General features: G+C 44.7%; 2 protein-coding genes across 3 annotated transcripts in view; one reads left to right on the forward strand and one right to left on the reverse strand.

Annotated features, from left to right (window-relative positions):
- The window catches only part of LOC139381014 (SWI/SNF related, matrix associated, actin dependent regulator of chromatin, subfamily a-like 1), a 38,544-nt gene extending 13,447 nt beyond the window's left edge, over positions 1–25,097 (reverse strand). Inside the window, exons 1-15 of one of the 2 annotated variants that reach the window (XM_071124244.1) lie at positions 24,486–25,097; positions 23,794–24,370; positions 23,572–23,622; positions 23,136–23,390; positions 20,285–20,335; positions 19,542–19,725; positions 17,018–17,168; positions 15,762–15,989; positions 15,395–15,535; positions 6,563–6,787; positions 6,330–6,394; positions 6,139–6,241; positions 4,829–5,011; positions 464–564; positions 236–332 (exon numbers count right to left, since the gene is read on the reverse strand). In XM_071124244.1, coding sequence (XP_070980345.1) covers positions 236–332; positions 464–564; positions 4,829–5,011; positions 6,139–6,241; positions 6,330–6,394; positions 6,563–6,787; positions 15,395–15,535; positions 15,762–15,989; positions 17,018–17,168; positions 19,542–19,725; positions 20,285–20,335; positions 23,136–23,390; positions 23,572–23,622; positions 23,794–24,370; positions 24,486–24,824 — 2,751 coding nt within the window. In that variant the 5' untranslated portion in view covers positions 24,825–25,097. The remainder of the gene's footprint in view (positions 1–235; positions 333–463; positions 565–4,828; positions 5,012–6,138; positions 6,242–6,329; positions 6,395–6,562; positions 6,788–15,394; positions 15,536–15,761; positions 15,990–17,017; positions 17,169–19,541; positions 19,726–20,284; positions 20,336–23,135; positions 23,391–23,571; positions 23,623–23,793; positions 24,371–24,485) is intronic. The other variant, XM_071124245.1, reaches the window with a different exon arrangement.
- Positions 25,098–28,699: 3,602 nt separating this feature from the next.
- On the forward strand, positions 28,700–48,493 carry LOC139381015 (membrane associated ring-CH-type finger 4b). Its single transcript, XM_071124246.1, has 4 exons — positions 28,700–29,180; positions 38,161–38,316; positions 39,596–39,788; positions 47,655–48,493. Exons 1-4 carry the CDS (start codon positions 28,752–28,754, stop codon positions 48,089–48,091), a joined length of 1,215 nt encoding a protein of 404 aa, XP_070980347.1. The 5' UTR covers positions 28,700–28,751; the 3' UTR covers positions 48,092–48,493.
- The last annotated feature ends 11,507 nt before the right edge of the window (positions 48,494–60,000 follow it).

Raw genomic sequence — 60,000 nt, forward strand, 5'->3', positions numbered from 1 at the left:
GACCAATAGAAATTATTCACCATTGGTTGAAGGTTTATTGGTGTTTACTTTGTCCTCTGAGGGGTTGAGAGGACCTAAACCATGCCAGTGATGTAGTGTAGGAGCCTGATAGGTCAGCAGCCAACCTGACTATTCCATGACTAGAGTAGCCCATCTGTGGACTGACGTGTGTAGCCCATCTGTGGACTGACGTGTGTAGCCCATCTGTGTACCAAACACCAACAGTGCCCCTCACCTTGGAGTGGAAGCTGGCAGACTCTGCCTTCTCTGACAGATTGGATTCTGATAGCCCCACCTTCTCCAGAACATGCATCTTCTCCTGGATCATGGGCCTACAGAGATACAAAAATCAATCAATATCTTTATTGTCCCATTTGGTCAAATGGTTCCTTCAGAACTATCAACCGAATAGATAGAGTATAGAGGTTAGTTCAGACTGATTAAAGAGGAGGAGCCGGCGTACCACAGGTAGTCATCTGCGGTTCCCTTGGCAACCAGGTAGTGAATGTCCACGTTGCTGGTCTGACCGATACGATGCACTCTGTCCTCAGCCTGGATCAATATCTGATAGATTCCAGAGGGCATCATTAGAAGGATGGTAGACAGTACAGGAGGATATATGAACACAGAGCAGCTGTAGCATGCTGTAGGTTTCACTAGTATTCACAACTTTTCTGTCAACCAAGACCCTGACACTCTGTTTGGTGACACCACTGGGTAAGGAGTTAGAGGTCAGGAACCTTCCCCCAGAGCCGAGGTTAGAGGTTAGACAGGCCATTACCCCGGGGTTAGACAGGTCATTACCCTGGGGTTAGAGGTTAGACAGGTCCTTACCCCGGGGTTAGAGGTTAGACAGGTCATTACCCCAGGGTTAGACAGGTCATTACCCTGGGGTTAGAGGTTAGACAGGTCCTTACCCCGGGGTTAGAGGTTAGACAGGTCATTACCCCAGGGTTAGAGGTTAGACAGGTCATCACCCCGGGGTTAGAGGTTAGACAGGTCATCACCCCAGGGTTAGAGGTTAGACAGGTCATCACCCCGGGGTTAGACAGGTCCTTACCCCGGGGTTAGAGGTTAGACAGGTCATTACCCCGGGGTTAGACAGGTCCTTACCCCGGGGTTAGAGGTTAGACAGGTCATTACCCCGGGGTTAGACAGGTCATTACCCCGGGGTTAGACAGGTCATTACCCCGGGGTTAGACAGGTCATTACCCCGGGGTTAGAGGTTAGACAGGTCATTACCCCGGGGTTAGAGGTTAGACAGGTCATCACCCCGGGGTTAGAGGTTAGACAGGTCATTACCCCGGGGTTAGAGGTTAGACAGGTCATTACCCCGGGGTTAGACAGGTCATTACCCCGGGGTTAGACAGGTCATTACCCCGGGGTTAGAGGTTAGACAGGTCATTACCCCGGGGTTAGAGGTTAGACAGGTCATTACCCCGGGGTTAGACAGGTCATTACCCCGGGGTTAGAGGTTAGACAGGTCATCACCCCGGGGTTAGAGGTTAGACAGGTCAACAACCCGGGGTTAGAGGTTAGACAGGTCATCACCCCGGGGTTAGAGGTTAGACAGGTCATCACCCCGGGGTTAGAGGTTAGACAGGTCATCACCCCGGGGTTAGAGGTTAGACAGGTCAACAACCCGGGGTTAGAGGTTAGACAGGGCATCACCCCGGGGTTAGAGGTTAGACAGGTCATTACCCCGGGGTTAGAGGTTAGACAGGTCATTACCCCGGGGTTAGAGGTTAGACAGGTCATCACCCCGGGGTTAGAGGTTAGACAGGTCATCACCCCGGGGTTAGAGGTTAGACAGGTCATCACCCCGGGGTTAGAGGTTAGACAGGTCATCACCCCGGGGTTAGAGGTTAGACAGGTCATCACCCCGGGGTTAGAGGTTAGACAGGTCATTACCCCGGGGTTAGAGGTTAGACAGGTCATTACCCCGGGGTTAGAGGTTAGACAGGTCATTACCCCGGGGTTAGACAGGTCATTACCCCAGGGTTAGAGGTTAGACAGGTCATTACCCCGGGGTTAGAGGTTAGACAGGTCATCACCCCGGGGTTAGAGGTTAGACAGGTCATTACCCCGGGGTTAGAGGTTAGACAGGTCCTTACCCCAGGGTTAGAGGTTAGACAGGCCATTACCCCGGGGTTAGAGGTTAGACAGGTCCTTACCCCAGGGTTAGAGGTTAGACAGGTCATTACCCCGGGGTTAGAGGTTAGACAGGTCATCACCCCGGGGTTAGAGGTTAGACAGGTCATTACCCCGGGGTTAGAGGTTAGACAGGTCATTACCCCGGGGTTAGAGGTTAGACAGGTCATTACCCCGGGGTTAGAGGTTAGACAGGTCCTTACCCCAGGGTTAGAGGTTAGACAGGTCATTCCCCCGGGGTTAGAGGTTAGACAGGTCCTTACCCCGGGGTTAGAGGTTAGACAGGTCATTACCCCGGGGTTAGAGGTTAGACAGGTCATTACCCCGGGGTTAGAGGTTAGACAGGCCATTACCCCGGGGTTAGAGGTTAGACAGGCCATTACCCCGGGGTTAGAGGTTAGACAGGTCCTTACCCCAGGGTTAGAGGTTAGACAGGTCCTTACCCCAGGGTTAGAGGTTAGACAGGTCATTACCCCGGGGTTAGAGGTTAGACAGGTCCTTACCCCAGGGTTAGAGGTTAGACAGGTCATTACCCCGGGGTTAGAGGTTAGACAGGTCCTTACCCCGGGGTTAGAGGTTAGACAGGTCATTACCCCAGGGTTAGAGGTTAGACAGGCCATTACCCCGGGGTTAGAGGTTAGACAGGTCCTTACCCCGGGGTTAGAGGTTAGACAGGTCATTACCCCGGGGTTAGAGGTTAGACAGGTCCTTACCCCAGGGTTAGAGGTTAGACAGGTCCTTACCCCGGGGTTAGAGGTTAGACAGGTCATTACCCCGGGGTTAGAGGTTAGACAGGTCATTACCCCGGGGTTAGAGGTTAGACAGGTCATCACCCCGGGGTTAGAGGTTAGACAGGCCATTACCCCGGGGTTAGACAGGTCATTACCCTAAGACTACTAAGAACAGCCGATCTGCCAACTTCTGTCTGTAGGGTCCCAACAGTTTGGGCTACACACTAATATGACCCCTCTGTGGAAAGGTGAGACTCTCACGAACATGTTACATAGCGATGCAGTCTGTTGTTTCACCACAGGAAGTGTTACATAGCGGATGCAGTTGATTGAGACGCAGACAACCATCGTAAACTGACCGATTTTGAAGGGGAATTTCATATTATGCTAATTAGATTTCCGCGAAGGCCGACTCTAGGGGGTTAAACGGTTGGTCAAGACCTTACCCCGGGGTTAGAGGTTAGACACGTCCTTACCCCAGGGTTAGAGGTTAGACAGGCCATTACCCCGGGGTTAGAGGTTAGACAGGTCCTTACCCCAGGGTTAGAGGTTAGACAGGCCATTACCCCGGGGTTAGAGGTTAGACAGGTCCTTACCCCGGGGTTAGAGGTTAGACAGGCCATTACCCCGGGGTTAGAGGTTAGACAGGTCCTTACCCCAGGGTTAGAGGTTAGACAGGCCATTACCCCGGGGTTAGAGGTTAGACAGGTCCTTACCCCAGGGTTAGAGGTTAGACAGGCCATTACCCCGGGGTTAGAGGTTAGACAGGTCCTTACCCCAGGGTTAGAGGTTAGACAGGCCATTACCCCGGGGTTAGAGGTTAGACAGGTCCTTACCCCAGGGTTAGAGGTTAGACAGGTCCTTACCCCGGAGTTAGAGGTTAGACAGGTCCTTACCCCAGGGTTAGAGGTTAGACAGGTCCTTACCCCAGGGTTAGAGGTTAGACAGGCCATTACCCCGGGGTTAGAGGTTAGACAGGTCCTTACCCCAGGGTTAGAGGTTAGACAGGCCATTACCCCGGGGTTAGAGGTTAGACAGGTCCTTACCCCAGGGTTAGAGGTTAGACAGGCCATTACCCCGGGGTTAGAGGTTAGACAGGTCCTTACCCCGGGGTTAGAGGTTAGACAGGCCATTACCCCGGGGTTAGAGGTTAGACAGGTCCTTACCCCAGGGTTAGAGGTTAGACAGGCCATTACCCCGGGGTTAGAGGTTAGACAGGTCCTTACCCCAGGGTTAGAGGTTAGACAGGCCATTACCCCGGGGTTAGAGGTTAGACAGGTCCTTACCCCAGGGTTAGAGGTTAGACAGGCCATTACCCCGGGGTTAGAGGTTAGACAGGTCCTTACCCCAGGGTTAGAGGTTAGACAGGTCCTTACCCCGGAGTTAGAGGTTAGACAGGTCCTTACCCCAGGGTTAGAGGTTAGACAGGTCCTTACCCCAGGGTTAGAGGTTAGACAGGTCCTTACCCCAGGGTTAGAGGTTAGACAGGCCATTACCCCGGGGTTAGAGGTTAGACAGGTCCTTACCCCAGGGTTAGAGGTTAGACAGGTCCTTACCCCAGGGTTAGAGGTTAGACAGGTCCTTACCCCAGGGTTAGAGGTTAGACAGGCCATTACCCCGGGGTTAGAGGTTAGACAGGTCCTTACCCCAGGGTTAGAGGTTAGACAGGTCCTTACCCCAGGGTTAGAGGTTAGACAGGCCATTACCCCGGGGTTAGAGGTTAGACAGGTCCTTACCCCGGGGTTAGAGGTTAGACAGGTCCTTACCCCGGGGTTAGAGGTTAGACAGGTCCTTACCCCAGGGTTAGAGGTTAGACAGGTCCTTACCCCAGGGTTAGAGGTTAGACAGGTCCTTACCCCAGGGTTAGAGGTTAGACAGGTCCTTACCCCAGGGTTAGAGGTTAGACAGGTCCTTACCCCAGGGTTAGAGGTTAGACAGGTCCTTACCCCAGGGTTCCAGAATAGCTCAGCAAACACCACCAAAGCAGCAGAGTGCAGGGTGATGCCCATGTTAGCTGCAGTGATAGAGAGCACCGCTACACAGCTCTTGTCAGTGAACTGGAACCGCTCACACAGTTGCTGCCGCTCTGACGACGGGGTGGAGCCGTCTATACGGATGTAGTCGATACCCTGAAATAACATGAACAACAGAAACACACAAGACAGTCATGTTTCATCTTTATTGAATAATAAAATATACATTCTACCAGCATTACATTCAGTCATCTAACAGACTTCCATCCAGAGCGACCCACAGGACAGGCCAGGGTCAACCTCCCTGCTCAAGGGCACTTCGACAGATCTCCCACAAGGTCAAAAACGGGGGCCTGAATCAGCCACCGGCCCTCCAAGACCCCCCCCCCCCCCCATCACAGTTCTCCAAGAGCTACCTCTCAACCATCCTTGAACCCCCCCCTCCCCAAAAAATAACCTCTCCCTCCATTCCCCACACCCAAGACCCCCCAACTCCACATCCCACAATGCACCAACAACCAACAAAAGAGAAAAAAAAGAAAGACAAAAGAAAACAATGTAAATAACTTTCAATGGTTTGTTTTCTTTTAACTTTGCTGTGATGTTTAACATACAATTTCAATCTATCGAATCTACAGAATCTACAGATTGGGAGTTACTAAAGAGTATTAGTATATTAGTAATTGACTGACCCGGTCTCTCCAGATGTCCTAACAGTACTATTTCTAGGGTCAATTTTAGATCAATGCTATGCATTTTCAGCCATTCCTGAACCTGAGACCAGAAACAGGCTACCTGAGGGCAATACCAAAATAAATGATAATTGATTCTGTATCCTCACAACAAAATCTGCAGAGCTGCGATGACCGTATGCCCCAAATATTAAACATTTTGTTGGTGGCAAGAATTCTGTACAATAATTTTAGCTGAAAATCTTGAAGTCTTGAATCTCACGTTGTTTCAAAAATCTATTTTTCAGCTATTTTTCAATGTGTATGGCACAGCTGTAAACATCCTGGTCCTCAACTGAAACGGGTATACTTTCCTATTTATGGTATTTTTGTTCATGTTTTAAACATTTAGAAGAAAAGCCAGTAATCCACCTAAAGATAAATTAAAACCCCTCGTGCCATTAGGCACCCAATTTCCAGGAGATTCATGGCATAAGGCATAAATATGTACGGATGTCAATATGTACTAGAAAAGTGAGTCATCTAAACCAAAGTCTTTATCTTGTGTGGATAAACTTTAAGTCTGTTTAGCAGACATCCTGTTCTCCTCACCTTCTCTCCCAACTCCTTGGTGATAAAGTCCAGGACCAGCTTGTGATGAGCAAACACCAGGAACTTCTCTCTTCCGCACTCTAGCATGTCCATGATGTACTCCCTGAGCAACAAAAACAAAACAGAACTGGTTTAAAACAGCATGCTCTCAGCAGTGTACTCTCAATATGGGGTAAACACTTTCAACTCACATGATGGCTTTAATCTTGGCCTCAGCAGTGTGGTTAAAGAACACCAGAAGAGCCTCCTTTATCTTCTGGAACAGAACAAAAAACCCAACAGGAGACGAATGTGTTTAACAAGACAAGGTGAAACTAGATGAACGTTAACAATGGAATGCTCTCTAGAAACACGCCTCATCTAGCGTCAAAATGAGCTGTAAGAGTATCGTTTTTAGTAATAATCTCTCTTCCCCTGGACTCACTTTGTTGTTGTGTTGTCCCTTGGCCAGATCCTTGGCTGCGGCAGACAGAGCTGCCTTGGTGCGGGTGTTGATACCGTCTGTGGTCACCGTGACAACCTTGCGTTGCTTGGCAGGAAGCTGAGAGAGGACCTCTGACTTGAGGCGGCGTAGCATTAGACTCTCCTCTAACATCAGCTTCAGTTCTCCTAGGTTACTGGAGCCAGAGTAGTCCCAACCCCACGGCAGCTAGCAGGAGAACAACAAGTCCTAGGTTACTGGAGCCAGAGTAGTCCCAACCCCACGCCAGCTAGCAGGAGAACAACAAGTCCTAGGTTACTGGAGCCGGAGTAGTCCCAACCCCACGCCAGCTAGCAGGAGAACAACAAGTCCTAGGTTACTGGAGCCGGAGTAGTCCCAACCCCACGCCAGCTAGCAGGAGAACAACAAGTCCTAGGTTACTGGAGCCGGAGTAGTCCCAACCCCACGGCAGCTAGCAGGAGAACAACAAGTCCTAGGTTACTGGAGCCAGAGTAGTCCCAACCCCACGCCAGCTAGCAGGAGAACAAAAAGTCCTATGGTTTCCAATGAAATTAGGGATTTCCCCAACTAAAATAAATCTTGGTAGACCAAGAGTCGGCGGTTCTTTCGACCAATCGATTGGTAGGTATTTTTCCATATATTGACACATCCTGTGTGGTTTAATCAACTATATGCACTGAGCTTGTCTGATGCACAGAAGCAAACTGACAAAAATAATTGAGACACACAAATGACTAGAGGGAGTCCGACTGCAATTGACTGTATTTATTATGGATGCCCACTCTACTCTTCCTGGGGCCAGCCAAATTAAGGCAGTTTCTACAATTTTAAAAACATTACAATACATTCACAGTGTCCCCTCAGGCCCCTACTCCCCCACTACCACATATATACAGTACTAAATCCATGTGTACATGTGTGTATAGTGCGTATGTTACGGAGTACGTGTCTATGTTTGTGTTGCTTCACAGTCCCCACTGTTCCATAAGGTCCATTTGTATCTGTTTTTTAAATCTGATTCTACTGCTGCATTAGTTACCTGATGTGGAATAGAGTTCCATGTAGTCATGGCTCTATGTAGTACTGTGGAATAGAGTTCCATGTAGTCATGGCTCTATGTAGTACTGTGGAATAGAGTTCCATGTAGTCATGGCTCTATGTAGTACTGTGGAATAGAGTTCCATGTAGTCATGGCTCTATGTAGTACTGTGGAATAGAGTTCCATGTAGTCATGGCTCTATGTAGTACTGTGTTCCTCCCAGAGTCTGTTCTGGACTTGGGGACTGTGAAGAGACCTCTGGTGACATGTCTTGTGGGGTTTGTATGGGGGTCTGAGCTGTGCGCCAGTAGTTTAGACAGACAGCTCGGTGCATTCAACATGTCAATACCTCTCACAAATACAAGTAGTGATGAAGTCAATCTCTCCTCCACTTTGAGCCAGGAGAGATTGACATGCATATTATTAATATTAGCTCTCGGTGTACATCTAAGGGCCAGCCGTGCTGCCCTGTTCTGAGCCAATTGCAAATTTCCTGAGTCCCTTTTTGTGGCACCTGACCAGACGACTGAACAGTAGTCCAGGTGTGACAAAACTAGGGCCTGTAGGACCGGCCTTGTTTACAGTGCAGAGCAGGGCTTTATTGTGGACAGACTTTTCCCCATCCTAGCTACTGCTGTTTCAATATTTTTTGACAGTTTACAATCTAGTGTTACTCTAAGCAGTTTAGTCACCTCAACTTGCTCAATTTCCACATTATTATTTATTACAAGATTTAGTTGAGGTTTAGTGAATGTTTTGTCCCAAATACAATGCTTTTAGTTTTAGAAATATTTAGGGCTAACTTATTCCTTGCCACCCATTCTGAAACTAACTGCAGTTTTTTGTTAACTTCTCTAGGATAGGGGGCAGCATTTGGAATTTTGGATGAAAAGCATGCCCAATTTCAACTGCCTGCTACTCATCCCCAGAAGATAAGATATGCATATTATTAGTAGCTTTGGATAGAAAACACTCTGAAGTTTCTAAAACTGTTTGAACCATGTCTGTGAGTATAACAGAACTTATGTAGCAGGAAAAACCCTGAGGACAAACCATTCAGATTTTTCTTTTTTTTTTGAGATCACCCTCTTTTCACTGAGGTTTCATTGGGATTCCAGATTTCTAAGGGACTTGCTTGCAGTTCCTACCGCTTCCACTGGATGTCACCAGTCTTTAGAAATTGGTTGAGGTTATTCCTTTGTGTAATGAAGAAGTACGGCCATCTTGAAAAAGTGTCACTTCATGTGTACTGTTTGATAGAGACGCAAGACCAGAAAGGTAGCGTCAGATTGTTGTCTTCCTGTATTGAACACAGATCATCCCGTCTTCAATTTTATCTATTATTTACTTTAAAAAATACCTAAAGTTGTATTACAAAAGTAGTTTGAAATGTTTTGGCAAAGTTTACAGGTAACTTTTGAGATATTTTGTCGTCACGTTGCGCAAGTTGGTACCGGTGTTTTTCTGGATCAAACGCGCCAAATAAATTGACATTTTGGAGATATACCGACGGAATTAATCGAACAAAAGGACCATTTGTGATGTTTATGGGACATATTGGAGTGCCAACAGAAGAAGTTTGTCAAAGGTAAGGGATGAGTTATATTTTTATTTCTGTGTTTTGTGTCGCGCCTGCAGGGTTGAAATGCTCTCTCTTTTGTTTACTATGGTGCTATCCTCAGATAATAGCATTGTTTGCTTTCGCCGAAAATCCTTTTTGAAATCTGACATGTTGACTGGATTCACAACACGTGTAGCTTTAATTTGGTATCTTACATGTGTGATTTCACGAAAGTTCGATTTTTATTTGAATTTATTTGAATTAGGCGCTCTGCTTTTTCTCTGGCTTTTGGCCAGAGAGGTTAAGTGTTGCAGTCATTTCAGTTGCTGCAGTAGCTGACGTGTATAGTGTTGAGTCATCCGCATACATAGACACACTTTACTCAAAGCCAGTGGCATGTCGTTTGTAAAGATTGAAAAAAGTAAGGGGCCTAGACAGCTGCCCTGGGGAATTCCTGATTCTACCTGGATTATGTTGGAGAGGCTTCCATTAAAGAACACCCTCTGTGTTCTGTTAGACAGGTAACTCTTTATCCACCATGTAGCTGGGGGTGTAAAGCCATGACACACATGTTGTTCCAGCAGCAGACTATGATCGATAATGTCAAAAGCCGCATTTAAGTCTAACAAAACAGCCCCCCCAATCTTTTTATCATCAATTTCTCTCAGCCAATCATAAGTTATTTGTGTAAGTGCTGTGCTTGTTGAATGCCCTTCTCTATAAGCATGATGAAAGTCTGTCAATTTCTTTACTGTGAAATTGAGCCAGTGAAGGGGGCTTTGCTATTCTTAGGTAGCGGAATGACTTTAGCTTCCCTCCAGGCCTGAGGGCCACACACTCTCTAGTAGGCTTAAATTGAAGATATGGCAAATAGGAGTGGCAATATAGTATATATATATAATATAATATATAGTCTGCTATTATTCTCAGTAATTTTCCATCCAAGTTGTCAGACCCCGGTGGCTTGTCATTGTTGATAGACAAACATAACTTTACGGAATTTAAAATTACAATGCTTGCCTTTCATAATTTAATGAGATATACTTGATGTGTAGTGTCAGCATTTGTTGCTGGCATGTTTTGCCTAAGTTTGCTAATCTTGCCAATGAAAATAAATCATTAAAGTATTTGGCAATATCAATGTGTTTTGTGATGAATGAGCCATCTGATTCAATGAATGATGGAGCTGAGTTTGCCTTTTTTCCCAGAATTTAATTTAAGATGCTCCAGAGTTTTTAACTATCCTTCTTTGTCATGTATCTTTGTTTCATAGTGTAGTTTCTTCTTTTTATTCTGTTTAGTCACATGATTTCTCAGTTTGCAGGACGTTTGCCAATTGGTTCTGCCGCCAGACTTATTTGCCATTCCTTTTGCCTCATCCCTCTCAACCATCAACATTTTCAATTCTCATCAATCCATGGGGATTTAACAGTTTTTACAGTCATTTTCTTAATGGGTGCATGTTTATTAGTAACAGGAATAAGCAATTTCATAAATGTGTCAGGTGCAGCGTCTGGTTGCTCCTCATTACCCACCTCGGACCATAAATATTCTTTACATCAATAACATAGGAATCACTATGTGCAGACACCGTGATCTGAGCTATCCGATTGGCCAAAATTGGAAAACTTTGCATTCCCGGCACTAGGGCTGCTGAATCAAGCGCACCTACCGCCAACGGCACTAGGGCTGCTGAATCAAGCGCACCTGCCGCCAACGGCACTAGGGCTGCTGAATCAAGCGCACCTACCGCCAACGGCACTAGGGCTGCTGAATCAAGCGCACCTACCGCCAACGGCACTAGGGCTGCTGAATCAAGCGCACCTGCCGCCAACGGCACTAGGGCTGCTGAATCAAGCGCACCTGCCGCCAACGGCACTAGGGCTGCTGAATCAAGCGCACCTACCGCCAACGGCACTAGGGCTGCTGAATCAAGCGCACCTGCCGCCAACGGCACTAGGGCTGCTGAATCAAGCGCACCTGCCGCCAACGGCACTAGGGCTGCTGAATCAAGCGCACCTACCGCCAACGGCACTAGGGCTGCTGAATCAAGCGCACCTGCCGCCAACGGCACTAGGGCTGCTGAATCAAGCGCACCTGCCGCCAACGGCACTAGGGCTGCTGAATCAAGCGCACCTACCGCCAACGGCACTAGGGCTGCTGAATCAAGCGCACCTGCCGCCAACGGCACTAGGGCTGCTGAATCAAGCGCACCTGCCGCCAACGGCACTAGGGCTGCTGAATCAAGCGCACCTACCGCCAACGGCACTAGGGCTGCTGAATCAAGCGCACCTGCCGCCAACGGCACTAGGGCTGCTGAATCAAGCGCACCTACTGCCAACGGCACTAGGGCTGCTGAATCAAGCGCACCTACCGCCAACGGCACTAGGGCTGCTGAATCAAGTTGAATCAAGATTGACCAGGTATGCCTTGGAGATCGACCAGGAATGCCTTGGAGATCGCCCACGAATGCCTTGGAGATCGACCAGGAATGCCTTGGAGATCGACCAGGAATGCCTTGGAGATCGACCACGAATGCCTTGGAGATCGACCACGAATGCCTTGGAGATCGACCACGAATGCCTTGGAGATCGACCACGAATGCCTTGGAGATCGACCACGAATGCCTTGGAGATCGGCTGGTTGGTGACCACTGCTGTAGATACTGTATGTATTGATTATAGACCTCATTAAGGGCTGTTTTCTCTTCTCCTAACTCTGCTGCTGCCTCCGCCACATTGTTCTCAACACCAATATGCTGGTTAGCTTTGTTATTGTGCACATAGCAACAAGGTCTAGGAAAAGGCACCAATTCAACAGCGCACTGATGTTTCAGAACCACGGACAGCAACCTCTCAACGCCGGTGAAAGCGTATTTGTTATAAATGTATATTATTTGTATTAGTGTTGCAGCGTTGTTCTTATGAAATATAACCATATATAACTTCAGTAGCACACGTCTTAGTGATGGAATGTTCCATCCCCATGGCCTCCACAATGGATCAGTCCACTCAGACAGGAGCCAATCAGTCTTGTACACCATGAAATTATAATTTTTTGCTACTGTTCGACTAAAAGAAATCTAGGTTGACCAATGGCCTATCGACTAAACAGCCCTGGTTGAATTCATCGTGAACTGGATCTATTCTAATCCCACAAATATCTGCACATATAAACCACTGGGGACCTGAGGGGAGTCAAGTGTAGGCTGAACTTATAGTAGAGCAACAGGTGGGTCTAGGATACTGTAGAGCAACAGGCGGGTCTAGGATACTGTAGAGCAGCAGGCAGGTCTAGGATACTGTACAGCAACAGGCGGGTCTAGGATACTGTAGAGCAGCAGGCGGGTCTAGGATACTGTAGAGCAACAGGCAGGTCTAGGATACTGTAGAGCAGGGGTGTCAAAGTCAAATGGACGGAGGGCCAAATAAAAAAATCAGCTACAAGACGAGGGCCGGACTGTTCGAATGTTCATTGAAAAATTTTTAAATGACGCATATAGTCTAGTGAACCTAATTGAACCTACTGAAAACCTAACAAATATATTACAATATGATCAGATAAATAAAGCAATATTTTCTTATGGCTCTGTCAGTAATCTTTAATTTTCAACAGACACAAAAGACAAATTTCCTTTATATAAATATCCCCATAACATGAACATTAAATGAAAGAAACCGGTATTCAAGGCACCATCAGTAGACTATATTTTCTATTTTAGCAAAAGTGGGCTAAATTTACTTCAAAGAAAAAACAATAATAGCAATTTTCTATCATCCACTCAACTGAAATATTTTTAAAATATAATTGGATTGAAATACAAAAAAATAAAGTGCAAAAATCTATTAATCAAAAACAACACTTTGTTTAAGGAGAAGTAACATGCAGTGAAAACAAATATTAAATTTTAACTTTTAAACTTGAACTGAGTAAAAACTCTAAATATGTGATTGCACAGTAATGTTCACTTGTTTGAGGTTGAGGGTGATACTTGGTGGTGTCCCATCTTTTCCACAAGTTCATCAATGTTCGGGGTAAGGCTCTGAGCTGAAGAAATCCTCAGAATTGAGTGGAGGTGTTCAGCAGTAAGTCGACTTCTGTGTGATGTTTTGTTCAGGTTCATCAAAGAAAACAGTTGTTCACACAGGTATGTGCTGCCAAACATAGACAACGTTTGAGCAGCCTGGATGCGCAGCTGGGGCATTGTGCCGGGGAGGAAACGGGCGAACTCCGCAGCACCCACTGCCGCATATTTTGCCCTCAGTGCATCATTGCATTGGAGGTCAATCAACTCCATTTGGAGGTTTGGTGGTGAGCTTTCCACGTCAACAGCAAATGGGTTACCGAGCAGTTCCAACCTGCTTTTTTTTGCTTCAAAGTCAGCAAATCGGCGTCGAAAGTCAGCGGCAAGCATACCTATTTTATCAGCCAACTGTGTGCTCGGGAACGCACTGGTAGAGAGCTTCTCTTTCATGGTCTGGCAGCTGGGAAAGTGGCTCAAATTTTCTTTCCGCATCTGCGTCTCCCACAGAGTCAGTTTGGTTTTAAATGCCTTCACTGTACTGTACATATCAGAGATGACACGATCCCGACCCTGCAGCTGCAAGTTTATTGCATTCAGATGACTCGTAATGTCACACAGAAAAGCCATTTCACACAGAAACATTTCGTCTCGGAGTTGTGTTGTGTCTTTCCCTTTGCTGTCCAAGAACAGACAAATCTCCTCACGAAGCTCGAAACATCTTTGAAGCACCTTTCCCTGGCTTAGCCATCGCACCTCTGTGTGATAAGGCAAATCACCATGCTCCGTTTCTAACTCCGTCAGAAATGCCTTGAACTGGCGGTGATTCAAACCTTTGGCTCTGATAAAGTTAACTGTGCGCTTGATGATGCTCATTACATGCTCCATTTTCAAGGCTTTACCGCACAACGCTTCCTGGTGTATGATACAATGATAAGCTGTCAGCTCACCTGTCGCGTTTTCCTCTTGCATCTTTTCCCGTATCTTCGCCACCAGTCCGCTCCTGTGTCCACACATCGCAGGTGCTCCGTCGGTTGTCAAACCCACGAGTTTTTCCCAAGGCAGCTCCATCTCATTTACACATCTTGACACCTCTTCATACAAATCATGCCCCGTAGTTGTGCCATGCATAGGACGTAAAGCCAAAAACTCCTCTGTCACGCTTAGGTTGGAGTCCACTCCGCGGATGAAAATTGACAACTGGGCAATGTCAGAAATGTCGGTGCTCTCATCCACAGCCAAGGAATATGCAATAAAATCTTTTCCCTTTTTCACAAGCTGCTCTTTTAGATTGATGGACAACTGGTCTACTCTCTCGGCAATGGTGTTTCTGCTCAGACTCACATTTAAAAAGAGTTGCCTTTTTTCTGGGCAAACTTCGTCACAAACTTTAATCATGCAGTTTTTGATGAAATCCCCCTCCGTAAATGGCCGGGCTGATTTAGCGATCTCTTCTGCCAAAATAAAACTGGCCTTGACAGCAGCCTGGCCTTGTGATTTGTCCATATTCTTGTTTTTGTCCGCGTGTTTCGTTTCATAATGTCGTCTCAGATTATACTCTTTCAGTACCGCCACACTTTCTCCACACAGAAGACACACAGGTTTTCCAGCTACCTTCGTGAACATATACTCCGACTCCCACCTTGTTTGAAACCCCCGGTTCTCAGTATCCACCTTCCGTTTTGCCATTTTTGATGGGTATCTGAAAGTTAATTTTACTGTGATGCTGACGACTGCTGTGCCAATAAATATTGAAATGAAGCAGCCTACTGCTCGGTGCGTCACCTTTGCATTGTGGGAAATGTAGTATTGGTGCGTGTAAAAGATCTGCGGGCTGCCGGCTTGCTGCGGGCCGGTTCTAATAATAAATCAAGATCATCCCAGGGGCCGTAAAAAACCTTCTTGCGGGCCGGATGTGGCCCGCGGGCCTTGACTCTGACATATGTGCTGTAGAGCAACAGGCGGGTCTAGGATACTGTAGAGCAATAGGCGGGTCTTGGATACTGTACAGCAACAGGCGGGTCTAGGATACTGTAGAGCAACAGGCGGGTCTAGGATACTGTAGAGCAACAGGCGGGTCTAGGATACTGTAGAGCAGCAGGCGGGTCTAGGATACTGTAGAGCAACAGGCGGGTCTAGGATACTGTAGAGCAACATGCGGGTCTAGGATACTGTACTGTAGGCTAAACTTACCTGTCGGGCATTGCAATACCTGGTCCCAAAGTCACGGAAGTGGGGGAACAGGGAGGGCTTGACAGCCAGGATCTGACTGTAGAGCTCTGAGGGTCTGGACATGGCAGGAGTTCCCGACAGCAGGATCACACGCTTAGCTACCTGAGATTGAGAACATAGTAGAAACTGAAGACAACACTATCTAACTAATCACAGTCTTAGCTACCTGAAAACAGTGACAACACACTAATAAGAACACAGTCCAACCCAACAGTCTTAAGAGATCAAATGAAAACTTCACTATTACCTTTGTTAAATTGTTACATAGAATATATAAATTGTAGCCTAAATACCAAGGATCCTGAGAGTAAAAGAGAATCATCCACACCTTGAGCAGTGGCAAGGCAGCCTTAAAGCGGGCAGTCTTCATGTTCTTCAGAAAGTGGGACTCATCCATTATGAGGACATTGAAGGGGTTAGCAGCCTGCTGCTTGTCCATCCTGCTCAGTAGATCATAGCTGATGATGTTGACCAGACCACCCCTCAGGTTGTCTTTCCCCTTGACAATCACATTGATACTGTCAGGCTGCACGGAGGGCAGCCACTGCCTGAAGGCCTAGAGAGGAGGGGAGATAGTGCTGTGAACAATGGCATACTGTAGAGTTGACAACTGTGGTCACTGGATGCTGAGCAAACTGTCACTGACTACAGTTACTGCTCCAGTCCTACACATTCTAGAGCACATCTGGGAGGAACAGTCGAGTTAACAAGAGTCCTACACATTCTAGCGCACGTCTGAGAGGAACAGTCGAGTTAACAAGAGCAAAATCTGGACATTTCTGGCATGCCCAAGACTAGACCTTCCTCTTTGACTGCAAACTTAATGGGCCAATTAAAATGAGAACTAGAACCCCCTGCTCCAGTTTGACAGCATCCTCTACACTTCAAGGATATATTTTAAAACCACTAACAGACACCCTGACGGAACAGAACACACCAGAACCACGAGGAATAACAAGAAACCAGAGAGACCCATAGGACACGGTGACACATAGGACATGCAGTCAGAGTGGATGAATAGGACAAAGGACTGATGGAGACCAACTTTCCTTGCATTGCAAACAAATAATTCACAGACAAAACTCTAATCAATACAGTATTAAACAGAACACAATCATTTACAGCCTCTGGGTGTTCCATGTCCACATAATGTACTGTTTAATTTACTGGGTGCTCGCCAGACAAAGAAAATGGTTCTTGGTTTCTTCTTTAAAATAAATGACCTAATGGAGCTACAGGACTAGTAGGGATTACAGTGCTTAGAAACAAAACACTTTGCCAATACCAATCCACTTAGTCCTCTTTAGTCGAAACACCTCCAGATTCCACTAACACTAATGTGTAAAGAACAGCATACCCCTGGACATGACTGACACGGTGTCTATCTAAACAGAAAGAACAGAACCGATTAATGAAGAACCATCAGGGGAAAAACAACACTAACTTTGTATTCCTTGATAACTCCATGACTATTATTGAACACTGAGAAAAAACGCAATTTATAATTTTAATAAATGTCATAGTCTAGGCCTATAGCTAATAAGAAATGCCAAGGTCTATAGATAATAATAGATGTGATTGTACCTCAGCCCAGGTGAATTTGACAGAAGAAGGGGCCACCACTAATAAAGGCCACTCTTTCCTGTAGTAGGCAGCTATGCAAATGGCCTGAACTGTCTTCCCCAGTCCCATGTCATCAGCCAGGAGGAGGCGGCCATCTTTGGACACCGCAAAGCTGGAGGAGACAACCAGGGTTTAATACAACTACAGTCAAAGTCGGGAAGTTTACATACACCTTAGCCTAATACATTTAAACTCCGTTTTTCACAATTCCTGACATTTAATCTTTATCTTCTTTATCTTTATCTTTAATCTTTAGGTCAGTTAGGATCACCACTTTATTTTAAGAATGTGAAATGTCAGAATAATAGTAGAGAGAATGATTTATTTCAGCTTTAATTTCTTTCATCACATTCCCAATGTATTTGGTAGCATTGCCTTTAAATTGTTTGACTTGAGATGTTGCTTCAATATATCCTCATAAATTTTCCTCCCTCATGATGCCATTTACTTTGTCAAGTGCACCAGTCCCTCCTGCAGCAAAGCACCCCCACAACATGATGCTGCCACCCCCACAACATGATGCTGCCACCCCCACAACATGATGCTGCCACCCCCACAACATGATGCTGCCACCCCCACAACATGATGCTGCCACCCCCACAACATGATGCTGCCACCCCCACAACATGATGCTGCCACCCCCACAACATGATGCTGCCACCCCCACAACATGATGCTGCAACCCCCACAACATAATGCTGCCACCCCCACAACATGATGCTGCCACCCCCACAACATGATGCTGCAACCCCCACAACATAATGCTGCCACCCCCACAACATGATGCTGCAACCCCCACAACATAATGCTGCCACCCCCACAACATGATGCTGCCACCCCCACAACATGATGCTGCAACCCCCACAACATAATGCTGCCACCCCCACAACATAATGCTGCCACCCCCACAACATGATGCTGCCACCCCCACAACATGATGCTGCAACCCCCACAACATAATGCTGCCACCCCCACAACATGATGCTGCCACCCCCACAACATGATGCTGCCACCCCCACAACATGATGCTGCCACCCCCACAACATGATGCTGCCACCCCCACAACATAATGCTGCCATCCCCGTGCTTCACGGTTGGGATGGTGTTCTTCGGCTTGCAATCCTCAACCATTTTCCTCCAAACTTAACAATGGTCATTATGGCCAAACTGTTCTGTTTTTGTTTCATCAGATCAGAGGACATTTCTCCAAAAAGTACGGTCTGGCTTTTATATGTCGGTTTTGGAGCAGTGATTTCTTCCTGGCTGAGCGGCCTTTCAGGTTATGTCGATATAGGACTCATTTTACTGTGGATATAGACTTTTGTACCCGTTTCCTCCAGAATCTTCACAATGTCCTTTGCTGTTGTTCTGGGATTGATTTGCACTTTTCACACCAAAGTACGTTCATGTCTAGAAGGCAGAACGCGTCTCCTTCCTGAGCGGTATGACGGCTGCGTGGTCCCATGGTGTTTATACTTAAGTTCTATTGTTTGTACAGTTGAACGTGGTACCTTCAGGTGTTTGGAAATTGCAACAAAGGATGAACCAGACTTGTGAGGGTCTTCATCTGTTTTTATGAGGTCTAGTTTGATTTATTTTGATTTTCCCATGATGTCAAGCAAATAGGCACTGAGTTTGAAGGTAGAAATACATCCTCAGGTACACCTCCAATTGACTCAGATGATGTCAATTAGCCAATCAGAAGCTCCTAAAGCCATGACATCCTTTTCTGGAATTTTCCAAGCTGTTTAAAGGCACAGTCAACTTAGTGTTTGTAAACTTCTGACCCACTGGAATTGTGATTTAGTGTATTATAATTTAAATAATCTGTCTGTAAACAAGTGTTGGAAAAATTACTTGTGTCATGCACAAAGTAGATGTCCTAACCGACTTGCCAAAACTATAGTTTGTTAACAAGATATTTGTGGAGTGGTTGAAAAACGAGTTTTAATGACTCCAACCTAAGTGTATGTAAACTAGTTTTAATGACTCCAACCTAAGTGAACGTACTTCAACTGTACATACAAACAGACCATTAATCAAGAACCATCTTGGGAACAAAACAAACGTTGTCTGGAGAAGAAGACAATCAAGGTGTCATACAACAAACAGACTGATTATCACAATATGAAACTATATAAGAACCAGATACATAAGATTTGTATACATTAGGCACAAAACGAAGGGGGAAATATTGGAAATGTCCCATATGAAACACTGATTTCCCCTTTCCGTTGCTAAACATTTTTGCTATGGTGTGCCCTAATGAATACAACCCAGTACGCTGCTGCTACTGTTCTTATCTATGCATTTTAATAACTCTACCTACATGTACATATTACCTCAATTACCTCGACACCGGTGCCCCCGCACATCCACTCTGTACCGGTACCCCCTATATATAGCCCCACTATTGTTATTTACTGTTGCTCTCTATTTCTGATTTGAGTTGTATGGTCATGATAACAGTGAGACTAACACCTACTTGACACCGTCTCTCTGGAAGGGCATGAGACGACGTGTCAATGAGGGGTCAATGGAAGACAGGTCAGCTTCAGGAACCTCTGATGGCCATGTCTGGCTGCCTTCAAACAGGGCAGAGAACACCTGGATCACACCTCTAGGGAGAGGCTCAATCTCTACTGATGGAATGGCACCGAGAGCATCCACTGGGAAGTAGGACAGGGAACAGAGTCACACTGAATACAGAACACACCCCCCATTCACTGAATACAGAACACACCCCATTCGCTGAATTCAAAACACACCCCATTCACTGAATACAAAACACACACCATTCACTGAATATACAGGGCCTTTGGAAAGTACTCAGCCTCCTTGACTTCTTCCACATTTTGTTACGTCACAGCCTTATTCTAAAATGGATTAAATAAATAATATCCCTCAATCTACACACAACACCCCATAATGACAACGCATTATGGGGTAGTGGGTGGAGATTGATGAGGAAAACATGTATTTAATGAATTTAAGAAACAAGACATTTTCGGAAAAAGTCAAGGGGTCTGAATACTTTACGAATGTATTTACCGAATGTAGAACACAGAATGTAGAACACAGAATGTAGAACACAGAACATTCATGAATATAGAACACAGAACACTCACTGACTATAGAATGCAGAGTCGCAGACAATTCAGCAGAGAAGGCTAGCGGATACATGACCATGAAGTGTCAAAGCAATGACCACAACAGGATAATACTTACTAAGTCTTTTATAATCCTCAAGCAAGAAACTCCACTTTCTTGTCTTCATATCTTAACAAAAGAGAGAATATATAATATCACACAGCACTATCTAAAACATGATACTGATGAATATATGAAAATTAAATAATACGCTTGAAAATAGGAAAATTAACGAACTGTTGCTGTCATGAAATTGTCAGCCGGTTATTGTCATGCAAATTCCAGTCTCACGGTCATTGATCGTTAATAACATAAATATGTTTAACAGCTCTTATGCGCCATGGGCTAGTTCATTTAGCAGACCAGATATGCTTATAAGTCTCGTACCATTATGTTATATTATTGTAAGAATAATATAATTGAACTTAGCTGAATAAAATAAAATATATTTTTCCCATTCCAGAGCGAGTGTACATATTGAGCGTAAAAGTAGGTAGATTTAGATGTGAATGATACAAACCTTAGAAATCAAAACATACAGGCTGCATGATGCGACTACAGGCTGTTGACCATTTGAAAACCTCTGTTCCTTAAATAAATTCTATGTATTATAATAAGTTAAAATAAAAAAGTGCTCATACAGTATTGTTGTAATTGTCATTATTACATATACACATGCACAAATAAAAACTGGCCGATAAATCGGTATCGGCTTTTTTTTGGTTCTCCGATAAATCGTATCAGCATTGAAAAATCATAATCGGTCGACCTCTAGCTGTAACCCAACAAAATGTGGAAAAAGTCAAGGGGTCTGAATACTTTCTGAAGGCCCTGTAGGTACCAAAAAAAATAAAAAATTCTGCCGTGCGAAATATGTGGTAGGCTACTAGACTATGTATTGTATAATGGTACAATCATTATTTGAATTCTGGTGGGGTTTTTCAAGCTTAGGCTCACATATAGGCCCTATGCATAAACTATGGTGTCCTACATGCTAGTTCAGAAATGCTTTGAATTAATCATCCGTTTTAAAAGCATGAACTGTTTTGATGATAGGTGTTTGATGATTGCATTTGCATTGATGTCAGAGTGGTTAGAGGGACAATAGAGCCCTGAGTACCAGGCCATTAGGACCTGATGGAGGGACAATAGAGCCCTGAATACCAGGCCATTAGGACCTGATGGAGGGACAATAGAGCCCTGAGTACCAGACCATTAGGACCTGATGGAGGGACAATAGAACCCTGAGTACCAGGCCATTAGGACCCGATGGAGGGACAATAGAGCCCTGAGTACCAGGCCATTAGGACCTGATGGAGGGACAATAGAGCCCTGAGTACCAGGCCATTAGGACCTGATGGAGGGACAATAGAACCCTGAGTACCAGGCCATTAGGACCTGATGGAGGAACAATAGAGCCCTGAATACCAGGCCATTAGGACCTGATGGAGGGACAATAGAACCCTGAGTACCAGGCCATTAGGACCCGATGGAGGAACAATAGAACCCTGAATACCAGGCCATTGGGACCTCATGGAGGAAAAATAGAACCCTGAGTACCAGGCCATTAGGACCTGATGGAGGGACAATAGAGCCCGGAGTACCAGGCCATTAGGACCTGATGGAGGGACAATAGAGCCCTGAGTACCAGGCCATTAGGACCTGATGGAGGGACAATAGAGCCCTGAGTACCAGGCCATTAGGACCTGACGGAGGGACAATAGAACCCTGAGTACCAGGCCATTAGGACCTGATGGAGGGACAATAGAGCCCTGAGTACCAGGCCATTAGGACCTGATGGAGGGACAATAGAACCCTGAGTACCAGGCCATTAGGACCTGATGGAGGGACAATAGAGCCCTGAGTACCAGGCCATTAGGACCTGATGGAGGGACAATAGAGCCCTGAGTACCAGGCCATTAGGACCTGATGGAGGGACAATAGAACCCTGAGTACCAGGCCATTAGGACCTGATGGAGGAACAATAGAGCCCTGAATACCAGGCCATTAGGACCTGATGGAGGGACAATAGAACCCTGAGTACCAGGCCATTAGGACCTGATGGAGGAACAATAGAACCCTGAATACCAGGCCATTGGGACCTCATGGAGGAACAATAGAACCCTGAGTACCAGGCCATTAGGACCTGATGGAGGGACAATAGAGCCCGGAGTACCAGGCCATTAGGACCTGATGGAGGGACAATAGAACCCTGAGTACCAGGCCATTAGGACCTGATGGAGGGACAATAGAGCCCTGAGTACCAGGCCATTAGGACCTGATGGAGGGACAATAGAACCCTGAGTACCAGGCCATTAGAACCTGATGGGGGTACAATAGAGCCCTGAATACCAGGCCATTAGGACCTGATGGAGGGACAATAGAACCCTGAGTACCAGGCCATTAGGACCTGATGGAGGAACAATAGAGCCCTGAATACCAGGCCATTGGGACCTCATGGAGGAACAATAGAACCCTGAGTACCAGGCCATTAGGACCTGATGGAGGGACAATAGAGCCCGGAGTACCAGGCCATTAGGACCTGATGGAGGGACAATAGAACCCTGAGTACCAGGCCATTAGGACCTGATGGAGGAACAATAGAGCCCTGAGTACCAGGCCATTAGGACCTGATGGGGGGACAACAGACCCCTGAGTACCAGGCCATTGGTGACCTGATGGAGGGACAACAGAGCCCTGAGTACCAGGCCATTAGGACCCGATGGAGGGACAATAGAGCCCTGAATACCAGGCCATTAGTGACCTCATGGTCATTAGCGACTTGGGTAAGTCTACTACCAACACATGTCCAGAGTGCATAAGAGAATATTACCATGTCTGAATGGTCACGTGGAATTTGACTGCGGCCATGACTGCCGGTGTGGTGGTAATACTGTCACCGCAACAGCCCTAAACAGGTTTCACTTACCATAGTTCTTGGAAGGCATCTGTTTGAAAGCAGCGATGACGTCAACATGGTACCCAACGTCGACCTCGAAGCGTGATCGTGACACCAGGGTGGCGTGGCCCTGTACGGTGGCCCCTGGTCTCTGCCAGCCACTACACAGCTTCAGCAGGGCCCCAAGCGCAGCAGTGTCACGGGACCGGCTAGACGCCGGCGCCACGTCAATACCCCTCACCAGAGGTTTCAGACATATACAGGAGATGGAGCCGGACTCCTCCACTACAACAGGAAATACATGGGCCTTCTTAGAAGGTCCCAAATGGCACTCTATTCCGTATACAGTGCACTACTTTGGAGCCCTATAGGGAAGAGAGTGTCTATTTGGACAATACATCTTCACTTGACCAATACATGTGATTATCTTCTTAAAGTATATGATGTGTGTAGGCCTATCTCATACTCAGCTGACGATAGTCCTCAAGGCTGAAGTTCCACATCTTGGTAGCAGGGTCTGTTGGGAGATACAAGATAAACAACAACAACACATAGTAAACAAGTGTACGTAATCTTAGGTTATAAAATATAACATAAATATTAGTTATTGCTCTATATAGGGCTGTAATTCAACCTTTCAACCGGACAAATCACCAGGATGAATTTAAATACATCCATTAAAACTCACCATAGTTCCGAGAAGGGATGTTTTTGAACACAGCAATCAGCTCAGCATGGTAACCGACTTCCACTCTGAACCGCTCCTCTGAGTGAGAGACACATTTCCCTCTGACTGTGACGGCAGGGCTCTTCCCAGGTAGAGAGTTACTAACATCAGTACCGCTGGAGGGAGCAGCACTCTGGACAGATGGTGATGTGGCTCCATGTTTGCTTCCTTGTTTATAGAAACTACCAATGGCACATCCAGAACGGGAAGACAGCCCAGAAGAAGAGGTCTTTGGATGAGGTTTAGAAACAGAGAAACTGCCAGTTGCACTTGTAGAAGTAGGATACGGACCAGGTAACACTGCTTTATTCGGCTGTGGAGGTTTGAACACAGAGGAGACGTTCTGGCCTGATGATGATGACTTGGCTCCATATGAACTACCAGTACCAGTGGAACTTCCAGAAAAGGAAGATGATGGGCCACCTGTTGTCTTTGGCTGAAGTGGTTTGAACACTGAGGGGCTTCCTCCTGTAGACACATCTAACCCTTTCAATGAATGTTGTCCCTTTGGGAGAGGTAGTGGGTCTATTACTTTAATCTGAGGAGACAAAGACAAAACAAAAACAGTACATTAGAAACTAAAATCATTGCCAACAGACAAAACAAACACAAATATAACTGTACAAAACGTCAAGGTATCACTCCTCCCTCACCTGTTTAGTGGCAGTATTGGTGAATAGTGAATTCTGTCCAGACTTGTCCCTTGGGCTAGAAAACAACTGGTCAGGTCTCCTGTCTTGACCCCGTGGAACATAATTCTGAAGCACAGTATTAGGTGGATGATGAGTTAGTCCTGGTCGGGGAGTTGAGTTAGAAGGTGGACCAGAGTGAGTGTTAATGCTTTGCTGAGGAGCACTGGCAGGGTTGTTGAGCCCTGATATGGGCGTCTGGTTGTTACACTGAGCAGCCTGTCTCTGTGCTCTAATCGCTAAAGCTCTCCGTCTGTTCTCCTCTATCTTCTGCTGCTGCTCTGCCGTCAAAGAGCTAGACATGGTTAATTATTAGCTCGCTATATTGCCTGCTTATTTGCTGGCAAGATAGGTTGTAGCTAGCTAGCTATCGTTAGCTTGCTAACAAGTCGGAAAAGATCACAGCCCATATCCGTAAGCGAAATATGAATAAACAAGTAGCAGAGTTATCTAGCTATATCTAAATACGACATATTTTCGCTAACGACCTACGCTAAAACAACAAAAGCAGAAGTTCTTCGTAAGTATATTGAGCAGTTTCTTGTTTGGAACTCCTGCGGAGGAAGTGACGTAGGGCAAATGTTCGGCGCTTTTCTTTTAAGTTCAAAGTTTTTTAATTCTTTCAATACTTAAAAAAAAATTGTTATTTTATTGTTTCAATACTTTTTTAAAATGTTTTTTTTATTCTTTAAATACCATTAGTTTTACAATAAGAAACAGGAATATGTGCAGTGATACTATATATAAATATAGTGACTGGTATAGTAGTGGTTGTGTCTACAGTAGTAATGGTTATAGTAATGGTAGTGACTGGTTATAGTTATAGTAGTGGTAGTGACTGGTTATAGTAGTGGTAATGACTGGTTATAGTTATAGTAGTGGTAGTGACTGGTTATAGTTATAGTAGTTGTAGTGACTGGTTATAGTAGTGGTAGTGACTGGTTATAGTTATAGTAGTGGTAGTGACTGGTTATAGTAGTGGTAGTGACTGGTTATAATTATAGAAGTGGTAGTGAATGGTTATAGTTATAGTAATGGTAGTGACTGGTTATAGTAGTGACTGGTTATAGTAATGGTAGTGACTGGTTATAGTAGTGGTAGTGACTGGTTATAGTGGTGGTAGTGACTGGTTATAGTTATAGTAGTGACTGGTTATAGTTATAGTAGTGGTGGTAGTGACTGGTTATAGTAGTGGTAGTGACTGGTTATAGTTATAGTAGTGGTGGTAGTGACTGGTTATAGTAGTGGTAGTGACTGGTTATAGTTATAGTAATGGTAGTGACTGGTTATAGTTATAGTAGTGGTAGTGACCGGTTATAGTAGTGGTAGTGACTGGTTATAGGAGTGGTAGTGGTAGTGTCTACAGTAGTAATGGTAGTGACTGGTTATAGGAGTGGTAGTGACTGGTTATAGTAGTGGTAGTGACTGGTTATAGTAATGGTAGTGACTGGTTATAGTAGTGGTAGTGACTGGTTATAGTAATAGTAGTGGTAGTGACTGGTTATAGTTATAGTAGTGGTAGTGACTGGTTATAGTTATAGTAGTGACTGGTTATAGTTATAGTAGTGGTAGTGACTGGTTATAGTAATGGTAGTGACTGGTTATAGTAGTGGTAGTGACTGGTTATAGTTATAGTAGTGGTGGTAGTGACTGGTTATAGTAGTGGTAGTGACTGGTTATAGTTATAGTAGTGGTGGTAGTGACTGGTTATAGTAGTGGTAGTGACTGGTTATAGTTATAGTAATGGTAGTGACTGGTTATAGTTATAGTAGTGGTAGTGACTGGTTATAGTAGTGGTAGTGACTGGTTATAGGAGTGGTAGTGGTAGTGTCTACAGTAGTAATGGTAGTGACTGGTTATAGTAGTGGTAGTGACTGGTTATAGTAGTGGTAGTGACTGGTTATAGTAATGGTAGTGACTGGTTATAGTAGTGGTAGTGACTGGTTATAGTAATAGTAGTGGTAGTGACTGGTTATAGTTATAGTAGTGGTAGTGACTGGTTATAGTAGTGGTAGTGACTGGTTATAGTTATAGTAGTGGTAGTGCCTGGTTATAGTTATAGTAGTGGTAGTGACTGGTTATAGTTATAGTAGTGGTAGTGTCTGGTTATAGTTATAGTAGTGGTAGTGTCCGGTTATAGTTATAGTAGTGGTAGTGACTGGTTATAGTAGTGGTAGTGACTGGTTATAGTTATAGTAGTGGTAGTGTCTACAGTAGTAATGGTAGTGACTGGTTATAGTAGTGGTAGTGACTGGTTATAGTTATAGTAGTGGTAGTGACTGGTTATAGTAGTGGTAGTGACTGGTTATAGTAGTGGTAGTGGTAGTGTCTGGTTATAGTTATAGTAGTGGTAGTGACTGGTTATAGTTATAGTAGTGGTAGTGTCTGGTTATAGTTATAGTAGTGGTAGTGACTGGTTATAGTTATAGTAGTGGTAGTGACTGGTTATAGTAGTGGTAGTGACTGGTTATAATTATAGAAGTGGTAGTGAATGGTTATAGTTATAGTAATGGTAGTGACTGGTTATAGTAGTGACTGGTTATAGTTATAGTAGTGGTAGTGACTGGTTATAGTAATGGTAGTGACTGGTTATAGTAGTGGTAGTGACTGGTTATAGTAGTGGTAGTGACTGGTTATAGTGGTGGTAGTGACTGGTTATAGTTATAGTAGTGGTAGTGACTGGTTATAGTTATAGTAGTGGCAGTGTCTACAGTAGTAATGGTAGTGACTGGTTATAGTAGTGGTAGTGTCTACAGTAGTAGTGGTAGTGACTGGTTATATTTATAGTAGTGGCAGTGACTGGTTATAGTAGTGGTAGTGACTGGTTATAGTAGTGGTAGTGACTGGTTATAGTAGTGGTAGTGGTAGTGTCTACAGTAGTAATGGTAGTGACTAGTTATAGTAGTGGTAGTGACTGATTATAGTAGTGGTAGTGACTGGTTATAGTTATAGTAGTGGTAGTGTCTACAGTAGTAATGGTAGTGACTGGTTATAGTAGTGGTAGTGACTGATTATAGTAGTGGTAGTCACTGGTTATATTTATAGTAGTGGCAGTGACTGGTTATAGTAATAGTAGTGGTAGTGTCTACAATAGTAATGGTTGTGACTGGTTATAGTAGTGGTAGTGACTGGTTATACTTCAAATAGTGGTAGATAGATGGGAAAATTGATTGATTGATTGATTGATTGATTGATTGATTGGTTGGTTGGTTGAATTAGATATCCTGAACATGTGAAAGTTGGTTTTATACCTAACTTGAATGGTTGAAGAGTTACTGTTAGTGTGTTATTTTATGCTACTAATGCAATGTTATATTTTTATAGTTGATTCAATAAATCTTGTTGTGCTTTGCCTTCAGCACGTTTAATTTGAAAATTGTGGCGTCTGTTCTGTTATTTGTGGGCTATGCTGGACATACGGACCCTACATTGACAGGCATGACGATGTCTAGCTTCCTCCTTTTGTTATTCTGAGCAGATTGTTCTCCGGCTCTGCATCACTCCTTGCTGTGGTGACGTGCTGTGCTTGGGAGCTGTCCCAGGAATCATGGCACTGAAACTGCAGCGTGAGCACAAAATCAACAGCCAATGATCACACAGACAGACACCTAGAAGGAATGCATGCGCCTAACATTAGGACAGTCCGAAAGCTGGGATGGATGAAATATTGTTCATGGATACACACGCACCATTGTGTTCTTTGAGCACGGGAATTCGGTGGTTGCGAAAACGACGGTGATGTATTGAAAACTAACGACAGCTATGCTCCCTGGAAGCTTTGAACAGCACGCCAACGACAGACAGAGTTTCGCTTTGGATAGTTATCTATGAACAGATTCTTTGATTCACCATTTGTGATGAATGGCACATCTATGAGAAACCCATACAGATATTCTCAACCAGACATCAACAATGAACCAATGGGATGATGCCTGTCTCTTGGACCACTCTGGAAGATACTGTGGGAGTAGATTCATCTTTGGGGATGAAATTATGAAAGCCTGTTTTAACTATTTATTGATGTTCTAGCCGAAACAACCCGAATATCCAATGTGTTCTGATACTTGTTTGCGCCAATGGAATATGTTATTAATGGGAAAGGTGCCAAGGCAGTTTGGACTCTTTTAGGGGGTAACACTTCCTGTAAGTAGACATCACATTTTATTCAATGATTTGTAGAGGAGCTTTTTAGCCTTAGTGTCATCGCATGGTGCTGCTAATTCCTCAGTGATGCTGCGTGGTCCAGACATGCTGAAGAGCCGCTGCTGCGTCCTATTTGGTGACCTGAAGGTGCTGTTACTCCGGCCCCCGTCTGCGGTAACGGTATTGCTCCCCATGACCGGACACGTACCGGACAGCCATGGGGTCCCTTCAGACGTCAGTGGAACGGACGACAACACGTTAACGGCCCATCAGGGTCCGGGGGACATACGGACTGCCCCGCCACCGGGGGGTGCCAGCGGGCCGGAGAGAGACAGGCTGGCGGGGGGCTCAGGCTGGGTTGATGCGGCAGAGCCACCGGGGGTATTACACTGCAGCAGCTCCTCTGATAGCTGGGCTAAGGACAAGCTGGAACAGAGGTTCTCCTTGTGCAGTTATAGTGAGAGTGGCAGCCTCAGGACACCTGTCTGCAGGATCTGCTTCCAGGGACCTGAAACGGTGATATTGGATAGACCCTTAACACAACACTGGCTTAGTTTTGCTGTTATGATCTGAGTCCTCAGGTGGCATCTCCCAAGAGCCACGATAGGGTTGGTGTCAGAATCGTCAGCTGTCATGTGGCTGAGGAGCTTTTCATCTCAGTAAAGGCTACTTATTCTAGAAGGTGTGACATTTTGTCTGAATTAATGGCCCTTAGACGTTCCTTTGAGTAATAATCCTACACCGCTCCAGTAGCCTCAGAATGGCTCCCCTGCAACCCGCCTCCATCTGTAAGGCATGCCTGGAGAGAGCCCAAATAAGTGGGTGGTCTGTGGTCTCTGGGTAAACAGGGGTCACCATATCAGTGATCGCTGGGCAGATAAACCCTCTGTCCCTCTGGTTGATTAATTGGAGACAAACAGAACTACCAAAACAGATTATAGACTGACATTGAGTGTGAACATAAAACATAGAAACAATTACATGCAGGAGAAATCCAATAATGTTTCCCACTCATTCACACACTGCCTGAAACAGTACAGGACACTGGGAAGTCGGGAACTGTACCTAGGACTATATTCTCCCATCTTTAGTCATGCTATTGTTTGTCTTGGAGACGATATTGATTAATATGTCTCACTACACTATTCAGGAGGAACATGAGAGACTAATTTAAAGTTGAGAGAAATCATGCAACTCATCATGTAATGCAAACTGGAACCCTTGTTTTTCACATCTTCCAACAAGTTCCAACTTCCATTCTTCACTTTAGTTATCAGGTTGTCCTCTTAACCAGTTGTTCTGTTCTTAGCTGGAGTGCTGACTAGTTATCAGGTTGTCCTCTTAACCAGTTGTTCTGTTCTTAGCTGGAGTGCTGACTAGTTATCAGGTTGTCCTCTCACCCAGTTGTTCTGTTCTTAGCTGGAGTGCTGACTAGTTATCAGGTTGTCCTCTCACCCAGTTGTTCTGTTCTTAGCTGGAGTGCTGACTAGTTATCAGGTTGTCCTCTCACCCAGTTGTTCTGTTCTTAGCTGGAGTGCTGACTAGTTATCAGGTTGTCCTCTCACCCAGTTGTTCTGTTCTTAGCTGGAGTGCTGACTAGTTATCAGGTTGTCCTCTCACCCAGTTGTTCTGTTCTTAGCTGGAGTGCTGACTAGTTATCAGGTTGTCCTCTCACCCAGTTGTTCTGTTCTTAGCTGGAGTGCTGACTAGTTATCAGGTTGTCCTCTTAACTCACCCAGTTGTTCTGTTCTTAGCTGGAGTGCTGCTCATTATTGGCATTTTTCTCCTGCAGTCAAGTTACAGCACTTGACACAGCTGGGTTTGCATCCCAATGGCACCCTAATACCTTTATAGTGGACTACTTTTGACCAGGACCGATAGGGAATAGGGTGCCGTTTGGGACCCTTAGTGTAAAGAATGAGAGTACCCAGTAGTTGAGAGGCGATGTGACATGAAGTGACCCTCTGAAATCCCTGGAGTTTAATAATAAATAATATGTTAAATTCACCCCCGACACTAGAAACCTTTTTCACTGTTAAAGCTTTGAAGTTTTTTTTCTCAGACAGGAAATTGATATTCAACACAAGCCAGAGAGGAAGCACGCATAGAGAGGAGGGATTTTTCAAGGCCACACTTCACTTAGAGTGATTCACACGGTGCTTGTTTTATTCAGTAGTGTTCTCTCAGGGTGTGTACTAAATGGCAGCCTATTCCCTGTATAGTGCACTACTTTTGTCCAGTGTCAAAAGTACAGTGGCTCTGTATTTCCTCTCTACTCTGTATTTCCTCTCTGCTCTGTATTTCCTCTGTATTTCCTCTCTACTCTGTATTTCCTCTGTATTTCCTCTGTATTTCCTCTCTACTCTGTATTTCCTCTGTATTTCCTCTCTACTCTGTATTTCCTCTCTACTCTGTATTTCCTCTCTACTCTGTATTTCCTCTCTGCTCTGTATTTCCTCTCTACTCTGTATTTCCTCTCTACTCTGTATTTCCTCTCTACTCTGTATTTCCTCTCTGCTCTGTATTTCCTCTGTATTTCCTCTCTACTCTGTATTTCCTCTCTACTCTGTATTTCCTCTGTATTTCCTCTCTACTCTGTATTTCCTCTCTACTCTGTATTTCCTCTCTGCTCTGTATTTCCTCTGTATTTCCTCTTTACTCTGTATTCCCTCTGTATTTCCTCTCTACTCTGTATTTCCTCTCTACTCTGTATTTCCTCTGTATTTCCTCTCTACTCTGTATTTCCTCTCTACTCTGTATTGCCTCTCTACTCTGTATTTCCTGTCTACTCTTTATTTCCTCTGTATTTCCTCTCTACTCTGTATTTCCTCTGTATTTCCTCTTTACTCTGTATTCCCTCTGTATTTCCTTTCTACTCTGTATTTCCTCTCTACTCTGTATTTCCTCTCTACTCTGTATTTCCTCTGTATTTCCTGTCTTCTCTGTATTTCCTCTCTACCCTGTATTTCCTCTGTACTCTGTATTTCCTCTGTATTTCCTCTCTACTCTGTATTTCCTCTCTACTCTGTTTCCTCTGTATTTCCTGTCTTCTCTGTATTTCCTCTCTACTCTGTATTTCCTCTGTATTTCCTCTTTACTCTGTATTCCCTCTGTATTTCCTTTCTACTCTGTATTTCCTCTCTACTCTGTATTTCCTCTGTACTCTGTATTTCCTCTGTATTTCCTGTCTTCTCTGTATTTCCTCTCTACTCTGTATTTCCTCTCTACTCTGTATTTCCTCTCTACTCTGTTTCCTCTGTATTTCCTGTCTTCTCTGTATTTCCTCTCTAATCTGTATTTCTTCTGTATTTCCTCTCTACTCTGTATTTCCTCTCTACTCTGTATTTCCTCTCTACTCTGTATTTCCTCTCTACTCTGTATTTCCTCTCTGCTCTTTATTTCCTCTGTATTTCCTCTCTGCTCTGTATTTCCTCTGTATTTCCTCTCTACTCTGTATTTCCTCTCTACTCTGTTTCCTCTGTATTTCCTGTCTTCTCTGTATTTCCTCTCTACTCTGTATTTCCTCTGTATTTCCTCTCTACTCTGTATTTCTTCTCTACTCTGTATTTCCTCTGTATTTCCTCCCTACTCTGTATTTCCTCTCTACTCTTTATTTCCTCTGTATTTCCTCTCTACTCTGTATTTCCTCTGTATTTCCTCTCTACTCTGTATTTCCTCTCTACTCTGTATTTCCTCTGTATTTCCTCTCTACTCTGTATTTCCTCTCTACTCTGTATTTCCTCTCTGCTCTGTATTTCCTCTGTATTTCCTCTCTACTCTGTGTTTCCTCTCTACTCTTTATTTCCTCTGTATTTCCTCTCTACTCTTTATTTCCTCTGTATTTCCTTTCTGCTCTGTATTTCCTCTGTATTTCCTCCCTACTCTGTATTTCCTCTCTACTCTTTATTTCCTCTGTATTTCCTCTCTGCTCTGTATTTCCTCTGTATTTCCTCTCTACTCTGTATTTCCTCTCTACTCTGTATTTCCTCTGTATTTCCTCTCTACTCTGTATTTCTTCTCTACTCTGTATTTCCTCTGTACTCTGTATTTCCTCTGTATTTCCTGTCTTCTCTGTATTTCCTCTCTACTCTGTATTTCCTCTCTACTCTGTATTTCCTCTCTACTCTGTTTCCTCTGTATTTCCTGTCTTCTCTGTATTTCCTCTCTAATCTGTATTTCTTCTGTATTTCATCTCTACTCTGTATTTCCTCTCTACTCTGTATTTCCTCTCTACTCTGTATTTCCTCTCTACTCTGTATTTCCTCTCTGCTCTTTATTTCCTCTGTATTTCCTCTCTGCTCTGTATTTCCTCTGTATTTCCTCTCTACTCTGTATTTCCTCTCTGCTCTGTATTTCCTCTGTATTTCCTCTCTACTCTGTATTTCCTCTCTACTCTGTATTTCCTCTGTATTTCCTGTCTTCTCTGTATTTCCTCTCTACTCTGTATTTCCTCTGTATTTCCTCTGTATTTCCTGTCTACTCTGTATTTCCTCTCTACTCTGTATTTCCTCTGTATTTCATCTGTACTCTGTATTTCCTTCCTACTCTGTATTTCCTCTCTACTCTGTATTTCCTCTCTACTCTGTATTTCCTTCCTACTCTGTATTTCCTCTCTATTCTGTATTTCCTCTGTATTTCCTCTCTACTCTGTTTTTCCTCTCTGCTCTGTATTTCCTCTCTGCTCTGTATTTCCTCTCTACTCTGTATTTCCTCTCTGCTCTGTATTTCCTCTCTACTCTGTATTTCCTCTCTACTCTGCATTTCCTCTCTACTCTGTATTTCCTATCTGCTCTGTATTTCCTCTCTACTCTGTATTTCCTCTCTACTCTGTATTTCCTCTCTGCTCTGTATTTCCTCTCTACTCTTTATTTCCTCTGTATTTCCTCTCTGCTCTGTATTTCCTCTGTATTTCCTCTCTACTCTGTATTTCCTCTCTGCTCTGTATTTCCTCTGTATTTCCTCTCTACTCTGTATTTCCTCTCTACTCTGTTTCCTCTGTATTTCCTGTCTTCTCTGTATTTCCTCTCTACTCTGTATTTCCTCTGTATTTCCTCTCTACTCTGTATTTCTTCTCTACTCTGTATTTCCTCTGTATTTCCTCCCTACTCTGTATTTAATCTCTACTCTTTATTTCCTCTGTATTTCCTCTCTACTCTGTATTTCCTCTGTATTTCCTCTCTACTCTGTATTTCCTCTCTACTCTGTATTTCCTCTGTATTTCCTCTCTACTCTGTATTTCCTCTCTACTCTGTATTTCCTCTCTGCTCTGTATTTCCTCTGTATTTCCTCTCTACTCTGTGTTTCCTCTCTACTCTTTATTTCCTCTGTATTTCCTCTCTACTCTTTATTTCCTCTGTATTTCCTTTCTGCTCTGTATTTCCTCTGTATTTCCTCCCTACTCTGTATTTCCTCTCTACTCTTTATTTCCTCTGTATTTCCTCTCTGCTCTGTATTTCCTCTGTATTTCCTCTCTACTCTGTATTTCCTCTCTACTCTGTATTTCCTCTGTATTTCCTCTCTACTCTGTATTTCCTCTCTACTCTGTATTTCCTCTGTACTCTGTATTTCCTCTGTATTTCCTGTCTTCTCTGTATTTCCTCTCTACTCTGTATTTCCTCTCTACTCTGTATTTCCTCTCTACTCTGTTTCCTCTGTATTTCCTGTCTTCTCTGTATTTCCTCTCTAATCTGTATTTCTTCTGTATTTCATCTCTACTCTGTATTTCCTCTCTACTCTGTATTTCCTCTCTACTCTGTATTTCCTCTCTACTCTGTATTTCCTCTCTGCTCTTTATTTCCTCTGTATTTCCTCTCTGCTCTGTATTTCCTCTGTATTTCCTCTCTACTCTGTATTTCCTCTCTGCTCTGTATTTCCTCTGTATTTCCTCTCTACTCTGTATTTCCTCTCTACTCTGTATTTCCTCTGTATTTCCTGTCTTCTCTGTATTTCCTCTCTACTCTGTATTTCCTCTGTATTTCCTCTGTATTTCCTGTCTACTCTGTATTTCCTCTCTACTCTGTATTTCCTCTGTATTTCATCTGTACTCTGTATTTCCTTCCTACTCTGTATTTCCTCTCTACTCTGTATTTCCTCTCTACTCTGTATTTCCTTCCTACTCTGTATTTCCTCTCTATTCTGTATTTCCTCTGTATTTCCTCTCTACTCTGTTTTTCCTCTCTGCTCTGTATTTCCTCTCTGCTCTGTATTTCCTCTCTACTCTGTATTTCCTCTCTGCTCTGTATTTCCTCTCTACTCTGTATTTCCTCTCTACTCTGCATTTCCTCTCTACTCTGTATTTCCTATCTGCTCTGTATTTCCTCTCTACTCTGTATTTCCTCTCTGCTCTGTATTTCCTCTCTACTCTGTATTTCCTCTCTGCTCTGTATTTCCTCTCTACTCTGTATTTCCTCTCTACTATGTATTTCCTCTCTGCTCTGTATTTCCTTTCTGCTCTGTATTTCCTCTCTACTCTGTATTTCCTCTCTGCTTTGTATTTCCTCTCTGCTCTGTATTTCCTCTCTACTCTGTATTTCCTCTCTACTCTGTATTTCCTCTCTGCTCTGTATTTCCTCTCTACTCTGTATTTCCTCTCTACTCTGTATTTCCTCTCTGCTCTGTATTTCCTCTCTACTCTGTATTTCCTCTGTATTTCCTCTCTACTCTGTATTTCCTCTCTACTCTGTATTTCCTCTGTATTTCCTCTCTACTCTGTATTTCCTTTCTGCTCTGTATTTCCTCTGTATTTCCTCTCTACTCTGTATTTCCTCTCTACTCTTTATTTCCTCTTTATTTCCTCTCTGCTCTGTATTTCCTCTGTATTTCCTCTCTACTCTGTATTTCCTCTCTACTCTGTATTTCCTCTCTACTCTGTATTTCCTCTGTATTTCCTCTCTGCTCTGTATTTCCTCTCTACTCTGTATTTCCTTTCTGCTCTGTATTTCCTCTGTATTTCCTCTCTGCTCTGTATTTCCTCTGTATTTCCTCTCTACTCTGTATTTCCTTTCTACTCTGTATTTCCTCTGTATTTCCTCTCTACTCTGTATTTCCTCTCTACTCTTTATTTCCTCTTTATTTCCTCTCTGCTCTGTATTTCCTCTGTATTTCCTCTCTACTCTGTATTTCCTCTCTACTCTGTATTTCCTCTCTACTCTGTATTTCCTCTGTATTTCCTCTCTGCTCTGTATTTCCTCTCTACTCTGTATTTCCTTTCTGCTCTGTATTTCCTCTGTATTTCCTCTCTGCTCTGTATTTCCTCTGTATTTCCTCTCTACTCTGTATTTCCTTTCTACTCTTTATTTCCTCTGTATTTCCTCTCTGCTCTGTATTTCCTCTGTATTTCCTCTCTACTCTGTATTTCCTCTCTACTCTGTATTTCCTCTCTACTCTGTATTTCCTCTGTATTTCCTCTCTGCTCTGTATTTCCTCTGTATTTCCTCTCTACTCTGTATTTCCTTTCTACTCTGTATTTCCTCTGTATTTCCTCTCTACTCTGTATTTCCTTTCTGCTCTGTATTTCCTTTCTGCACTGTATTTCCTCTCTGCTCTGTGACTGAGATTCTGCTCCTGTTGTCATAGACACCAGCATCCTGTTTCTATTGATCCAGTCCCTCTAAACAAAAAGGCTATGTAATCCTGTTCAACATACAACAACAGTCAAAAGTTTGGGCACACCTACTCATTCAAGTTTTTTTTTCTTTTTTTCCCTACATTGTAGAATAATAGTGAACACATCAAACATATGCAATAACACATTTGGAATCATGTAGTAACCAAAAAGTGTTCTCAACCAGCTTCATGAAGTAGTCACCTGGAATGCATTTAAATTAACAGGTGTGCCTTGTTAATTTGTGGAATTTCTTTCCTTATTTTCCTTTCCTTGAGTGAATCAGTTGTATTGTGACAAGGTAGGGGTGGTATACAGGAGACATACCTATTTGGTTAAAGACAAAGTCCATATTGTGTCAAGAACAGCTCAAATAGGCAAAGAGAAATGACAGTTACTTTAAGACATGAAGGTAGTCAATCCGGAAAAATTCAAGAACTTTGAAAGTTTCTTCAAGTGCAGTCACAAAAACTATCAAGCACAATGATGAAACTGGTTTTCACGAGGACTGCCACAGGAAAGGAAGACCCAGAGTTTCCTCTGCTGCAGAGGATAATTTCATTAGAGTTATCAGTCTCAGAAATTGCAGCCCAAATCAATCAAATGTATTTATTAAGCCCTTTTTATATCAGCCGATGTCACAAAGTGTTGTACAGAAACCCAGTCTAAGACTCCAAATAGCAAGCAATGCAGGTGTAGAAGCACAGTGGCTAGGAAACACTCCCTAGAAAGGCCAGCACCTAGGAAGAATCTTGATGTAAGAAGGGCTTTATAAATAAATGTGATTGAGAGAGAGAAAGAGAGAGAATCAGAGGGAGCATACATAAATTCACACAGGACACTGGATAAGACAGGAGAAATACTCCAGATATAACAGACTGACCCTAGCCACCTGACACATAAACCACTGCAGCATAAATACTGGAGACTGAGAGAGGAGGGGTCAGGAGACACCGTGGCCCCATCCGATGATACCCCCGGACAGGGCCAACCAGGCAGGATATAACCCCACCCACTTTGCCAAAGCACAGCCCCCACACCACTAGAGGGATATCTTCAAACCACCAACTTACTACCCTGAGACAAGGCTGAGTATAGCCCACAAAGATTTCCCCCATGGCACGAACCTGAAGGGGGCACCAACCCAGACAGGAAGATCACGTCAGAGACTCAACCCACTCAAGTGACGCACCCATCTCCACATGTATGGTTCCCACCGTGAAGCATGTAGAAGGAACTGTGATGGTGTGGGGGTGCTTTGCTTTGCTGACACTGTCTGTGATTTATTTAGAATTCAAGGCATACTTAACCAGCATGACTACCACAGCATTTTGCAGCGATACACCATCCCATCTGGTTAGCGCTTAGTGGGATTATCATTTGTTTTTCAACAGGACAATGACCCAACACACCTCCAGGCTGTGTAAGGGCTATTTGACCAATAAGGAGAGTGATGGAGTGCTGCATCAGATGACCTGGCCTCCACAATCACCCGACCTCAACCCAATTGAGATGGTTTGGGATGAGTCGGACCGTAGAGTGATAGAAAAGCATCTAAGTGCTCAGCATATGTGGGAACTCCTTCCAGACTGTTGCAAATGCAGGTGAAATTGGTTAAGAGAATGCCAAGAGTGTACAAAGCTGTCATCAAGGCAAAGGGTGGCTACTTTGAAGAATGTGAAATATAAAATATATTTTGATTTGTTTAACAGTTTTTTTGGTAACTACATGATTCCATGTGTGTTATTTCATAGTTTTGATGTCTTCACTATTATTCTACAATGTAGAAAATAGTAAAAAATCATGTTTTACTTTTGACTGGTACTGTATTATGCCAGTGAGGAATTATGGGCCTTTGGTTTCAACTGCTGTGTAATGTAATGTGTCCCACAGGGGGAGCTGCTGAGCCCATGTCGCTGCAGTGGGTCGGTTCGCTGTATCCACCAGCCCTGCCTCATCAAGTGGATCAGTCAGAGAGGATCCTGGGCCTGTGAGCTCTGCTACTACAAGTACCAGGTCATCAGCATCAGCACCAGGAACCCGCTACAGGTGAGCTACCATGCCAGCAATGAAATCTCTTTTAAAAACAAAATACACCCTATTGAACAGCGGGAATGTGACGAGACAGACACACAGGCACAGACACGCGCATACACACACAGGTACAGTACAGACACACGCATATATACACACACACACAGGTACAGACACACGCATACACACACACATTGATCCTGTAGATAAGGGGTAGTAGAGTGGTGGCCTGAAGGCACACACTGAATCAAATCAAATCAAATGTATTTATATAGCCCTTCTTACATCAGCTGATGTCACAAAGTGCTGTACAGAAACCCAGCCTAAAACCCCAAACAGCAAGCAATGCAGATGTAGAAGCACGGTGGCTTGGAAAAACTCCCTAGATGTGTTGTGAAATCTGTTGTGAATGTATTGTAATGTTTTTATAATTATATAAACTGCCTTAATTTTTTGGGACCCCAGGAAGAGTAGCTGCTGCCTTGGCAGGAACTAATGGGGATCCATAATAAACCCCAGGAAGTGTAGCTGCTGCTTTGGCAGGAACTAATGGGGATCCATAATCAACCCCAGGAAGAGTAGCTGCTGCCTTGGCAGGAACTAATGGGGATCCATAATAAACCCCAGGAAGAGTAGCCGATGCCTTGATGGGAACTAATGGGGATCCATAATCAACCCCAGGAAGAGTAGCTGCTGCCTCGGCAGGAACTAATGGGGATCCATAATAAACCCCAGGAAGAGTAGCTGATGCCTTGGCAGGAACTAATGGGGACCCATAATAAACCCCAGGAAGAGTAGCTGGTGCCTTGGCAGGAACTAATGGGGATCCATAATAAACCCCAGGAAGAGTTGCTGCTGCCTTGGCAGGAACTAATGGGGATCCATAATAAACCCCAGGAAGAGTACCTGCTGCCTCGGCAGGAACTAATGGGGATCCATAATAAACCCCAGGAAGAGTAGCTGATGCCTTGGCAGGAACTAATGGGGATCCATAATAAACCCCAGGAAGAGTAGCTGATACCTTGGCAGGAACTAATTAGGATCCATAATAAACCCCAGGAAGAGTAGCTGATGCCTTGGCAGGAACTAATGGGGATCCATAATAAACCCCAGGAATAGTAGCTGCTGCCTTGGCAGGAACTAATGGGGATCCATAATAAACCAGGAAGAGTAGCTGCTGCCTTGGCAGGAACTAATGGGGATCCATAATAAACCCATTACAGCAGTAGATCTCATTTTCAAACAGACAATGGTGCATTTGTGTTTACAGTATCTCCGTCCCTCCCTCCCTCAGTGGCAGTCCATCTCCCTGGCGGTGATAGAGAAGGTTCAGATAGCTGCAGCGATTCTGGGGTCTATGTTCCTGGTGGCCAGTCTGTCCTGGCTGGTCTGGTCCTCCTTCAGCCCCTCGGCACGCTGGCAGAGACATGACCTGCTTTTCCAGATCTGCTACGGCATGTACGGATTCATGGACATCGTCTGCTTCGGTGAGGCTGAGCCCTATTCTAGTTTACAACCGTGGCTCACTGACAGTCAATGTAATGGATGGCAGTTGCTTGTTCTTCAGATTATCTCACTCTGAAATCCCCTTACTGTATGTGAGTGGAATGCTATAGACACTGAGAGAATGAATGGCAGAAATTATGAATTATCAATTTGATAGATCTGTATAGTTTTGCCTACAGGTCTAACGTGAGAATACTTTGTCATTATATATATTGATTTAGCTCATCTGGGCTTCAATCCTTTACTCAGAGGTAGGCAACTCAGTTCCTTTCTTCATCTGTTTTAGAGAGTTTCTAGCCTTTAATCCTTTACTCCAGAGGTAGGCAACTCAGTTCCTGGAAGTGCTTCAGGAACTATAGGATTTTGTCCCCACTAGGCATCAGACCAGAACAGATAATTGATCAGATCAGTGAATGACTAAATTCAACACACCTGGTCTTCCAGGTCAGTTCAATCAAAAACATGAAGTGGCTCCAGTGCCTGTGATCCTCCAGGACCAGGGTTGTCTACGCCTGATGTAGGACCAAGGTTGTCTACCCCTGATGAAGATAGTGACTGTGGCCCTCCAGGACCAGGGTTGTCTACGCCTGATGTAGGACCAAGGTTGTCTACCCCTGATGAAGATAGTGACTGTGGCCCTCCAGGACCAGGGTTGTCTACCCCTGATGTAGGACCAGGGTTGTCTACGCCTGATGTAGGACCAAGGTTGTATACCCCTGATGAAGATAGTGACTGTGGCCCTCCAGGACCAGGGTTGTCTACCCCTGATGAAGACAGTGCATGTGATCCTCCAGGACCAGTGTTGTCTACCCCTGATGAAGACAGTGCCTGTGATCCTCCAGGACCAGGGTTGTCTACCCCTGATGAAGATAGCGACTGTGGCCCTCCAGGACCAGGGTTGTCTACCCCTGATGTGGGACCAGGGTTGTCTACTCCTGATGTAGGACCAGGTTTGTTTACCCCTGATGTAGGACCAGGGTTGTCTACCCCTGATGTAGGACCAGGGTTGTCTACCCCTGATGTAGGACCAGGGTTGTCTACCCCTGATTTAGGACCAGGTTTGTCTACCCCTGATTTAGGACCAGGGTTGTCTACCCCTGATGTAGGACCAGGGTTATCTACCCCTGATGGAGGACCAGGGTTGTCTACCCCTGATGTAGGACCGGGTTTGTCTACCCCTGATTTAGGACCAGGTTTGTCTACCCCTGATTTAGGACCAGGTTTGTCTACCCCTGATGAAGATAGTGACTGTGGCCCTCCAGGACCAGGGTTATCTACCCCTGATGGAGGACCAGGGTTGTCTACCCCTGATGTAGGACCAGGGTTGTCTACCCCTGATGAAGATAGTGACTGTGGCCCTCCAGGACCAGAGTTGTCTACCCCTAATGTAGGACCAGGGTTGTCTACCCCTGATGAAGATAGTGACTGTGGCCCTCCAGGACCAGGGTTGTCTACCCCTGATGAAAATAGTGACTGCGGCCCTCCAGGACCAGGTTTGTCTACCCCTGAGGTAGGACCAGGGTTGTCTACCCCTGATGTAGGACCAGGGTTGTCTAACCCTGATGTAGGACCAGGGTTGTCTAACCCTGATGTAGGACCAGGGTTGTCTAACCCTGATGTAGGACCAGGGTTGTCTAACCCTGATGTAGGACCAGGGTTGTCTAACCCTGATGTAGGACCAGGGTTGTCTAACCCTGATGTAGGATCAGAGTTGTCTACCCCTGATGAAGATAGTGACTGTGGCCCTCCAGGACCAGGGTTGTCTACCCCTGATGTAGGACCAGGGTTGTCTACCCCTGTTGAAGATAGTGACTGTGGCCCTCCAGGACCAGGGTTGTCTACCCCTGATGTAGGACCAGGGTTGTCTAACCCTGATGTAGGACCAGGGTTGTCTAACCCTGATGTAGGACCAGGTTTGTCTAACCCTGATGTAGGACCAGGGTTGTCTAACCCTGATGTAGGACCAGGGTTGTCTAACCCTGATGTAGGACCAGGGTTGTCTAACCCTGATGTAGGACCAGGGTTGTCTACCACTGATGTACTCTTTTGAGTCTTTAGTTTTAAACATACTGTAACATTCCTTTCTGCAGATAAACTCATCCTCTGCAGTGTTTTATATACACTGACTAGAGTCCTTGTTAGGGCTGGAGAGTGAGAGTCTGTCTGATAGATGACTGACGAGAGTCCTTGTTAGGCCTGGAGAGTGAGTCTGTCTGATAGATGACTGACTAGAGTCCTTGTTAGGGCTGGAGAGTGAGTCTGTCTGATAGATGACTGACGAGAGTCCTTGTTAGGGCTGGAGAGTGAGACTCTGTCTGATAGATGACTGACGAGAGTCCTTGTTAGGGCTGGAGAGTGAGAGTCTGTTTGATAGATGACTGACTAGAGTCCTTGTTAGAGCTGGAGAGAGAGTCTGTCTGATAGATGACTGACGAGAGTCCTTGTTAGGGCTGGAGAGTGAGTCTGTCTGATAGATGACTGACTAGAGTCCTTGTTAGGGCTGGAGAGTGAGAGTCTGTCTGATAGATGACTGACTAGAGTCCTTGTTAGGGCTGGAGAGTGAGAGTCTGTCTGATAGATGACTGACTAGAGTCCTTGTTAGGGCTGGAGAGTGAGAGTCTGTCTGATAGATGACTGACTAGAGTCCTTGTTAGGGCTGGCGAGTGAGAGTCTGTCTGATAGATGACTGACTAGAGTCCTTGTTAGGGCTAGAGAGTGAGAGTCTGTCTGATAGATGACTGACTAGAGTCCTTGTTAGGGCTGGAGAGTGAGAGTCTGTCTGATAGATGACTGACGAGAGTCCTTGTTAGGGCTGGAGAGTGAGAGTCTGTCTGATATATGACTGACTAGAGTCCTTGTTAGGGCTGGAGAGTGAGAGTCTGTCTGATAGATGACTGGAACGTAAAACCCCAGCAAACAATGCAGATGTAGAAGCACCTCTGCTGTTTCTACAGTAGATGGAAGCATAGTCTCCAACTCAGCACGTCTTTCAACCCTCAATTCCTCCTTTTTGATATGTAACTCTAGCAAGAAAACCACATCTTCTGACAATCTCTTTAAATGTTTACGAATCTTCTGCTTTTTTTGAGCCATCATGGAGTTGGTGTACATTCCATGTGATAAGTAGTATTTTGTTGGTCTTTACTTAGAATCAAAGTTAGCCTAGTTCGTTCCATCTATCATTGAATAACCCGATAAAACATTTTAGCAGACATACCATATGAAGGCGGTGGACGTGCCGTGGATATGGGAGAACCATAGTGTGAATACATAGTTATTGTATACATTACATAAATAAAACGTGTGAACGTGTAGGCTGAGCAGACATTTAACAGAGATCACACAAAAAAAACATTAAGTTTCTCTCCTAATGTACCAAAAGCCTGTGGATTATGTCATTGTAAATACATTGGAGAAGTACTGCCACTTAAGTACTGTGGTCAGTCTGTAAAACCTTGTGAATTAAATTGAAGTATAGTGGCTGGTGGGCTCTACTTGGGAGAGTGGATCCACCGAAAGACCGAAGTGAGATGAGTGGAAACACCACACATACTTCAGAGAAGTGTCTGATGCCCACCCAGCCCCCTCACCCAGCCACCCCTCCCAGGCCCCTCACACAGCTAGCCCGCCCTCCCAGCCCCCCCTCCCAGCCCGCCCTCCCAGCCCCCCTCCCAGCCCCCTCACCCAGCCATCCCTCCCAGCCCCCTCACCCAGCCATCCCTCCTAGCTCCCTCACCCAGCCACCCCTCCCAGCCACCCCTGACAGCCACCCCTCCCAGCCACCCCTGACAGCCACCCCTGACAGCCACCCCTCCCAGCCACCCCTGCCAGCCACCCCTCCCAGCCACCCCTCCTAGCCCTCCTCTAGTTGTCTTGATAGATGAGGAGGGTCAACATCTTTAGTTGTCTTGAGAGATGTGGAGGGTCAACATTTTAAGTTGTCTTGATAGATGTGGAGGGTCAACTCCTTTAGTTGTCTTGAGAGATGTGGAGGGTCAACATCTTTAGTTGTCTTGATAGATGTGGAGGGTCAACTCCTTTAGTTGTCTTGATAGATGTGGAGGGTCAACTCCTTTAGTTGTCTTGATAGATATGTAGGGTCAACTCCTTTAATTGTCTTGATAGATGTGGAGGGTTAATTAACACCTTTAATTATCTTGATAGATGTGGAGGGTCGACACCTTTAGTTGTCTTGATAGATGTGGAGGGTCAACACCTTTAGTTGATTTCTAGACAAACAATCCTTTATCTGATTTCCCTGGTTTCGTTTTGCTCCACCTTTTATGTTTGCTTCCTGTCTAAGTTTGGTGTGGTTTTTCTTTTGGTTTGCCTCTTCTTGAGCAAATTTTATGGGTGCTCATGGTGGGTGTCTTTCAGTTCCTGTTGTTGTTGCTAGTCAACTTTCAGGGGACACCCCCATGAGTATCTTTCAGAAACACTCCTAAAACCCCACCTGTTTTGTTTTGGTTGTTGTCAGTGACTCTTTGTTAGTTGCCCTTTCTGTTTAGTGACAATTTTTGGTTTCCTTGCTGGGGACTGTAACACCCCTCAAAAAATTCTCACCCCCCCCTGTTATTGTAATGGAGAGAGGTTAGGTTAGAGAGGTTAGCATTGGGGGGGGGGAATATAGTATTGTGTCAATTTACGATAAACTGCTCTTAAGTATCACCATGTAGCCTACGTTGTGTTTATAACTTTTTCCCACTGTCCTCTTCTCGGTGCAGGGGACTCTCCTCTGTCCACGTAGGTCTCCCTTCCTCGTAGTTTGTAGGCATTCGCATGGCTTTCCCTTCCATACCCATAGCACTGCCGGGAGGCGGAGCTGAGATTGTGACTGTCTGATTGGAAGGTATTCTTTGACTCTTTTTCTCAGCTTAGCAGATAGGTCCTGGATGACTCGAATGGTCTGGCCTTGGATTTTGATCTCCTTCCCTCTTGTGCCTTCAGAATGTTGACTTTGGTTTGATAGTTCCATAGTTTGAAGGTTACAAGGCGTGGGTATTTAGCGTTCTTCTGTTCCACGTCGATTCTGTGGCATTGCTCTAGATCTTCTGGTGATAAACCAACGTCAAGTTCCTCTATCACTTCGACAAAGTAAAAGGTCTAATTTTCCTTGTCTTCCAGACTGGCCTCATAGACTAGACGAAACAAAGTAAACAGATATCCGGGACACTCAAAGTATGATATGTTACGTTTGTTATGGTTACATAAGACCGACGTTTACTTAAGGCAAAAGCGAAAGTAGGGTGGTTGGTTGAGGTGGATGGAAGCACGTATAACGCGAAAGTCTAGCGACCTAAAGGTTGCATGTTGGAATCTCCTCACGGACAACTTTAGCATTTTAGATCATTAGCAACTTTACTTTCTACTTTTGAGTTACTTTGCAAATACTTAGCATGTTAGCTAACCCTTCCCCATAACCCCAACCTAACCTTTTTATCAAAACCTTCCTAACCTAAACCCTTTAACCTAACCTAACCTAACCTTAAACCTTATCCTTAACCTTAACCCTTTAACCTAACCTTAACCCTTTAACCTAACCTTAACCCTTTAACCTAACCTTAACCCTTTAACCTAACCTTAACCCTTTAACCTAACCTTAACCCTTTAACCTAACCTAACCCCTTTAACCTAACCTTAACCCTTTAACCTAACCTTAACCCTTTAACCTAACCTTAACCCTTTAACCTAACCTTAACCCTTTAACCTAACCTAACCCCTTTAACCTAACCTAACCTTAACCCTTTAACCTAACCTAACCCCTTTAACCTAACCTAACCTTAACCCTTTAACCTAACCTAACCCCTTTAACCTAACCTTACCCCTTTAACCTAACCTAACCTAACCTAACCTTAACCCCTAAACCCTAGAGCTAGCTAATGTTAGTGTTAGCCACCTAGTCATCTAGCTAACGTTAGCAACAACACATTTAAATTCTTAACAATAGTTTAGCAAATTTGTATCATATTGTTCATTTTTGCTGATTTGTAACATATTGTACAAATTGTAATTCGTAACATCCACAAATTAATACATACCATACGAAACATGTCATAAATTAACTGTCTGCAATTTATATACAGAATAATACAAAATGCTCTGAGACCACGTTGCGTCAATATTTTCAAGGACAATGTTCTCATGTTTCGTCTTATTCTGTTTTCTTGTTGGTCCCATTCATCTTCTAAAGTTTGCAAATTTGTTTCCTAAATGCTTTTTTTTTTTGTCTTGTTCATTCATGTGCACACCTTGTTTTGTGCATTTATGATACGATAGCCTTTACTGTCTTTTAGAGCCAATCAATTTCTTTAAACAGGTTGTAGCAAGTTGTTGTGAGCGTTGAACGTATTAGCTGTGTTTTACCGGATAGGATTTAGTTGTTCATTACTCTCGTCTCCAAGTGGCTCTTTGTCTTTTCCTGGGAAGCCATGACTTGTTGGATTATTGCACTGTTTTAGAAACTGATTGGGTCGCTGTTGGACAAAACAAATCACTCACACTCTCCCAGTTATGTGAGGATATGTTGATTTATCAAGTTGAGTCTTGATTTCAACTCTGTCTGGTTTCTTCATACAACCACAGTTGTGTTGGTACACACAGAGCTACTCCCTCCCCGTGCATCAACAACCAATCAGACAGAGCTACTCACTCCCCATGCAATAACAACCAATCAGACAGAGCTACTCACTCCCCATGCATCAACAACCAATCAGACAGAGCTACTCACTCCCCATGCATCAACAACCAATCAGACAGAGCTACTCACTCCCCATGCATCAACAACCAATCAGACAGAGCTACTCATTCCCCATGCATCAACAACCAATCAGACAGAGCTACTCATTCCCCACGCATCAACAACCAATAAGACAGAGCTACTCACTCACCATGCATCAACAACCAATCAGACAGAGCAACTCCCTCCCCGTGCATCAACAACCAATCAGACATAGCTACTCACTCCCCACGCATCAACAACCAATCAGACAGAGCTACTCACTCCCCAATGCGCCAAAAAACAATCAGACAGAGCTACTCACTCCCCAATGCGCCAAAAACCAATCAGACAGAGCTACTCACTCCCCATGCATCAACAACCAATCAGACAGAGCTACTCCTTTCCCAATGCGCCAACAACCAATCAGACAGAGCTACTCACTCCCCATGCATCAACAACCAATCAGACAGAGCTACTCCTTCCCCAATGCATCAACAACCAATCAGACAGAGCTACTCATTCCCCACGCATCAACAACCAATCAGACAGAGCTACTCACTCCCCACGCATCAACAACCAATCAGACAGAGCTACTCACTCCCCAATGCGCCAACATTCTGAGGACGCATCAATAATCACTTCTAACACCTGAGATGAGATATTATCGGGAACCCCTCTGTACGAATGTTTCACCTGTGGAAATCCCAGAACACAGATTTTGGCATGTCTCACTCACTGTCACAAACAGCGTATAGTATCATATGTATAATGTCTTATGGGAAGGTTTATGGATCATATCAGAGCCATTTACTTCAAATGTGTCTAGATGTATCTATGCAGTAGGACTCTATGCAGTAGGACTCTATGCAGTAGGACTCTATGCAGTAAGACTCAATGCAGTAAGACTCTATGCAGTAAGACTCTATGCAGTAGGACTCTATGCAGTAGGACTCTATGCAGTAAGACTCTATGCAGTAAGACTTTATGCAGTAAGACTCTATGCAGTAAGAATCTATGCAGTAAGACTCTATGCAGTCAGACTCTATGCAGTAAGATCCTGACTGTGCTTCTGATTGTTTATTGCAGGATCATCTGACTAATATTCATATCTCTTATCTTCCCACTGCAGCTCTAATCATCCATGAAGGACCTTCAGTGTTCCGTATCTTTAACCGGTGGCAGGCTGTCAACCAGCAGTGGAAGGTTCTCAACTACGACAAGACCACTGACAGTGAGAACCAGAAGACAGCAGCCACAGTGCGGACTCTCTCTCAGCCTCAGTCTAGCCAGAGAAACCAGGCTGGGACAGGATTAGGACCCTCCTCTGCCACCTCCCCTCTGGCTGCTGCCACCACAGGACCGGACTTAGCTACAGCATCACCAGCTACAGGGATTGGGCTGGTCACACAGGGCTCCACTGAGCAGGCCAGAGGGACAGCTGGACCAGACCAACACTGTGCTGCCTACAATATCCTCCACCTTCTCAGCCACCTGAGGCAGCCAGAGGCCCACGGCTACCCCAGCCACAGCACCCGGGAGCTGGTCATGAGAGTCACTACAGTCTGAGGCTCTGACTGAGGCCTTGTCAAGGAGAGATTTGACATTGAAATGGAAGGCCTTGGTCTAAAAGGACCAACAATGTTTAAAATGCACCGTTGATGACCTTAAAAACATGATCCCCCCTGTGGAAACATCAGTGGGGGGGTGTCTCTGTCTATAGTATGCCCTTTTGTGTGGAAAAACTCATTCTGATTGGCTGAGCTCCCCGGTGGGTGGGCCTATGCCCTCCCTAACCCACCCATTGCTGAGCCCCTGCCCAGTCATGTGAAATCCATAGATTAGGGACTAAAACATTTATTTCAATTGACGGATTTCCTGATATGAAGTGTAACTCAGTAAACTCTTTGAAATTGTTGCATGTTAGCTTTCCTATTTTTGTTCAGTTTATTAGACTGGAGTGGATGAACACGTGTAGGTAGTCTACAAGAGACTACAGGAGACTCTACAAGAGACTCTACAGGAGACTACAGGAGTCTACAGGAGACTCTACAGGAGACTCTACAGGAGACTACAGGATGCTCTACAGGAGACTCTACTAGAGACTACAGGAGACTCTACAGGAGACTCTACAGGAGACTCAAGGAGAATCTACAGGAGACTCAAGGAGACTCTACAGGAGACTACAGGAGACTCTACAGGAGACTCTACAGGAGACTCTACAGGAGACTACAGGAGACTCTACAGGAGAGTCTACAGGAGACTACAGGAGACTCTACAGGAGACTACAGGAGACTCTACAGGAGACTACAGGAGACTCTACAGGAGACTCTACAGGAGACTACAGGAGACTCTACAGGAGACTATACAGGAGACTACAGGAGACTCCACAGGAGACTCCACATGAGACTCTACAGGAGACTACAGGAGACTCTACAGGAGACTCTACAGGAGACTACAGGAGACTCTACAGGAGACTCTACAGGAGACTACATGAGACTCCACAGGATACTACAGGAGACTCTACATGAGTCTCTACAGGAGACTACAGGAGACTCAACATGAGTCTCTACAGGAGACTTTTGAAGTATCTCCATCATATTAAAACGTTGTGACAGGTTGTGTTTGTCACATAAATGCTAATACGTTTCATTTTAAAAGTTAAAATTGAAATTGAATTGAAATTGAAGCGTTCTTCAAATTACATTTTCACTGCAGTTTACAGTCTAGAGTATAATTGTACTCACTAGAAAACAATAATGCAATATGCATTGTATTGTGGTGCTGTAGGTGTTCGAATCGGTGCGACCTGCACATTCATTAATTCAAAACCTATTTTTTAAGAGGCTAAAATCATGATTTGGTCAAACAGTAAAGTACGTTATCCTCTTATAGTGAAAGCGTCTGCCTGCCTGCCCCTGAGTCACTCTCTTTCTCTCCTTTCCTGGGGGAGAAAAATGCTGGAGATAGTGATCTGAGTTTACACTCAGTTGGTGAATCAGCCTATGACATTAGAGCACATAAAGATGAAGCCAAATTCATCTCTGTTGAACAAAAAAAACATCTGAACATTCGGGAGCCCAAATATAACAGTAAAATATAAAAATAACATAACAACCATCATGACAATCACTGGATTAGAATGCACATTTTCTACATTCAAATATTTTTCATCACAACATGAAAAGATGAAGCAACTTATTTCTCCAGTAACATCTCAGTAGTCGATTACACATTTTAATAAAGCACTTAATGACTTCATGAAATGAGTTATATTGCGTGATACCTCAAAAACAAATAACTTGGACCAAATCATAGGCTGGTGCCCCTAACAAAAACTTAATGGGGCAAATGTTAGTCTAGAGCTACAAGGGGAATGTCCTCCATGTTAGTCTGGAGTTACAAGGGGAATGTCCTCCATGTTAGTCTGGAGTTACAAGGGGAATGTCCTCCATGTTAGTCTGGAGCTACAAGGTGAATGTCCTTCTTGTTAGTCTGGAGTTAGAAGGTGAATGTCCTCCATGTTAGTCTAGAGTTACAAGGGGAATGTCCTCCATGTTAGTCTGGAGTTACAAGGTGAATGTCCTCTTAGTCTGGAGTTACAAGGTGAATGTCCTCCGTGTTAGTCTGAAACTACAAGGGGAATGTCCTCTTAGTCTGGAGCTACAAGGGGAATGTCCTCCATGTTAGTTTGGAGCTACAAGGGGAATGTCCTCCATGTTAGTCTGGAGTTACAAGGTGAATGTCCTCCATGTTAGTCTGGAGCTACAAGGGGAATGTCCTCCATGTTAGTCTGGAGTTACAAGGTGAATGTCCTCCATGTTAGTCTGGAGCTACAAGGTGAATGTCCTCTTAGTCTGGAGTTACAAGGTGAATGTCCTCCATGTTAGTCTGGAGTTACAAGGTGAATGTCCTCCATGTTAGTCTGGAGTTACAAGGTGAATGTCCTCCATGTTAGTCTAGAGTTACAAGGGGAATGTCCTCCATGTTATTCTGGAGTTACAAGGTGAATGTCCTCTTAGTCTGGAGCTACAAGGTGAATGTCCTTCATGTTAGTCTGGAGTTACAAGGTGAATGTCCTCCATGTTAGTCTGAAACTACAAGGGGAATGTCCTCCATGTTAGTCTGGAGTTACAAGGGGAATGTCCTCCATGTTAGTCTGGAGTTACAATGGGAATGTCCTCCATGTTAGTCTGGAGTTACAAGGTGAATGTCCTCCATGTTAGTCTGGAGTTACAAGGTGAATGTCCTCCATGTTAGTCTGGAGTTACAAGGGGAATGTCCTCCATGTTAGTCTATAGCTACAAGGGGAATGTCCTCCGTGTTAGTCTGGAGTTACAAGGGGAATGTCCTCTTAGTCTGGAGTTACAAGGGGAATGTCCTTCATGTTAGTCTGGAGTTACAAGGTGAATGTCCTCCATGTTAGTCTGGAGTTACAAGGGGAATGTCCTCCATGTTAGTCTGGAGTTACAAGGGGAATGTCCTCCATGTTAGTCTGGAGTTACAAGGGGAATGTCCTCCATGTTAGTCTGGAGTTACAAGGTGAATGTCCTCCATGTTAGTCTGGAGTTACAAGGTGAATGTCCTCCATGTTAGTCTGGAGTTACAAGGGGAATGTCCTCCATGTTAGTCTATAGCTACAAGGGGAATGTCCTCCGTGTTAGTCTGGAGTTACAAGGGGAATGTCCTCTTAGTCTGGAGTTACAAGGGGAATGTCCTTCATGTTAGTCTGGAGTTACAAGGTGAATGTCCTCCATGTTAGTCTGGAGTTACAAGGGGAATGTCCTCCATGTTAGTCTGGAGTTACAAGGGGAATGTCCTCCATGTTAGTCTGGAGTTACAAGGTGAATGTCCTCCATGTTAGTCTGGAGTTACAAGGGGAATGTCCTCCGTGTTAGTCTGGAGTTACAAGGGGAATGACCCTAATAAAGTTTATAAACGTTTGTGAAGGTTTGGTGTGGTCTGGCTATCAGCCGACTGAACTATGTTGTGAAGGCAGTATCTAAAAATATCATGTATATCTTTATAAAAAATATATTATTGTAGAAAATGAACAAATTTGCCTCCTTCTGTAATTCATGTTGGTGTCGTAGCCAGAGGCATATCTCTCTCTCTCTGGGGCCAGACCTTAGCTCCTCATCCTGTAGATCTCTCTCTCTCTCTCTCTCTCTCTCTCTCTCTCTCTCTCTCTCTCTCACCTCTCTCTCTCTGTCTGTCTCTCTTCTCACTCCTCTCTCTCTCTCTCTCTCTCTCTCTCTCTCTCTCTCTCTCTCTCTCTCTCTCTCTCTCTCGCTCTCTCTCTCTCTCTCTCTCTCTCTCTCTCTCCCCCTCTCTCTCTCTCTCTCTGTCTCTCTTCTCACTCCTCTCTCTCTTTCTCTGGGTCTAAGCTTCTCTTCCTTTCTATTTATTTTTTAAATATGAATATCACACAGTGGACATCTAAGTCTACAGGCCTATACATACAATGCCCTTATGCCCTCTGACAGCTGAACCGTGAGCTGGACAATTATTGTTTAATGGAAGTAGAAACCAATAAAACAATAGGCTATAAAGTTTTGAATATGTTCTGATGGCCTAATGGGTTATGCACCCAATGCATATAGATGACCGGTAAATTCATCAAAAGTCCAATGAATTAAAATCTTCCCGGGGCACTTGTCCGGCGCCACATTTTTGAAACGGAAACCCTGCTATTTAGGATAATTGTATTGTCATAAAATAAAAGTCATACTTTTATATAACAATATTAAACAACTCACCTAGAAGTGTTTCCTTCAGTCTGATTACTATAATCTAATGAGTTGCAATGTCCCAGAAATGGGGCGGCAGATAGCCTAGTGGTTAGAGCGTTGGACTAGCAACCAAAGGGTTTTAAGATCGAATCCATGAGCTGACAAGGTAAAAATCTGTTGCTCTGCTCCTGAACAAGGCTGTTAACCCACTGATCCTAGGCCGTCATTGTAAATGTTCTTGTTCCTAGTTAAATAAAGGTCAAATAAAAAAATGGTTCACCTGTCTTGGAGTACCTGATGGTCAAGTGCCAACCTGTCTACCTCCTGAGGGAATTTCAGCTGTTATTGTGACTGTTGTATACATTCCACAAGAAAAATAACAAGATGGCACTTATCAAACTGTATGAGGTTTGAAGAAGCAGGAAAACGTGTTGTTGGTATTCCTCGTCATTAAGACACGTGATGCCAATCTTCCACCAACACTTCTCCTTCGCGGCTAGGGGTGATAAACTCATAGACCACTGTTACTAGGGGTGATAAACTCATAGACCACTGTTACTAGGGGTGATAAACTCATAGACCACTATTACTAGGGGTGATAAACTCATAGACCACTGTTACTCTACCCACAACCACTATGGGGCGATAAACTCTTAGACCACTGTTACTAGAGGTGATAAACTCATAGACCACTGTTACTATGGGGCGATAAACTCATAGACCACAGTTACTAGGGGTGATAAACTCATAGACCACTGTTACTAGGGGTGATAAACTCATAGACAACTGTTACTAGGGGTGATAAACTCATGGACCACTGTTACTAGGAGTGATAAACTCATAGACAACTGTTACTAGGGGTGATAAACTCATAGACCACTGTTACTATGGGGCGATAAACTCATAGACCACTGTTACTATGAGGCGATAAACTCAGAGACCACTGTTACTAGGGGTGATAAACTCATAGACCACTGTTACTCTACCCACAACCACTAGGGGTGATAAACTCATAGACCACTGTTACTAGGGGTGATAAACTCATAGACCACTGTTACTAGGGGTGATAAACTCATAGACCACTGTTACTAGGGGTGATAAACTCATAGACCACTGTTACTAGGGGCGATAAACTCATAGACCACTGTTACTAGGGGGCGATAAACTCATAGACCACTGTTACTCTACCCACAACCACTATGGGGCGATAAACTCTTAGACCACTGTTACTAGGGGTGATAAACTCATAGACCACGTGATGCCAATCTTCCACCAACACTTCTCCTTCGCGGCTAGGGGTGATAAACTCATAGACCACTGTTACTAGGGGTGATAAACTCATAGACCACTGTTACTAGGGGTGATAAACTCATAGACCACTATTACTAGGGGTGATAAACTCATAGACCACTGTTACTCTACCCACAACCACTATGGGGCGATAAACTCTTAGACCACTGTTACTAGGGGTGATAAACTCATAGACCACTGTTACTATGGGGCGATAAACTCATAGACCACAGTTACTAGGGGTGATAAACTCATAGACCACTGTTACTAGGGGTGATAAACTCATAGACAACTGTTACTAGGGGTGATAAACTCATGGACCACTGTTACTAGGAGTGATAAACTCATAGACAACTGTTACTAGGGGTGATAAACTCATGGACCACTGTTACTAGGAGTGATAAACTCATAGACAACTGTTACTAGGGGTGATAAACTCATAGACCACTGTTACTATGGGGCGATAAACTCATAGACCACTGTTACTATGGGGCGATAAACTCAGAGACCACTGTTACTAGGGGTGATAAACTCATAGACCACTGTTACTCTACCCACAACCACTAGGGGTGATAAACTCATAGACCACTGTTACTAGGGGTGATAAACTCATAGACCACTGTTACTAGGGGTGATAAACTCATAGACCACTCTTACTAGGGGCGATAAACTCATAGACCACTGTTACTAGGGGGCGATAAACTCATAGACCACTGTTACTCTACCCACAACCACTATGTGGCGATAAACTCATAGACCACTGTTACTAGGGGTGATAAACTCATAGACCACTGTTACTAGGGGTGATAAACTCATAGACCACTGTTACTAGGGGTGATAAACTCATAGATCACTGTTACTAGGGGGTGATAAACTCCTAGACCACTGTTACTAGGGGTGATAAACTCATAGACCACTGTTACTAGGGGTGATAAACTCATAGACCACTGTTACTAGGGGTGATAAACTCATAGAACACTGTTACTAGGGGTGATAAACTCATAGACCACTGTTACTATGGGGCGATAAACTCATAGACCACTGTTACTAGGGGTGATAAACTCATAGACCACTGTTACTAGGGGTGATAAACTCATAGACTACTGTTACTAGGGGCGATAAACTCATAGACCACTGTTACTAGGGGGCGATAAACTCATAGACCACTGTTACTCTACCCACAACCACTAGGGGCGATAAACTCATAGACCACTGTTACTCTACCCACAACCACTATGGGCGATAAACTCATAGACCACTGTTACTCTACCCACAACCACTAGGGTGCGATAAACTCATTTGGTAAATCAGATCATGACTCCGTACTCCTGCATAACCTCAAACAGGAATTACCCTTGACTCGCTCTGTTGAGGAATGGTAATCAGAATGTTAGATTATGCTACAGCACTGCTTTGCTAGCGCTGATTGGAATATAATCCGAGACTCCCCCAACAACATCGACGTGCTAACCACTTCCATCACAAGCTTCATTAGGAAATACAACAGCGATGTTTTCCCCACAGTAATAGTTCGCTGCTTCCCCAATCAAAAGCCCTGGATTAACACAGAGGTTGGAGTTTACCTAAAGGAGGACAGGACTACTGCAACAAAGGGCTATTGCAGACAACCCTGAGGCTACGGCTGAGGACAGGAACAAGTGCAACAAGTCCTGCCATGACCTCCGCAGAGTCTTTAAAAAGGCAAAAGGACAATATAGGAATAAGGTGGACTCATATTACACATATTGCCCTCTGCATGTGTCAGGGGCTACAGTCCATTACGGATTACAAAGGAAGACCCAGGTGTGATCCGCCCAATGATGCCTATCTACCAGATTAACTGATCTACCAGATTAAGGTGGACTCATATTACACATATTGCCCTCTGCATGTGTCAGGGGCTACAGTCCATTACGGATTACAAAGGAAGACCCAGGTGTGATCCGCCCAATGATGCCTATCTACCAGATTAACTCAATGCATTTTATGCACGCTTCGACAATAACTAAACTGTACTGTGGGTGAGGGCCCCCACCGACCCAGAGGACTGGGGGAAGTGAGTAAGGTCTTCATCCACATGAACACTTGCAAGGCTGAGAGGCCAGACAGGCCAGACCTGATCTTCCTGCACCTTCGTCGTCTGTGGCCGTAGTGACTATTACTACGAATTCAAAGTCGACGTCTCCAACCTTCCGTCCCTGCTCTGGATCCAGCAACTCCTGTGGGTGGAATACGCCCGCAACACCCTCCCCTGCTCAGCCACTGGTCACTCGCCTTTCCAGTGTTCGATGGTTTATCAGCCCCCGTTCTTCACTGACGAAGAGGTCAGCATAACCTCGGCCCAGATGTTTGTCCGCCGCTGTCGCCGTACCTGGTCTGCTCTTCTCAACACCACCTCCAGGTATCAATGACAGGTGGACCACCACCGGACCCCGGCTCCCCGTTATCGTCTTGGGCAGAGGGTATGGCTGTCCACTCGGGATCTGCCCCTCCTGGTGGAGTCCTGCAAACTTTCCCCCCGTTTTATCGTCGCTTTCCCCATCTCTGAGGTCCTCAGCCCTTCTGCTGTGTGTCTTCTGCTGCGCACCCTCCGTATACATCCCGCTTTTCATGTAGTATCAAGGATTAAACCTCTGTCTACTCTTTCCAACGCCGTTACCCCAGTCAACCAGGTAGGGGGGGTACTGTCACACCCTGATCTCTTTCACCTGTCTTGTGCTTGTCTTCACCTCCTCCAGGTGTCGCCCATTTTCCCTCATTATATCCTGTGTATTTATACCTGTGTTTTCTGTCTGTCTGTTGCCAGTTCGACTTGTCTTGTCAAACCTACCAGTGTGTTTTTCCGAACTCCTGTTATCTTTAGTCCCTTTTTTTTAGTTCTTTCGGTTTTGACCATTCTGCCTGCCCTGACCCGGAGGCTGCCTGCCGTTCTGTACCTTATGGACTCTGCCTGCCCTGACCGGGAGGCAGCCTGCCGTTCTGTACCCTACGAACTCTGCCCTAGATTACCGACCTCTGCCTGCCCTGACCCTGAGCCTGTCTGCCGTTCTGTACCCTACGAACTCTGCCCAAGATTACCGACCTCTGCCTGCCCTGACCCTGAGCCTGCCTGCCGTTCTGTACCTTACGAACTCTGCCCTAGATTACCGACATCTGCCTGCCCTGACCCTGAGGCTGCCTGCCGTTCTGTACCTTACAAACTCTGCCCTAGATTACCGACCTCTGCCTGCCCTGACCCTGAGCCTGCCTGCCGTTCTGTACCCTACGAACTCTGACCTAGATTACCGACCTCTGCCTGCCCTGACCCTTAGCCTGCCTGCCGTTCTGTACTTTATGAACTCTGCCCTAGATTACCGACCTCTGCCTGCCCTGACCCTGAGCCTGCCTGCCGTTCTGTACCTTATGAACTCTGCCCTGGATTTCCGACCTCTGCCTTGACCTGTCGTTTGCCTGCCCCCTGTTTTGTAAACACACTTCTGTGATTCGAACTGTGTGCATCTGGGTCTTATCCTGAGTTCTGATAGATTTAGACCTGGGACACCAGGTGAGTGATATTAATGATCAGGTAGAACAGAAAACCAGCAGACCTCGTAGGGTCAGATTTGAATACTCCTGATGTAGAGGATAGGTGTTGACTATACAGTACAGTCTACAGAGCCAACATTGACACAATCAATTTACTAAACAGTCTCCATATATATTATTAGTATTTTTGAGGTCATCTGAGGTCATCTGATGCCGCACTACATCGCTCTCCTTCTTGGTCAAATAGCCCTTTCACAGCCTGGAGGTGGGTTTTGGGTCATTGTCCTGTTGAAAAACAAATGATAGTCCCACTAAGTGCAAACCAGATAGGATGGCGTATCGCTGCAGAACACTGAGGTAGCCATGCTGGTTAAGTGTGCCTTGAATTCTAAATAAATCACTGACAGTGTCACCAGCAAAAGCTCCCCCACACCATCACACCTCCTCCGCCATGCTTCATGGTGGGAACCACACATTCGGAGATCATCGGCTCACCTGCTCTGTGTCTCACGAAGACACGGCGGTTGGAACCAAAAATCTCACATTTGGACTCATCAGACCAAAGGGCAGATTTCCACTTGTCTAACGTCCATTGCTCAGGTTTCTTGGCCCAAGCAAGACTCTTCTTCTTATTGGTGTCCTTTAGTAGTGGTTTCTTTGCAGCAATTCGACCATGAAGGCCTGATTCACGCAGTCTCCTCAACAGTTGATGTTGACATGTCTGTTACTTGAACTCTATAAAGCAATTTATTTGGGCTGTAATCTTATTCTCTGCAGCAGAGGTAACTCTGGGTCTTCCTTTCCTGTGGCGGTCCTCATGAGAGACAGGTAACTCTAATGAACTTATTCTCTGCAGCAGAGGTAACTCTGGGTCTTCCTTTCCTGTGGCAGTCCTCATGAGAGACAGGTAACTCTAATGAACTTATTCTCTGCAGCAGGGGTAACTCTGGGTCTTCCTTTCCTGTGGCGGTCCTCATGAGAGACAGGTAACTCTAATGATCTTATCCTCTGCAGCAGAGGTAACTCTGGGTCTTCCTTTCCTGTGGCGGTCCTCATGAGAGCCAGTTAACTCTAATGAATGTATCCTCTGCAGCAGAGGTAACTCTGGGACTTCCTTTCCTGTGGCGGTCCTCATGAGAGACAGGTAACTCTAATGAACTTATTCTCTGCAGCAGAGGTAACTCTGGGTCTTCCTTTCCTGTGGCGGTCCTCATGAGAGCCAGTTAACTCTAATGAATTTATCCTCTGCAGCAGAGGTAACTCTGGGTCTTCCTTTCCTGTGGCGGACCTCATGAGAGACAGTTTCATCATAGCGCTTGAGGGTTTTTACGACTGCACTTCAAGAACCTTCAAAGTTCTTGAAATTTTTCAGATTGACTGACCTTCATGTCTTAAAGTAATGATGGACTGTCGTTTCTCTTTGCTTATTTGAGCTGTTTGTGCCATAATATGGACTTGGTCTTTTACCAAATAGAGCTATATTTTGTATACCACCTTGTCACAACACAACTGATTGGTTCAAATGTATTAAGAAGGAAATAAATTCCACAAATTAACTTTTAACAAGGCACACCTGTAAATGTAAATACATTCCAGGTGATTACCTCATCTAGCTGGTTGAGAGAATGCCAAGAGTGAGCAAAGATGTCATCAAGGCAAAGGGTGGCTACTTTGAAGAATCTCAAGCGTAAAATATATTTAGATTTGTTTTCCATTTTTCGGTTACAACATGATTCCATGTGTGTTAATTCATAGTTTTGACATCTTCACTATTATTCTGCAACATAAAAAAAATTGAAATAAAGAAAAACCCTTGAACGAGTAGGTGTGTCTAAACTTTGGACTGGTGCTGTACATCAAAACATTTTTTTCTAAAAGTAGTTCACTGGGCCTTTACTAGTCCTGTATTAACAGAACTTTACTAGTCCTGTATTAACAGACCTTTACTAGTCCTGTATTAGTGGACTGATATAGGCGTCTATAGCAGTCCGTTTTTAAGCACCTACCCCAGATTACTTCATGCGGCTATGGTAGTAGGAACAGTAAGGACAGATACCACACTCTTCAAGACACTCTGACCTCCTAAACGGCACCCTATGGGCCCTGGTCAAAAGTAATGCACTACAAAGGGGTGCCATTTGGGACAGGAGTGGAGTCTCTCTCACTGCTACCATGTAAGGTTAAAACCAGACATTTGGGACAGGAGTGGAGTCTCTCTCACTGCCTCCACCTAAGGGTAAAACCAGACAATTGGGACAGGAGTGGAGTCTCTCTCACTGCCTCCACCTAAGGGTAAAACCAGACATTTGGGACAGGAGTGGAGTCTCTCTCACTGCCTCCCCCTAAGGGTAAAACCAGAGAGCTGTGAGGCTGAACTTCCACAGAATCCTGCTAAGTTTATACCAACCAACCAACCCGGTTCACCAACTACTTCTCAGATAGAGTTCAGTGTGTCAAATCGGAGAGCCTGTTGTCCGGACCTCTGTCAGTCTTTATGGGGGTGCCACAGGGTTCAATTCTCAGGTCGACTCTTGTCTCTGTATATGTCAATGATGTGGCTCTTGCTGCTGGTGAGTCTCTGATCTACCTCTACGCAGACAACACCATTCTGTATACTTCTGGCCATTCTTTGGACACTGTGCTAACAAACCTCCAAACAAGCTTAAATGCCATACAACACTCCTTCCGTGGCCTCCAACTGCTCTTAAATGCTAGTAAAACTAAGTGCATGCTCTTCAACTGATTGCTGCCCGCACCCTCCCGCCCGACTAGCATCACTACTCTGGACGGTTCTGACTTAGAATATGTGGACAACTGCAAATACCTAGGTGTCTGGTTAGACCTATTTCGCAACAAAGCCTTCTTCACTCATGCTGTCAAACATACGCTCGTCAAACTGACTATCCTACCGATCCTTGATTCTGCGATGTC

The sequence above is a fragment of the Oncorhynchus clarkii genome, chromosome 22, assembly GCF_045791955.1.
Source record: "Oncorhynchus clarkii lewisi isolate Uvic-CL-2024 chromosome 22, UVic_Ocla_1.0, whole genome shotgun sequence".
Classification (NCBI taxonomy): domain Eukaryota; kingdom Metazoa; phylum Chordata; class Actinopteri; order Salmoniformes; family Salmonidae; genus Oncorhynchus; species Oncorhynchus clarkii.

What these genes read in the sequence shown, in the direction of transcription:
- LOC139381015 (XM_071124246.1), top strand. Translation starts at nt 28,752, where the DNA reads ATGCTGCGTGGTCCAGACATGCTGAAGAGCCGCTGCTGCGTCCTATTT. An exon ending in GCTTCCAGGGACCTGAAACG is followed by an intron (nt 29,181 to 38,160) that starts GTGATATTGGAT and finishes TGTGTCCCACAG; the next exon opens with GGGGAGCTGCTGAGCCCATG. An exon ending in GCACCAGGAACCCGCTACAG is followed by an intron (nt 38,317 to 39,595) that starts GTGAGCTACCAT and finishes TCCCTCCCTCAG; the next exon opens with TGGCAGTCCATCTCCCTGGC.